Source organism: Aythya marila, assembly GCF_965140915.1.
Source record: "Aythya marila genome assembly, chromosome: 4".
NCBI classification, from domain to species: domain Eukaryota; kingdom Metazoa; phylum Chordata; class Aves; order Anseriformes; family Anatidae; genus Aythya; species Aythya marila.
Window position 1 is genome coordinate 70,339,516 of NC_139045.1, and position 72,089 is coordinate 70,411,604.

Genomic DNA, 72,089 nt, shown 5'->3' on the forward strand with positions numbered 1-72,089 from the left:
GAGTACTTTGCTCATACAACTACTTTTTGCAAGCAAAGATTTCATTAATCCCAGTGCTGAAGTTTGTCTCTTGCAAGTTTTTTTTTTTTTTTTTTTAACTTAGGGAGTATTGGGCGCTCTGTCACTTTAACTATGAAAGGTGCAGAATAACCTACCTTGCAGCTGAAGATATTCAGAGTTTTTGGATCCCTTTTCTTCTGATGTGAATTTAAGGAGACTGTACAGTTTCTGTCTTTTTTATATTAATATTTCTTAAAAATAACCTGAAGCAGAATAAGACCTGGAATGTTTCCACTCTTTTTGCTACAGTAAAGATTCATTCAGTTTTGTACCAGATGATTCTTGGGGTTTCTAGTCATGGGCACTACTTACCCTCCCACTCTGTTTAGAGGACTTGATGGGTACTCTGGGAGAATACATGGTATCCAAAAGTTAGATAAATATGGGGTGAATACTATATATTCCAAACTATTTTGTGTTTCTTGGAAAATCTTTCCATCACCTTTGAGCAGTCTGGGTCTGCTTGCAGTTGTGTGAAGATCCTCCTCCTCCCCACAGCCTTCTAAGCTATAATCTCTGACTTTCCTGCATCTTACCTTCACTTAAAAATATGCTCCAGGCTCCATATGTTTATTTGTCTTCAGGGAATCAGAAATCTGCTTCTCCTTCCTGGGAGCTCTTTAATGTCCTTAAGATGATATTGTAGTTACTCAGGAGTTGTTTCTCACCTGGTAAATAAATAATTAAGCATCATGTTAGTCTTTGACAGCACTAGTAGCAGAGCAGTTGATGCTCTGTTTGATCTGATACTTTTTTAAGCACACCCCAAAGCAATACTTTACCCTCCAGAGGCTTGCCATCCTTTGTCCATGTTACATGTGTTGTCAGGGTTGCCTGACAGGCAAGATAAAACAGAACATGTTTAGGCTATCAGTCTCACCACACTAGAAATGACAGGCAGGTGCAGAGACATTTCAGCTTGCTCAGATTTAGAGCACTTCAGCAGAAGGTAGCTGGAATTCTACTAAATTCTACTAGACACAGAAATGTCTAGAAGATGTCACTGGTCCTTGGGGGGGCGGGGGGGGTGGGGGTGGAGTGGGGTGGGGAAAGAAAACAAAAAAAGCTTGAACATAAAAAGAAACTGCTAGGTGTCCCCATTGACCTTGTGTAAATACTGCTGTCGCTTGACAAAGGTACATTAGTCAGACCATGTATCTTACACTGATGGGATGTGCAAGTTTCTTAACCAAAATAATCCCCTTTACTAGGTTCTTCCTTCCAGTTATGACTTGGCCAGCTAGCATTGTTATGAAAGTACTAAACTATGTGCAGAAGAGATGCTAAGAAATGTTTCAATTCATTTTCTGACACTTGACCTGTGCAGGAGAGGAAAATTCATTATAATTTCTTTGTATTTATTTATTTATTTATTTATTTATTTATTTATTTTTCTCTAGAAGCTTTTAAGAGTTAATTACCTATGTATGACTGTGCATGACATACTTCATTCAGGTGAATGAAGTATGACTGCAGCTTTTCTTCTTCAGGGGAATGAGTAAGACTTTAAAATTAGGTCTTCACTCAAATGAATTTCCTCAAAGCAAGCAAAAATCTTGATCTTCTGAAATTATTTGTCTGGTATTGAGTATATAAATCAAAATAGTTTGATTTGATGTTGAATATCATCCCTGACAGTAATTTGTATGGTTGGTGTACTGGGCACAGTCATTGAAGATGTTATGCAGTTTGAGAATTTGTATACTTTTTGTACTGGTTTTCTATACTATCCTCATTCTTCAGGGATGATATAGGGCATTATAAAGTGTTTTAGAGTGATGGATGTTACAGAGAAACATCATTTGTCAAAAGAAGTGTAGTGTTGATGCCTGAAGACTTTATCAAGAGCTGTGGGGAAAATATATTTTCAGGTCACTGGACATAGTTAATGGGTGCTGAGTCTCATTTCAAATGACTGATATATTACTTACAAATCCTGGAGCAGAAGCAATTAATCTCTTCAATGTAAATAAGTTCATTAATAAACTATACCAATTTTTGAGCACACAGAGAATAGAAAGCTTTATTTGAAGAGATTTGTGCAAGTAATGATACTGGTGCTCAGCTCAAAGTTTTGTCTCACAGTCTTGTGCTTAGAACTTCAAGTTATACCTCTGGCTTGGAAAAAGAATACAAAGGATTTTAAGAAAAAAGAAAACTTTCTTCCAGTACTTGGAGCCTTTCTCTTGCTAGCAGCATTATGCTTTTTTCATTCTTCTACTGCATTACTCTCCCTCCCTCTTTCTTTCTTTCTTTCTTTCTTTCTTTCTTTCTTTCTTTCTTTCTTTCTTTCTTTCTTTCTTTCTTTCTTTCTTTCTTTCTTTCTTTCTTTCTTTCTTTCTTTCTTTCTTTCTTTTTCTTTCTCTCTCTCTCTTTCTCTCTCTCTTTCTCTCTTTCTTTCTCTCTTTCTTTCTCTCTCTCTCTCTCTCTCTCTCTTTCTTGCTCTCTCGCTCTCTCACTTTCTTTCTCTCTATTGATCTACATTGTCAGTGCCCTGTGAGCACTGGTAGGTGTTAATGGCCCTGAGCAACCTCACCTAGGATTCCATCCCATGTCGTGTCCATGGGCCCAGAACCCCATTTCAGCTCAACCAAGGGCCATCGGTCCCTGCCCCAGTGATGTTGTATGATGCTGGGCTGTGAAAGCCCTTGACCTCCCTACCACGGGTACCACTGAGCTGGGAAGGACCTGATGTTTTGCCTGGCCTGGCTTTATCTCTGTCCCAGTGCAGTGGGCTAGGAGATGCTCCAGCTGTCACCCCAAGTCTTCCCTGCTCTCTGTCAATGGCATTTGTTCTGTACTGGGGTCTCCCATGAAGAGCCCCCATTTCTCTCGACATCCAGCCTGTAGAGACTTCTAGCCCCTGCTGCACCCTGATAGCCATTATATCATAACTAAAATCTGAGGTGGAGTTGTTAATTTAAGCTGTAGACCAAACAAAAATTCACCCTTCCATTACACAATTATATGCTGCTATGAATCTTGATGTCTGTCTCTGTAAAGGAAAGCTTTAGTAAGCTGAATGTTTTAAGATATGAACTGTAGAGCAGATTGATAAGAAAAATGTAGCTTTGGAATTGCTTAGCACTGGGAAAGTAATACTTGAATAACTAAGTGCTTTTCTGGTCATACATTCCAATGTATGCATTCCAACTATGAGATGTTAGCCTGACCATTTTCAAAGAGATTTTGAAAGTAGATCATATTGTATATTCGTTATTCAAATAATAATATAAAAAAATCTCTGCTTTGGCTAAGTGAAAAGTTTCCTGTTTATAAAACCTTTCTGAATATTTACACACAACGTTTCATTAAATCGTCCAGAGCCACCATTTTAACCAGTAAGATCCAGAAAAGTGAACTTCCATTAACTTATAAAAATCTATTATTGCTTACAGAAAACATTTATGGTACTGTTCTGTATTATTGTTACTCTGTATACTCTTTAGAAGAAAGAACAGAGCACTTCATTTACATTTACTTGTAAACCTGGAACTAAACAAAGTCCTGCCTTTCCAATATCCATTGAAAAGGTGCTGAGCACTCCATAATTAATAACCCTGACACACTGAATCTTCCAGGGAAGCCAAACAAGAAGAATTTCCGTTTCCATCCTTCAGAAACTGTCTGTATTTGGATTTATTTCTAGATACCTTTGGAAAACAGGAATACATAAGATGCTATGTTTTTAGGGGAGGGATATTTAATGGGTAAACAAATAGCTTTGGTTTTATGTACATTCATAGCATTACTTTTTTTAACATTAATAACTGGTACTAATCCTTTCATTGTTCATCCTGAAGTTATTTTTTGATTCTAAGTCCACCTTGTCCAGGGGGTTACCCTTGCAGAGTGCGGATCCTGGCATTCAGCATGAATATGCGTAGCCCTGTAGACTTCCAGTGGTTGGGTTCAGCATCAGGGCGAATGAAGGCCATTCTTGAACCCCTCCCTAAAGCCACACTGCCAAGACTTTCATTGCAGACAGTGTAATAAATCCAATAACATATTTTTGGCTGCCAGAGAATTATAGTTTTCTTTTGGGAATTCTGCAAATTCTGATATAGTGTCAAAGTATTTTTGTGCTTATGAAATAGTCTTTCTCATCTGAGGATCTCAGTGTGCCTCGAAGACACTAATTGAAGACAGGTGTATATCTGAAATAAGTCTAAATGCATTCAAAATTAACACAGTTTAATTTTTGACGAGATATTTTTGACAATTTAATTTTTGACCAGATTTAGAATGATATTGGGTTTGTTTCACATAATATATTTTTCATGAAACTTATTGAATATTATTGATAATAGTTTTATTCTTTCTGGAAGTAGTCTAATAACCTTTATGCTGATTATTTCTCCTTAAATAGAGAACCTTCTTCTAGAAAGTGAACTCTGATGTGGGAAAACACAGGAACTAAATAGATCATTGAAAATACTCAACTGAAATGTAGAAAATTCATCCAAATGATCTTTGACCTAGAAGAATTTTCTCAAGAAAGGAGATGCATTAATTACCACAATGCAATGATACCCGGTGAGACTATTAGATGAAATCTGTGTCCCACCTTGATATTGATAGCATAAAAACGATTTTATAGGTGTTGAAATCTTGGAGAATATAAGGATTGCTACAGCTAGGGCTTATTGTCTGCTATGCAAATTGAACACTTCAGCTTATTGCAAGATTACTTGTTACTTGAATTTAGCCCTTGAGTATCTGTAGAAGCATATGTGATACCAGAATATATTTATAAACATATACACACACACACACATATATATGCATGGAACACATACAGGCATCACCATGCAGGAAGTCAGAGTCCTGTGTGCAAGTGACAGAACTAGCATGACAATTCCTGGTAAAGGGAATTACCTTACATCAGACTTAATGCCACAACAAAATGGGTCATTTAAAGATAGCATGTAGACATACTGCAAGGAAGATATAACATAATCAAATTAAAAAAAAAAAAAAGTCTTGGATGGAATTACTTTCACAGAAATGTAGAAGCTCAGAAGTTAGATAGTAAAGCTTTAGCTACTCACTCTAAACTCCCTTTGTAATCAACAGGGAGAAATATAATTTCATTGTGAGGGATATTTGCTTTTATATGTCCAGCAGAAAAATAGGAAACAACTGCTGCATCTCTCAAAAGTTAGAGTGCTTTGGTGAGCAGCTAGGAGTTATGATGCTAACTCCAAAATGGGATATATGAGTAGATTTCTGACTCTTAATTTTCATACGTTTTCAAAAGTTAGGTCTTATCTTAAAACAGTTTGCACATATCAAGGAATGACTTGAAATTTTATTCCTAACAGTCTGAAATTGACTATTTTTCATAGTTAATCAAGTTCTGGTGTCTGGGGTTTGCATGTTTCTATTTGCTCATTTCTGCTTAGAAATTAAGAGTCAATACTACATACAAAATTTGCAAATGATTTCTCTTATTGTAGTACCAAATGTCATCACTTATGTCTTACACTTTGGTAATTGGTTGGATATTTGTCAAAAGATAAAACATATCTACTAATATTTATAAAATATGGTTTGTAAATGAGATGTAAGCCATGAGGAACATTAGACACTTATTCAGGTTTTGGCACAGGCTTGGGAAGATGCATATTTGGCAAGCTTCAGAGCAATCTGAGAAGGGGAAATCATAGAATGTTATCTTGTTCATTCCATTCTCTAATGCTTTGTCTGGTTTTATACAATCCAGAAGATGAGGCTCTTGTTATCAGCTGAAACTAGTATTATGTGAAGTTTAGTTAGTGTCTTGTTTTAAAACAAACCTAGCCTTGTAGGATGGATTTTTATTTCTTTTCTTCTTTTCTCTCTCTCTCTCTCTCTCTCTCTCTCTCTCTCTCTTTTTTTTTTTTTCCTCCCATATTGCCAGTCATATTTGCATGTGTTCTAAACAGAGCAAAGCTTTAATTTATGCAGTCATTTTGGAAAGCAGAATATCTTGTTTACATCAAATAAAACACATTCATATAAGAGTAGAAAATTAGACCTCTCACAGCAGGTCTTCATCAGTAGCGTAGTTCTAAAATATCTCAATCAGAAATTGCCTTTGGAGATATGAATGTTTCTAAGGCATTATACAGCTGTGGAAAAAATGCTTAAGCAATGTTGGGAGCAGACCAGAGTTCAGGACTCTTCTGTCCCAAGTTTCTGTTTCCTCCTTGCTCCAGGCACGTATGAAGGAGAAGATGGCTAATACTTGATACATTAAATTTGCAGATATTATGGTGCATCAGTATTATTCACTAACCAGTATATATATAACCATACTTGTTTTAGTCCCATTGACTCTTGCGTTGTTTCATGGAGTAGCATGTATTAACAAGACAGATGGAGAATACCAAACTAGCCAGGAATGTAGGATTATGGTCTTCATTCAGAGTTGAGAGTTATGGTTTTGCATCTCCTCAGACTTGTGGGTGGGCTGTGAACTTGTCTTGTGGCCCTAGCACCATTCCACATCAGTTATTCTAATGTTTCATCACAATTAAATATTTACAAGATTTTCATAATAGTGCAGTTTTTTAATATTTTGCCAGTGTTATTCTCTTATTGCTGCTAGTCCACAACCAACATGAACACTGCATTTCCAAAAAAGGAGTTATACAGATGCATACATATATACATACATATATTTATATGAATATGTGTAAAGTTAGGTAATGCATGTTTCATAATTGCTTTAGTATTATTATTCATCATTTTGTTCGTAACTGTTTACTGACAATTTTTTGAATAACTGCTATATATTAAAGAAAAATTTTCAGTATTCTCATCACAATTGCACAAGAATCTTCTTTCTGGAATAAAAAAAAATAATTTAGACATGTGGAAGGTATATGAAAACGCAAAACATTTATTTCACTTGATGTTAGTTTGACTATATCAGCACTTCTCTAAAAGAAACATATGCTTTCTATATTCTATGTCCCTTAAAAGTCCCTTATATTATCTTTAGCTTGGATTAGCCTAAATTATTATATCCCATGTGTGCTTTTTGCTTTCCTGTTGCTCATTCCTTTCCCCTGAAGATAGATAATTAACGTAAAATTGATGCTAGCATAGACTGAAAACATTCAAAGTGTTATTGAGCTTTTGCATTAAAAAAAAAAACAACAACAATAAAACACAACACAACAACTTTAAAATAAACTTCTAACACAGAGAACAATACATCAATGAATTCTGATATGTATCATCTTCTTATTCAAAATACTTCTAAGTAATTACTTATAAAAATGTGTTTGTTGCTGTAATGAGAAAGAGTAATTTTGTACATGACAAATAGCTAAAGTCAGTGTAAACTAAGAGATTCATTGATAAAATTATATAAAGAAAGTTTTGTTGTTGTTGTTTTTTATGTGAATATTTTTTTTTTTTTGTCTAGGAATGATGGGAAGTCTGAAAGGACCTTAGCTCAAGAATCTTAGCTAGAATCTTACTTAGCTCAAATCCTTCTTTCTTTCTTTCTTTCTTTCTTTCTTTCTTTCTTTCTTTCTTTCTTTCTTTCTTTCTTTCTTTCTTTCTTTCTTTCTTTCTTTCTTTCTTTCTTTCTTTCTTTCTTTCTTTCTTTCTTTCTTTTTTCTTCCTTCCTTCTTTCCTTCCTTCCTTCCTTCCTTCCTTCCTTCCTTCCTTCCTTCCTTCCTTCCTTCCTTCCTTCCTTCCTTCCTTCCTTCCTTCCTTCCTTCCTTCTTTTTTTTTTTAATATTTTTTTTTTCCATTCAAAAATCTTATATTAAAATACTCATCTGCATTCACTTCTCCTAGTGAGTCCTCTAAGATTGTAAACTTTTCCTAAAGGTCCAATACCTTGCAGTCTGCCCAATAAATTACAACTCCCTTGTAATGAGTTACTGTTATAATGAAGACTCACTGGCAATGCAGTGTATTTTAATAGACAAATTACTCTAAATTAAGTTCTAACCATCTGTTCCATTCTCATTTATGACTCTAAAAAGAACATATTTTAAAATTATATCATTTAAAAATAATGTAAATGATTGAAGCATGCAGTAAGGCTTCTACATATTTGTTCATTCAGTGTAGCATACTTATGGTAATAGTGATGTTGCCTCCTTGCTCCAGGCATGTATGAAGGAGAAAATGGTTAATGCCTGATACAATAAATTTGCAGTTATTATGACGCATTAAGTATGTCAAAAAAGATATTTTACTCCTAGAGAGTTACACTGAATGTAAATCTCTGTATTGGAGCATCCTGATGGGATACCTGGAGGCAAAGCTTTAGCTAATTCTACAACTTGTAGGGGGTTAAGGATATCAGAGACATTAAATGCTGACAACTGTAGTTTTAATATGCTGGGGAAATGGAGCTATTCCATATCACTTTCTGTATTTGTTAACAGTTATGCCACCACCAGGGATCTCACTAGGATTTATAGAGAAAGGACATGCTGATAGCTATTTAGAGGGAAAACAGTAATTTTTTTTTTTCTCCTGCAGATTCATTCCATAGTAAATTGTGGTACAGATTGATAGAGAAGCAAGGAAGTGAATAGAAAAAAAACACGATATACTTGAAGATGCAACAGAAAGGCCAACAAAATCCGTATTCTTTCTATTGCCTTTCTGGTCTATCTGTGCCCCCCATGTTTTAAATGTATTGCATTAAATATTCATATTGATCTCATAAGCAAGATTACTTTATTGTGGTTGATTTTGACTTTAAAATAATTGTCAACAGACAGAGAATATTTCTCCCTGACTTCATGTGACCATGGTACTTGACTGGGAGGCCATTCGGTGGAAGTAGATGACAGCAGCATTCTTTCCATATCCTTTTTCTCCTGACAACAGTGGACAAGTTTCTGATCTCAATGAAACATAACACAAGACCAGCAGAAGCTAAGATCTGAATCTTGCAGCTTGCTACCGTATTTAAGTAAAGGACAACATCAATCTCATCTATTTGCTGTTTCAAATGTAGCAGCTTAGCCTAGACTCAACAATCAGGCTGCCTCTGTAGGCAGCTTAGAGTTTCTTCTGTGTATTTTTAGGATTTTTTTTTTAATAGGATGAGTTTCCTTTTTTTTTTTTTTTTTTTTTTTTAAAATAAGATGAGGTTCTTTGTACTTTTGGAAGTACCACTGTCTATGGAGACAGTCAGTTTGACTGAGGCAGGCCAGATGCTACGCTGTTAGACAGCTAAAGTTAGATAAGAGGAAGGCCAAAGTTAGCATTTACTCATAGCACTCCATTTAACGTCTCCTTTTCAATCATTTGCAGAATGACATCAACGATTATAAAGGGAACATCTGCTGATGGCTTTAGGAGGTATTAAGTTTGGAATGACTAATTTAGCCATATAATTAACAGAAATATGGTTTGTTTGGCAGAATAGGAAAACCACACTATAGAGATACTGATGATAATTGTGAAGGCCAGTAATAGAAATGAAAATGTATCACTTCAGTTCATTACATGTCTGAGTCTGTCATTCCAAAGTAAGTGCCTCTTAAAACCAGATGCTCCCTCTGTAATGTTTGATGTGTGTTTATAATGGATGGACAAAGGAGATATTACATCTTTTGTTACCACTAAGTACCAAGGTCAAATTTGGTAAATAAGCAATTATTTCAGAGTTTTAATTATATATGAAATCGTTCTGTTTAATTCCTACAGAAATGTTTTTGCCCCTGGAAGGATTTTCTAGAAGGTAGCATTTTAAAATTAGCCATCTCTTTTCATGTGTGCAGACATACACATTTAAAAATATGCTTTATTTCTAACCTGGTAAATATTAGGAACATAACTCAGATCTTCTCTGGTTTGGCTGAGGGTGGACTGCAAACTTAGTAAGATACATGTGGATGTTTTCACAGTATAGCATAATGAAACTTTGACAGAGATGTTTCTTCTCTAGAATATTAATCAGTGGAATTACAGGATATTTTAACATAGGAAAAACTGTGATTTTAGTCTATCTAAATAAAACTTCTTGACCTTTTATTATTTATTATTTTTTTCCTAAGTCTTATGAATTTATTTTTCTAGTTCCTTATTTATTATTTAATATGTGATTTCATCGCATTCCATTCAAATTGATAAACTAACCTTGTAACACTGAACACGTGCCAGTATACAGTTAAGAGCTGTGATTAAGGCTGTTTATCTGTGGTTCATTCTTTTCCATTTTCCACCCCAGTGTTTGTAGTATTTTGTTTTGACAAGCTTTTAAAATTTATTTTCTTTCATGTGTTTTAATTAGGAAAAAATGCTACAAAGGGAATCTTGCATTTGAGAAAAGAAAGGCAGAAACTTTCCCTCCACTTGTTTTCAGAACTTCCCTAGAGGTTTTTTTTTTTTTTTTCCAGTTATTTGCACTTTTCAAATCAACTTTTTGTTCAGTCTCATTGAACTTCCACTTTTGGTGGATTTCTGACTGTCTGATGTTTTTCCATTAATCCCAGGAGGAATGGATTCATCATCAGAGCAGAGGTGAGGAGTTGAAAGGTCATGGAAAATGAATGTTCTGATATTATTCCATAATTTATAGTGTGGATATTGCTGTTATACAAATGGAATCTGTTGGTATAGATGTGTATATTTTCAAAAGAATTGAATGGCTGAGTTTTTTCTCAGTGGGAGCTGAAATTCTGCTTGTAATTCTGTATGACAGGCTCATTCAAGCTTTCTCAGTGAAAAGAAGACTGGTCAGAAAAGCACAGTACAACAGGAGAAACAGAAAACTGAACATTTTCAAAATTAGTGAAGTTTGTTGGTTTTTTCTGTTGTTGAATTTGGTCCATTAACAATGGCTTAACTATGTAACTTAAAGCATACGTTTTCTCTTCTGAAAGTTCTTTACTAGTGGAGAAAACATGTTTAATTCTCTTCCTGTCTAAATTTTCCATTTTCTATTTAGGAGGTGATAAGTTTGGGGCCATAGTGGCTGTTACTGTTCCTTTCTATGCCCTTTGAGAGCTCAAACTATGAAATGAAGCCAAAGCTGCAGCTGCAGCAGCAAATATGCACTTTTTAAATGAGAAACATCTTGCTGATTTCCTCCTCCCTTCAGTAAATTTGTGCATAAGATGAAGAATAACACATCATGTAACAATTAGGCCAGAATCTATTAACATTTCAGTTGGTAGAAATGAAGTTAAATACAGGTATAACAACTTTTTCATATATTCTGTTGTTGTTGTTGTATAAACTATTGTACATATACCATTGTATGTGGCATTCTGCATTCAGAAGAAAAAATACCTTCTTCCATTTTTTCTGTACGTTAAGTTTTTACTCTTTGGTTTTATATGATTTTTTAAACTGGTAGCAATTTTATACACATCCAACACGTTGGTATAAAATTTTGCTACATTTCAGTTAATAATTTTATATAAAGAAAGCTTAGCTTCAGTGTGTTATCATAACATTTGTTATTTTCCTGTCATGTCAGCTTCATGTACTTCTTCAGTTTGATTAATTCTAACATTTGTCCATTGGAGGGGTAATGATTTATTGTGTGTGGAAATTCCACAATACCCTATTTTTCTTTGACAGCTGTATTTATTCCAGTGAGCTAATTAATGGGAATCCCAGTTGCTAAGATGATTTTCTGATGTGTTGACAAAACCCAGTGGAACAGCTGACAACTACACACTGGGCTTTCAGGAAGAAAAAAATGGTTTGTTTTCTTTTTTTCCTCCCCTGCTCTTCAGGTATAGAATCCAAGGATTGTCCATTTGAGAGCACAATGAATACAGCTGAATCTTTCAGTTTCACTTAAAAATACATTTATTTATTTATTTATTTATTTATTGTAATAGTTTATTTTTAAAATTTGTCTATATGACTATTTGGCTAAAAAAAAAAAAAAAAGGCAACTGAAGCTAAAATAATTATATTCTACTGTGGTTCTTTTTTAGCTATCTGAGCTACTTCCCACAGTGGATTAAGCAATGTGATTATAGTGATTAATTTTCTTTCATAGTCTTCTTTATACAGCACTCTGTGATCTGATACATAGAAATCTTTCATCTAGCAGTTAAAGGCAAGACATAAGTATGGCTGCAAGCAGAAGACAGAAATATTTAAACTTGCAATTAAATGCAACTTTTAAGAGCAGGATGAACTTGACCTTATTTTTGAGCATCTCACTACATTGAGGGTAATTAATAATTGACAGTTCTCATAGAAAGTGACAAATTGATCATAATTTAGAATCTTGAAATCAAAATTGGATGCCTTTGAAAAAAATATTTTTTAGCACAATCAAAAATTAAGACTGACAACACTAATTTATAGTAAAAAGAAAAAAAAAAGTAAAAAAAATAAATAAATGTCCCAATATGAGATAGAAAGAAGTTCTTTGGTCCATGTTATTTAGAAGTCGGATAATATAATTGCAGTGGATTCTTCTGGTCTTAACAGTCTGAATGTACAAAGAGCTGTTCAAATAACACATGAGTACAAGCAGAAGATAAAACATTTTGAAGTGAAGGATAACATTAGGGAGGCAGTCTGGTTTAGCAATTAGTGCATGGATTCACAAGTCAAAAATTCTACATTCTATTCCCATATCTGACATTGATTAGCAAGTCACATTAGGACTTATTATCAAAAGTCAGATATGCAGCTGATCATCTAATTAAGATCATCATGCTATTAGCATAACTGCATTTGCAAATCATGCATGCAGAGCTTTAGCCTTTGTTTAACCTTGATCTGTGATATGAAAGCAATCTGTGTTACAGACTTATACAACCCTCTTATTCTACGATTTGAGCAGCTCATTTTTTAATATATTTAATCTCATCAGATTCTGTCAAACTCAGTAATATTACTTATCCCCATTTTAAGAAATTGGAAATGCAGCACAGAAATATGAGGATTGGATTTCAAAAGATGATTAAGCATTTAAAGATGCAGATAACCAATTAATGACATTTTTTTGTCCCAAATAAGATCACATCCTTAACTCCTATATTTATTTTTAAGACTTTTTTAGTGCCTAAAGTGCTTTAGAATTAGGTTCTGCATCTTGTGAGGTCTAAGTTCAGCTGGAAATTATGTCCACATTGGCAAGTAGCAGAGACCAATAGAAGTAGATTAATAAAATGAAATAGTCAGTACTAAGGATTTAGCATTCACATGTTTTAGGGGGCTTTAATTCTGGGCTAGTTTTAGTCTTATCCTGTGGACTGAATGCTTCCCAAAGCTCACCTTCTGATTACTTCCATTCCAAAATTCAGTTTGCATGGGGCTCCAAGACTAGTCCATAATATGAATGAAAGCATGGTGAATGGGAATGATCAGGAAATTTGCTTCAGAAGATCATACCCAAGGTAAAATATTGACATACACTTGTGATTATTAGAACCAAAGCCACATAACAATTATATTAAGTAATTGAATTTATCTCTGCAAAGCTGGAGAATATTGATATCCTGACCTGAAAAGCTTGTATTAGCAAGTATGTTTGGTCATCTAATAGGTATGGTGAGATTGTTTTGTAGTAGCACACTGAAAAGCTGGGTAGAAACAGTTAAAACTAACTTGAGAAGGGATATACTTGATTTATGGAATGTTAGCCAAATAACAAAACAAATACTCAGCTCCAGTCCAACTTTGAAAATAGTGCTGCATTCTGGGAGTTTTTTAGTAAATATTCCAAATCTTTCTTGGCCAAATTTATGAGAGAAAATACTAATTTTCCATCCACTGAACTACTTTCTCATTTTCATAAATTTTCCACCTGATGAGAAAATGAAAGAAGAAATATCTTCTTTTAATATATCTAAGTATATAGACAAAAAATGAAAGGCTTTTATGACATAAAATGCACTTTCATCTAATAAAGGAAATTAGAGAGAAAAAATTTAAAGAACAAATATGATCAGCCAGGTAAAAATCCCCTGGATTTGCTAAATCCACTAGCTACTGTTTCATTCTTTTAAATTAATTATTTTTTTCACTCTTACATATTCTCTTTCTCTCTATATGATGAACATATGAGAGGCGCTCTGTGAACTCATATTCCTAACCTAAATGTTCCATTTTTTTTTTCCAAAATATGAATTAACTTCTTTTATCATTGTACATATAAGAAAACACCTGTCCATGTGACATCCAGGGATGTCTGAGATTTTCTATGCTGTCTAGATTTCCTCCCTTTTTTTTTCTCATGCTTTGGTTACACTGAAGAAATAAATACACTTGAGCATTACTCAAGAGAGATCAGTGAAAGAATGCTGGAAATAAGAGAAGGTACCTCATTCCTCTAAAAGCCTTTTCATACCCTGAAATATTACATCAGAGTGAAAAAAAAAACAACACACAGGATATAAACAAGAGATACTGAAAACAAGTGAATGAATTGAATAGGGTCAGAGGTTAGTACCTCAAAAAGAAAAATCTGCATGGATTTTAGATCAAAACTACTTCTATGTATCTGGATTTATTTTATTTTTTTCCCCTAGGACCTCAGTTATGAGGTAATTATATTGGATTTCCAGAATTTCATTTTACTTTTTTTTTGCCAAGTTCCTTGGTGAAAATCTGTCTTAATTCACATCCTTTATCTATCTTTGAGTGTAAACTAACAGTCTTGATGACTTGTATAAAATACTATGGATAACTCAAGGCAGTCTTGTATCACTCTAGAAAAGCAAGCTACTTCTAGAGATTTTCCAGATGTTACTGTCTGAAGGTTTTGTGATGTGTCTCTTCAGAGGCTCTTTGTCTGATGGATAAAACAAAGGTGATAGATTTTTTAAAAGTATATGACTCTTTTCTCTCGGTACTATACATGTAGTATCCTCAGCCATCCTTTTAGTACTATTGTACTTCTTAATATTGTGCTTATAACTTATTTCCAGTTACACTATTAGCATTATACATATTACCCTAATTGAAGAACAGTTTTTGAAATCTGATGTAGCCAAAGAATCCTGCTGAAGAGCTCAAAAAAACCACCCTCATGGTGGTTTTTTGCATTCGCATTCACATTTCCAAAGGGGTTCATTTAATTCTTGTCTATTTTCTCTCCTAATATCCAGCAGGGGTAAATCCCAGAGGCTGTCCTTGCTTCAGGTGAGAACTTCAATTCACAGTATGTCACCATCCTACAAAAATCTACATTCTGTAGCAAACTTCTGTTTCACCGATTATCCCTGCAGTAGAAACTTTCTGATGTTATGCTTTGTTTTTCATCTGCACAAATACATCTGCACAGCGTTTTTTTGTTTGTTTGTTTTTGTTTTTAAATATTAGGAGACACTCAGATGCCATGACAACAGTTAGCACTAGTAGAAGCTGAACAGATAATTGTTTAACATTTTTGAGAGTTACTGCAGGGGTGAGACAAAGAGGTGGACACATTTTAATTATCTTTGTAACATCTACCCGTTTACTCTTTTCTGTATTCTGCCTGATATAAATATATGCATATTGCCCTCATTCTGGACTATGCTATTGTAATCCAGACTCAGCAATATGAGCATACACCTGAACCATTCTGGCTCATGTATCTGGATCTTCTCTCCCCAGAAACCAGAGCGTAAGGAGATCTGATGAGTCCAGGCCTCACCCAGGTCTTATTGAGATAGGAAAATGGCCAGGGTGCACTTCTGAATCCAGAAGCTGGGAAAACCCTTGCAGGGACTGCAGAGTACCTCCTATTTCTGCTCCTTATCTTCATGACAGATGCCAAGATGGTGTTTTGTTCACTGTTTAGCCTCCATTTTCTGCTTTATTTTCAAAGGGTGTGACAGAGCAGCAGTGAGAAGGGCTGCCTCTTGCTTTTTCCTGGCTGTGGTAGCCTGGGTCAGGTGGACAGGGGATGGGAGAGGAGATTACAGTGTCTTCATGCAGACTGGAAGGCTCCTGAGAAAGCACATGGCTTGCTTGTAGCAAAGGAGCAGATCTACAGCCAAGCCTCAGAGGTCAAGGAGAGGATACATTCCTAGAGACCCAGAGGGAGACTGTGTGAAGGCTGCTGCAACCCATGAAGGCAGCGCGAATTGCTGGACTCCAGAGCATCTGGAAGGAGAGACTCGTTCTGAAAGGAAATAGAAAACAGGGGGAAGATTTGTTTTCAAAACTTTTATTTAGTCTGCATCATCTGCAGACTTGATCTGCATTTGCTTGATTTTAAGGGGTTGTCTGTGCTCAAAGAAAACACAAAGATTAGAACCGCTTTAGTGTCTTAGGGCATGTTCACTCTGCAGATAAGATTGGTTAGTACTACCTCAAGGCTCAGACTTCCTCAGAATCACAACATAACCTCATAAACGCAAATGTTTAGATATAAGCTTTCTGAGATGGAGGCCCCCTCTTCCTTATTTGGAAAAGACTATAGAAATATTAGTAAATTATCCCTGGGGTAATTTATTTGGCCAGGCCTGCTGGTAGCAGGAGACGAATAGCTACTATAATGGACTAGATACCATGGAAAAATAAGCTTGCTGTTCAAAATCTTGAAGTTGATCTAATCTATGATGACAGCTAGGCTCTGGTTAGTACAAGAAATCTAAGAGCATACTCTAATACTGTTTTCTTTCTTCTTCAGTCTTTGCATGTTTTTCCATCTGTAGATGCTAAAATCAAACACTTAAGTTCTCCAGAAAAGCAGCTATCTTATAATCCACACCATGAAGTGTTTTTTACATTCTGTTTATCAGATAATTAATTTATAAAATCTGTGGTTTGACATTACAAATTCAAGGATTTATGAGCCCCCATAGATTGGCCAACTTCTCTGCTGTCCTGCACCCTCAGACAATACTAGCACGGTCCAGTAAAATGAATGCCAAAGTTACTGGATGAAATTATCAACAAAAAACATTGATCTATGAACTGTGCATAAAGCATTACACACAACCTTTCTTTTTTAAACCCTTCCCTTTGTGTTTTGGGACAACTGACAGTGTTACTGAACATGAACTGAATCTAGATGTCACAGCCTTTGTAGAAGCACTACAACCTACATTCAAACCGTACAATTCTTATAAAAGAATTAAAGTTGCACCATACTTTGCTTGTTACTATCTGTTGTATTACACCAGCCAGATGAGATGACAAGGGATTGGTGTTAGAAAGTAAAGGTTAGCAAAAATTATAATACTTATTGTCTGATTTGACATATTTGATAGGACATTTTTGAAAGATCCAACAAAGAAAGCGTGTAAATAATTCGATACTGTGAAATTATGCGATTTCTGTGATAATGGTTTGGGCTTTGTGTGTAATATGTCTAGACTTATCTTCATAAATGACTATGTAATTCACCATAGATTTTATGAACTGTTGTCTTCAGAAATACAAATTTATTTTATTTTATTTTGGTGGGGAAAAGGCAGGTCAGGCAATACTGTCACCATTGTAAGCATTGCAAAGGTAGCTTCTCATGCTAAGAATAAGAAAACATCCAAACATCCTCTCACCTGCAGTTTCAAGGACATGACTGTATGTATTTATATCAGTTTTTATAACACTAGAATAACAATTAAAGGGAAAATATTGATACTGTCACTGGGGATGATCCAAAATTTGGCAGATATATGCTTCTGTAAAATCTTTCACTGTCGGCATCTCAGTATCTCTGACTATTTTTATTCACAAGTAGTAAAAGAGAAAGGCTGCTTACACAATCTAATTTGCCAAAAGTAACTTAGCCAAGAGAACTGTCAAAATCACTATTAAGATAAAGACATCTGTGTCTGAATTAGAACAGCAGGGAAGGCAAATGCTGATGTAGCTTCTGAAATAGTGAACATGAAAAGTAGGAGATACAAACATGAAAGAAAGGTGTTAAACAGAATATTGGTAGTGACTACTGAAAGCTTGTTAAAAGTCCTAGAGAAAGACTTCAGAACTTCCAGAAAAGGCAGAGGATCCACATCTGGAAAAAGGTAAAATTCTTTTTCTTTATATCATACTACAGAATACTATAAACATACAGTATTTGAGGAAACTGTGTATTCTTGGAAAATTTGATGACAATACTAAATCAGTGGGGTAACTGGCAAGACAAACAGCAAATCTGGTCTCCAGGTAGACCTTCATAATCTTGAGAAGATCAACATCAAAAAGTTCAACAAGGAGTCCACAGTTCTGCCCCTGGGGCAAAATAACTTGTGCATCAGCTCAGGATGGAAACCAACAGGCTGAATGGAAGCACTGCTGAAAAGAACCTGGGTATTATTTTGGACCCCAAGCTCAATGAGAGCAAGCAGCACTTTCTCATCATGAATAAAGCAAAATGCACACTGGGCTACAACAGGATTTGCAAGGCCAGAGGACTGATGGATGTTATTACACCCTGTACTAAACATTGGAAGGTCACACAGATTACTGTATTCAGTTCTGAGATTCCCAAATCAAGAAGGACGCTGAGAGACATGAAAGGGTCTAACAGAGGCCTATCAAGACAAGTCGGACTACATGATGTATGAGGAGAGCTGAGTGAGCTCAGACTAAACCGAGCTTGTTTAGTCTAGTGAAGAGGAAGTTAAGGGCAATCTGGTAGCCTACAAAAACTTGAAGGGTTCTTCCCATCAAAGAAAAACAATGCCCAAATTCTTATTGATAATGCCAGATGAGGTAGTAAGGGACAAAGGCCACAGGTTGTACCTTGGGAAATTCAGATTGCTCAGGAGAAAGAACTGCTTCATAAGGAACAACATTACAGCTGGTTAGCCAGGTGGTAGAAATTTTCACCCTTGGTCCTTTAAAGACTCAGACAGACAAAACTGGCTTGACCTAGCTGGGGTACAGCCCAGCTTTGAGTAAGAGGTTGGACAAGAGACAGCCAGAGGTCCCTTCCAACTTGTGTTTCTAGGATTCCATGAAATAAATTGATTAAATATTTTTGATTAAATAGATTCATTAAATATTAAGTATTGTCCATTAAAAATTTAGGAATACATTCTTGTACTTACCACATAGGTTTGCTGAGTCAAAACAATCACTAAAGAACATGATTTTACCTTCTATATACATCCAAGATTAGTGTTCAGTTTGCACTGCTTTTCTGAGCATTCATTATCAACACTTTTAAATTTCCAATTTTAACTGGTCTGCCTTTTTCTATTATAGTAATTCTAGAGACAGCTAGGAACGCGTTATATTATAATGGTCATATAGGTCAATTACTGTCCATATAGCAAACTAAAGGTGAGAAAGGGAAGAATGCAAATTATCACTGAAGTCTTTACCCAGTTCTACACTTATTTACCTCTCAGTTTTATTAACCTGTAGCACTTTCATGTAATATATATATATATTTGCTTCTAATAATGCATTCAATTCATAATTATAAAAATGACATCCAAACAGCTGCTAGGACAGTTTCCCAGTACCTGTAAGTGACAATATATTCAGTAAACTGCATTGTAGCTTTGCAGAACAGGTTAGGACAAGAAGTGAAGAATAATATCCTTTCTTAATGGAATCCACAAACAGAATTCAGGGTGGTTAATTAAAATGTTGTCTGGCCAATGGCTTTTCTATTGACAAAAGAAATTACAATATGAGTTTTACATATTTTAAAATAATAGGTCAGATTCTTATTATATTCATGCTGGCATAATCATAGGGTATTTCTGTTGATACTTATTCATATTTATACCAGTGCTTTAGAATTAAAAATCCATTCAAGCATTTCTAGCAATACAGTGCTTCCTAGAACAATACTTTACACTGATTTAGTTTTAGAAGTAAAAGAAGTAAACGAGCAGCACAGCTTCCCAAAATATAAATTGATATCAATTTATCCTTTATTTGTAGTTAATGCAGAATATAATGGAGAAAACTTACATTATCTTTGTTGAGGTCACTTTTTCATTGTAATAACTGATAAATAAAATTCACATTCAGGCACTTATGATTATTAATAATGCAGCGGTCTGAAATTGCAGTAAAAATTACAAGGAATTATATAACCCGTTATATAAAGAGCAGTTTTCTTCAATTTCAAAATAATAAACTTTCTAAAAAATGAATTTCACTTTCCACAATACTGGCCAAAATAATCATTTAGAAAAATAAATAAATCTTAGTTTTCATGTTTCCCTTACTTTTGCTGAGAATCAAAGAGTGAATAGAGCCATTTATTTAATTCATTATTTCTGGATAATAGCAAGATTCTTGTTGTGGACAAGGAGTCTAGCCTGTGGTCAGAAACAAAAGTCTAAACAAAAAGTCTGTGCTGTCCTTTACTACCCTTAAGGTTTTTGTGCTCTTTTATATGCCTTAAAATCTATATTTTTTTCTGCTGTCAAAGCTGTTAGTTTTGTTGAAAGCTTCTTCCTGTACATTTAGTCATATTTATAAACAAGTTATAAAACAATTATTTATATATGCAGCATCATGTCTTTATTATAAATTCACAATTGCAAATGTTTTAAATGAGGATGTATTTGACTCCTTCAACAAAATGTTGGTAGTGTTGTTAATTAAGAGAATCCAGTTGATAGGGGTTGACTTTATAACGTGTTTATAAAATGCTGTAAAAAATGCTTTGCAATATTGCTTATTCTGTGAGGGATTACGAAATATGTGAAGTTTCCTATAATAAACTCAGTGGGCAAGCTTTTAGTACTCTGCAGTATTATTTGTGTTCCATGCAGAGATTCTGAACAAGCACATGAACATTTCTATGTAAGTTACTGTCATTGATCAATGTGCAGAGATAGCTGCATAGAGTTTTTCTCAGAACTCAAAATAAGACTGTGTTAGCATGGAACTGTTTCTGAACTAATAGATCCTGTCTCTCAGTCAATTAATTACCTTCATGATCACCTGTGCATTTAGCTTTCGTATCTCTTGTTTCAGACAGAGATCGGTTGGTGCTAAATCAAGGAATTCTGCATTGTATTCCATCAAATGCCACAGCCGTATTCTGTCTTCCATTGAAATCAGCCCTAGGTCACCCTCCTTTACAAGCCTTCATTTTGCTATTACATACCCTGTATTACATATGAAAGAAACCACAGATGTGTAGAGAACTTATGAAAGTATTAGATAAGTGAAAGTTTTGTGCCTGAAGTGCTGGAATAAGATCTGAAACAATGCCATAGGACCATAGGATACTTGAAGTTATAATGGACCTCATGAGGTCTTTAGTGCAACCTCCAACTCAAAGCAGGGTCAGCTTTGAGCTCAGATCAGATTACTTAGTGTTTATCCAGTCTCATCCTAAAACCTCCAAGGAAGCAGACTGCACTGCATCTCTTGGCCAACTGTTCCACTGGTTGACTGTTGTCACAAATAATGGACCTTTTACTGAATGAGTTATGTGCAGAATCTGATATATGAATGACTTTTCATGAAAGACCAATTCATTTTTAATATTATTCACATGACTTAAAAATGCAACTCTTAAAACTCCACAGGTATCATTTAAGTATATTAGTATATTTAAGGCCTTTAAAAACAAACAGTCAAACAAACAACAACAACAAAAACACAAGAGAAATCAACAAAACTGATGGTGAAGAGTTGCCTTGATAGTGACTATTTTAAAATTTAATTTGGTGGTCTTCTACAGTGTTGCCAGAGAAACATGGCATTTCTACAGGGCAAAAGAAGCATCAAGCTGGTTTTAGAAAGTCAACACGTATCGTACAGGCTGTACACCCAATGTAAAAAATGAATAATGGAATGAAGTAATATATTAAGACATTTCTTTTTTATATTGTGTGTGTTTGCACAATACCACAAAAATAACCTGTGTGGTACTGCAATGAAGCTGTAGTACGCTGTATATTAGATTCTCTTCAAAGGAATTTTTTGTTTGAGTTAGAGGTTTTCTTGCAAATATCAAAAGTAAATTTAAAAGCAGGGATTCCCACAAGTGTCTGAGTCAGGTCTACAAGGTTAGCGTCTTCTAAATATTCAGCTTGTTTCAGAGTTCTGCTAAGTCATGTATACTGGACAGTCCAATCAGCTAATGCTGCTGCTGCAGGCACTCTGCAGATTAGCACAGGGCTCTGAGCTGGCCCTCATCCCGCAGCTCAGAATACCAGCCTGATGAACAGGTCAAAGAAGCTGTTTTTCTGCCGAGATCTGTAGAGTTTTGGAGGATGGAAAAAAGGCAAATTAGGCTTTTCAGTACTAAAAGTGACTTAAATATAGATGATAGAAGAATGCTGGAGCTGTTTCTTACTGAGCAGTGTCACTGTGGTCAATAAAGCTGGAATTTTTCCTTATCTTGGTCTGAATTCTCAATGAGCCCTGAATTAAAAAGCAAAGCAAACCAAGAAGCAACAAAAAAACAAAACCCAACACCCTTGAAATGGGAATCTGTAAACTCAAAATACAGGGTGCAGCAGGTTGAACTACCAGCAGGTTGAACCTTGATTATAGGCATCAGTGAGAACATTTAATGAAGTGCACCTGGTTTTAGATTCAGTAACAGATAAAGATACCTGAATCAGTTACTTATGTGGGCTAGGTGTCTGGCCAACAGAGCCTAGTAATACAGTTAGTGGAGACAAGAGAGCTACTCATTGGCTATTCATTTGGTCAAATACAGGTATGTATTAAAGGGTGAGCTGAACAGTTCTCTAGACTATAGTGACTATAATGATTATACCTCCATTATACAAAGTGGTAATTCACATATCTAGATCACATGCATACACATATTTTACATGCCTTAGTCTGCAAACTAAATCCTTATCCCAAAAGATAAGTTGAAATTCAAAGTTGCCTTAACTACCATTGCAACATCCAGTATTAGGAATGCTTTGTATTGTATTTTATAAAGTCTTCTAAATTGACACCATAACATTTTCATGGTACAATATTCTGCTGCTTACCACTCTGATATTCAGATTTTACAATTTAGAGGGTTTTGACTGAACGTAAACCTTTTGGCATTTTTGAGTGCCCATAATCGTATGTGTATCCATGGTAACTGCAGGAGAGAAAGTATGGGTGTTTAATCCTTCTTAAGTAATACAATGTTATGTTTTTCTTGTACACAAAGAGATGCTAGCTATTCAGAAGCATATTAAACAGCCTTCACATATCAAAGTTGTACTACTTACCAGCAAAATGGATTTTTTTTTTTAGTAAGGTTTTAATGTAAGATAATATTTTAGGAATAGAGAAACAAAATTTCTCGAGCTTCTGTTCTGAATAAAGGTGGGCAAGCTAACTTCAGATTAGTCATTTTAGTCCAATCTCCTTTTTCTTAACCTTACAGGTTAATTGAAAAGTCTTAACTAATCATGCCAATCTCATTGCTTACCAGCGAAAGCACTAAATTATTCTGTGGCTAATCAAAATGGAATTTACACCCTTTTAATGCACTATATTCCTGTGTAATAGCCTAAACATGTTCATATAAATGTTTTCATATACTGTAAATGATGCAAGAATCAACATGATACTAAATGTACTGCTCTATCTTTAAGTAGAGCTTTTTTTTTCTTGTTTTATTATTTTAGATTACCAAAAATACAGAACACTCTAGAAACAGTTTTGACCATTATTTAAAAAACACACACAAAACATTTTTGTTTTATACTTTCAATCTTTCACCCTCTGAATCTTAGTAAAGCCTGCAGAAACTGTAAGACTGTTTTCTTATTGACAAGAAAAAGCAAGAGTTGTACACAAACACAAACAAAATTAAATACAAGTTCAGCACTGATGTTTAAGTAAAATAAGCTTTGTCTGCCTTAAGCATTCAGGGACCATAGAGGTATGCACATGGATGGAAAATAGGTGTAAAAAAACCACACAGACTTTAAAAAATATGTATATATTGCTGCGAAAGAAAAAAAAAATCCAATTCTATATACATGCAAAATGGTTTCTAAATGGAAGTTTTTCCCCCCAGTTTTTCATGAGTTTTCATCTGTTTTTAATGGGACATGCACACCAAAGAAGGAATGCAAGCAGAGATTCTGATGCCACAGCAATTTTTTTCTCCAACTACTGGCCCACAGAAATTTGGCATCTGTGGCTTCCCAGCCATGAATGTAATTCATTGAGTGGAAATCTGTTTGTTTTTGGGGGGGAGAATTTTTCTCAACTATGAGATACTAAATTTGATGTTCTGTCCTTCACAATGTCAGAGACTGATCATGCTTAGCAGGGTTTCCATTAAAAGAAATAAGATTGGGAGTTAGTATTTTATGACATTATTAGGTGTCTTTTTTTTTTTTCCCCTCCTTCAGCAATGAGGGTGGCAGGTGATGAGAGGGGGAAGGGAAGATAATTAAATAACGTCTAAATTTGCTGTATTTTGTACAACAATTTCACTGTGTAAACCAAAAAAGATAAGAGTAAGTTTGTAGGTTCTGAAGATTTTATTCCTCCCGAGAACTCTATTCCTCTATAGAACTCTATAAGTGCAGAGAACTTATTGTAAATAAGGAATGGTCTGCTATAGGAATGTTAACAAAGAAAATTTCCATTCTGGACCAGGATCTGAGAGTGAGCCTAAGGACTATAATCCAGTTTCCATCTACCTGCATACTTTGAGGAAAGAATCCTTCTCCAGTTTTTCAAACTTCAAAGTCCCTAATTAGCAAAGTAGTAAGGTAGAAAAGTAAAATATCTAGGCTCAGCTGTTTTCCTTTAACTGTATATTTAAGTTGAAGAGTCTGATAACCTCAAAAAATGGGAGTAATGGTACTCTAGAAGAAGGATTAACTGATTACACAAAATTGTAAATCTGGAAGACATCTCAGATGCTCAGTACAAAGCCTCATGAGGTACTATTCTAAGAGAGAATCAACTAAACTTTTCTCGTTTTTGATATTTCTTTGTGTAATCCATACTTAGAAACCTCAAATGACTTTCCAAGTTCATGACTTCCGACGATTCAGTCTTTCATCATTTAGTAAGTTTTCCTTATAATATCTGAGCCAAATTATTCTGCCTGCATGTATTGTCCTATTCCTGGAGCCATTCATAACATGTAGTCATGGAACTAGAATGGTCTAGTCTGGTGATGTGCCTTTTGGCAGTAATTTCTGTTTGAGAAGAAGAGTCTGATCTCCTAAATAATTCTGTGCTGGATGCAGAACTAATTGCTATGTACTCAGTTTAAGTGTTCTCCTGGAAGTGTCACAGTATGTTTCAATATATGAATTTAGCTGGATCAGTAATTTGGTGATAAAGATAACCACAGAACCAATTGAAGTTTAAAGACAGTAGTACACAATTTTATATTAACAGTTCTATCTGCAACGTATTCTAATACTTATGGGAAATTTTTATAGCCTCTAGAAGGCTGCATGAGCTGGAGACATCACCCACTTCTGATGTATGTAGACTATTCTCTAAGGAACCTGTGGATCTGGAATTCTGAGCATAGGAGGGTGAGAGGTGGATGTAATTCACATAACATCCTACAACAAACACTCAAAAAAATGGTGTAAAAATATCCACAGAGTCTCTTTGCCCGTTTTCTTAGGGGACTCTGGCTCCTGGAACAGAAGTAAATTATGGGAAACATGGATGTTTTCACTGGGAAGAATATAGGACAGAGGAAGAAACCTTGGAAACAGAGGGTACAACCATGTCTAAATAGTTAATCTGCTACAGTGTTCCCCAAATCTATCCAGACATACATGAATTGTTGATTATGGGTGCTCAATCCATGTATATTGAAACTTTCAATAGATTCCATTTTGCCAGGACAATAGGGAAATGAACGTCATTTTAGACATCACAGTTTATGTGTATCTTGGCTTTTCTTGCTGATTTACCATGGGTAGGAGGCAGAAGGGAAGGAGAAATTTCCGTTTAAAGTGCCACAAAGCTCAAACTACTTTGTTGGTAACACCCTCCTGGTGGACAATAGCTTATGTCACTTAAGCTATGATGGCCTGGGATTCTCATCTGAAAAATAACACTTATTTTTTTTTCCATATGCTGTACCATCTTATTAGATATCTGTGGAAGTACTTCAGTGACATTCCTCACAATTTCAAAAGAAGACTCTGTGCAAGACTTTCTTCATGGTTCATTGTAAACTTTTGAACTTCCTCTGCTGATCAGCCACAGTAGCATTTGTTAACCTTATAAGCATGGCACAAAGCCCTTATTTTCCCTACAGGCGTTTTAAAAAGGTTGTAGGGAAAATGATTTAAAATAAATATTAAATATTATTTCTAATTGGGTCACTGTATTAAGAATAATTCTTCATAGACAATTTAAATAATTTTAGTGAGTTAAGTATATGTACTGTGTTACAGAAGATGTATGATTTAACTTTAATAATGAGATTTTTATTTGGGGGTTTTTACTCTGAAGACAGCTAAGAAAAATTTCAGAGCTTCCCAAAACCACTCTTTCCAAAGAAACCACAATGTTACAGAGCCCTTTCATCATCCAGCATACGGTACCGTAGAACACAAAAATATACACTGTACTACTTTAAATTAATTCATATTTGCAGGAGACAGTCTGTGTGAGTATGTGCAATTATGAAATGCAACTTTTTTTTCCTCTTGACTTTTTTAGCTGCCTCACCCCTTTTATTTGAACACATACATATGGTGTGTGAGAGTGAGCAAGCTCTCTGTAAATGTTTGGAAGGAGCATCTGTCAGACAATAAAACTTACAAGAAAACATGCTTCTCATTTAAAGTGTATTCACTAGAACTATTCCAGCATTGGAATCAGTTCATTTGTATAGCTTAGAGGCATTAATAAGAACAGAGAACTGTAAAGTCACCAGAAAACCCGAACTGTTAGTAAGAATCCAAGGTATTTTTTTAAAAGCATTTCGTCTATTCGGCATTACAAGCTTCTGATAGGAACCTGAACCAGCTGACACACAGGAAACCTCTGATAGTCCATCCAAAAAGATTGCAAGTAAGAAGATGGCATGCTTTTTGCAAACCTGGAAAGTCTAAAGATTACAATAATTGTTGGACCAAAGGGACCCTCTTCAGGCATAAATAGCAAGACTCCTACTGTCTTCTCTTGCAGACCAACTCAGCTGCCAGCAAAAGCAGGTGCTCTCCCCCTACCAGTGCTCCAGAGGAAATATTTAGTGAGTATTCACTGCTCTTTTTACAAAATAATATATTATTAGTGTTTTAGTTATGTTTGCATAGTTCTCTCAAAGGAAAAAAGCATTTAAAATTAAATTTTTAAGGCTGTTATTTTAAACAATTGCTTGAGTTCAACAGCCTGATGCAATTATCATATTAATTTAAAAACAAAATTTGCACAGCCTATGACAGCAACTTTTAAAAAATATTGGTTTTTAATAACTCTGTAGCTTTAACAATGTGAAGCAATTGCGATGTATTTTTTAATGCACAAGTTATGACAGCAAAGTAATTTATATATATTTGAAATGTATTTGATTTTAAATGTTATGCCATAAAACAGTCTTTGTAGGACACAAATTTAAAATAAATCATTTCTTTTGGCAAAGTAACCTGCAATTTAATCTTTAGAAGAATAAATATACCACTAATGTTTTCCACAGAAACAGTTGCTACTCTAATTAATTCAAGATGTGACTCTAATAAGATTTCAGAAGAAAATCAGAAACAGATTTTTCTGAGGTAGTACTATGAACGAGGTTAAGATATTTTTATTTTCATTAGAAACACTTGTCCCAGGTAGAATTACGGATTTGTAGTATATAGCCTGGAAATATCAAATCCAAAAGCATTATAATAATGTTCTTAGAAGCATAACAATTTTAGTGTTTGGGATATATGTTTTCTTTTTGTTATATCTTATGCTCTGTTACATTTTATTACGTAACTCTTTTCAGTTTTGAGTTTAGAGTGACTAATGCGTCTGACTTTTTTTTTTTTTTTTCCTTTTCACGTGGAAGGGAATGGAAAACTTGATGTTTGTCTACTGCTCCAGCAAAATTATCTGGACATTGCTTGTAACAATTCTAGGTTATGCCAGCAGCCTGCCTGTGCGTGATGATTCTATTTGCACAGCAGAGGAACTTGCAAAGTACAGCATAATCTTCACAGGGAAATGGAGCCAGACTGCTTTCCCTAAGCAGTATCCACTTTATAGGCCCCCAGCACAGTGGTCATCAATGCTAGGTAAGTGAAGTATGTATAGTTTTAAGATCAGATAAATCTCTTGACCACTGTGATTTTTATTTAGTTATTTTTTTCCTCTCAATAGTAAATTTTAATATAACTAATGTTAAAAGAAAGAAAAGAGCCAAAGTTATTAAGAGTGAAATGCAGAAATTGAAGTATCCACAATGCTTTCAAAAATCTACAACTGTTTTCAATTGACTTCTGTTTTCAATTGGTTACAGCTGAAATAAACAGTGATAAGTCAAATGTTTTAGTGTTCACTCATTTTTATACACAATTTTTCTTTTTTTAACCTCAGAAATAAAACAGAGAAACTGAAGAAATAGGGGCAATCTAAAACAGACTTTTATGTCATGCAATGTATTCACTCAAATAGGTGTTACTCATAGTTCTGACTACAGCATGTGGAAAAAAAATGAATATGCCAGCAATGGTGTACGTGATTTTGCTGAAAAGGGTGAAGCATGGGTATTAATGAAAGAAATAGAAGAAGCTGGAGAGAAAATTCAGAGTGTACATGGAATCTTCTCTGCTCCTGCCATTTCCAGTGGTACAGGACAAACTTCCACTGAATTAGAAGTGCGTTCAAGACATCCCTTAGTAAGTACATATGCACATACTAATATTTAAAGTTTTTTTTAATGGTTACATAAAATTAAATATTTGAGTTCTCATTGGTAAGTATAAGATAATGCAAAAATGTTACTATAAGAGCATGTCAAATTGCAGGGATCACTGTATGGGTTCTATAAAGCAGAGGTGTATAAAAGACCATTTCCTTCAAAAATGTTATGTTACAATTACAATAACAGTGACTGGAATATAACTGATGCAATCCTGATGGGTTGTTTTGTTTCATTAGGTTTCATTCGTTGTACGAATTGTGCCAAGCCCTGACTGGTTTGTGGGTATTGACAGCCTAAATCTCTGTGAAGGAGACCACTGGATGGAAGAAGTATCAGTAGATCTATTTCCATATGACGCTGGAACAGACAGTGGTTTCACATTTTCCTCCCCAAATTTTGCCACTATTCCACAGGATACAGTTACAGAGGTAGGTGTATATACATAGTTTAGTACCCTGTACTATTTTGAGTCCTCCCTTTAAAGGATAACTATCATTTAATTAGTCAATGGATTCTCTTGTGAAATTGATTTCTGTATCTGAGAGTGCTAATGCTCTCTCTACATGGATTTATTAATAGCTGATAACCCTACTGATCTTGTTCATTTTCTATACCTTGTTATTTTATTGAGTAAATGTAGATAGATCATAAAAAAAATGGCTTACATGTAAAGTTATTTATGTAAAATATGAGCATTTTAACATGGTTTTTAATAATTCTTAAAAATATAGGAAAATAAAAAGATTCCAAAAAGGCTTGGCATGACTAAAAGTGTCTAAACAGGAAAATTCTAAGTTGAGAATTGTAAGTACTGATTTGGGGAGGAGTTTTCAGTAGAAAGTATTGCTGAAACCTGAAACTGCTACATTTGAGGGAAAGGAGCTAATGGAAAGCAGAGACATTCTTCATTGCTACTGCAGTGACCCCACTTCCAGTCTTTTTTTTCTTGCTTTTTGCTTTTGTCATTTATGGGTGGTAGGAAACAGAGCATCTTGACTCAAAGGTTTTGAATACTATAAACATTCAGTCAGTCCTTTCCTTAAGGTCAGTTCTTCTAAAGCCAAATGCTGTTCTAATGAGCAGTGAGAAAAAGAACAGAGAAACTGGAAAACAATCCATCTGGCCTCCTATACCCACATAACAGCTGCTACAGCATACCTAATATTATTATTTAATAATCTTGTATTTTGTCTTGTAATAATATCCACTGCTTCCCATCAAACCATTCCAAACATATCTCTGTTTTCATTACCTCCCGTTCTAGTCCTCCATCCAAGGATGGCACAATTCATTGTGCCCAATCCCAAAGCGTTTTGGGCAAAAATTCTGGGATTACCGGCATTAGTCTGGAGAACTGGGATTCAGAGAAACCATTTTAATGCAATTTGCTTGCCAAAAAGAATCAACATGATGTGTAAACATGATTTTCCAGTTATTTCTTACTAGTATGATGTAGTTTCTTTAAGGTTTCCTGTTTATTTCACAGATCACTTGTTCCTCCCCAAGTCACCCAGCAAATTCATTTTATTATCCCAAACTCAAAATTTTGCCGCCTATTGCTCAAGTAACAATGGTGAAATTAAAGAAAAACCAGCTGGGTCTTCCTATACCTCATCTTAATCAGCCAGCTAAAAGTAATGAAATATTAGACACCATCTCAGGTAAGTGATTGGCACTTTGATATGCTCAATTCTGTTATTTCTATTCATTCAGAAAATATGTGGAAATCTGGCGGGGGATGTGGATGAAATAGGTGATTAGGCAGAATATTCTATCTGCATTGCAATAGTTTCCAGACTTACATATGGGAAATAAAACAAGCCAGTTGACATAAAAGAGAATCCCTGAAAAAATAAGGAATGGATTTCATATTTGAGCTGTAGTTCAAAGGGTTGGGTTATATCCACAGTGAGGGTTACTCAAGCCTTAGTATCACTATAGGTCAGTGCATTTTATGAGCAATAAACAATATTTGATCAGAGACAAAGTTTCACAAATTCTTTGCAACTTCGAAGTAAGTACTCCCGCTTAAATTCTTGCATGATGATGGAAAAAAAGAACTAGTATTGTTGTCTCTGGGTCAGAGGGCTTAGTAGCTACGTGAAATATGAATTGAAATAATTCAATTGATTTGGAGATATTTGTGATAGCAGCAGACATTCTGACAACAAAAACACTGTTCTTTCTTTTTTCTTTCCTTAAAAATTTACCCCAAAAACTCATTTAGGTAGAGGTGACGTTCAAATATTTGGCTCAAGTCAGTCTGAAGGGTAATTTTCTAATCTCCAAAACAAAAAAAATACTATATCTGTTCCAAGGGAAAGATACAAGTTAGTGTCTACCTATTCTCTTTATAGTCTTCTATAGGTATTCTCTTAGGTATTCTTTAGGTATTCTCTTTATAGTCTTCTAGTGATTTTTAATAAATTGTAAGAGGAATGGTTAAGAATAAGAAGACTGACATCCCAAATACCATTAAGTGGGCAGCAATGGGCTAAATCCCCAATGTATTTCTAGAATATCTGCTATGTTCCAAGAAGAGCTTCTCCAAAATAATTTTAAAGATTGAATGCCTCTAGCTTTGTCCTAAAGTCACCTTATAATCACAAAAATAAAGCTAATTCTCCACACATGAATTATACTTCAATAAGTGTCTCTATCAACTTATGCTTAAATGTATTACTATTAGTAAACAAGACATATTCAAAGTGAGCGCTTCAAATCACATTTTCAGTCACGTCTTTCCCACAACATTTGAAAGGAACATTTGGCCCTTTTTAGCATTTAAATCTAAAACAATTCATTTAAAGTACAGTATTTAAAAAAAAAATAATTAAATCCTACATCCTCATTTTATAGTATATTAACCAGTAAACCAGTCTATTCAAAAATATATTCCTGAAGCAAAAGGACAAATTTAATCATCAGAGATCAAACTGTGTCACTTGTTCCTGCTAGAAGCATGGGTATTGGGTTCAGAAGTACTGGGTTCCATTGTAATGCCAGAAATTTATACCAGAAGCCACACATTTGATACAGTAAATCTTGAAGCTGGTTTTGTGCACAGCTATTTTATCCACAACTGCTGTAATACACAGATTTAATGCAATTTCCTGTGACAAGCAATATTTTTATTTAACCAGTTAATGAATAAGCACCTATATTTTTAAAACAGATAGCTTCAATGAAAGTACACAATATGAAAAGTACTTTAGAATTTCTGATTTATTTAGTTCCAGTATTAAATTAAATTAAAACTGTATTGAAAACACATTTAGTATTAGAAGGCTTGTATTTACAGAATATCTTTATTGGTAAAGGGAATTGTAGCTTACATGCCAAAAAATATTGAGAAGATTTACTGATTAGAAAGTGTGACTTTTGTTACTTCTGAAGCAAATTGGAATTAGAGTTCAATGGAATTTGATATGAACAACTACAGGAACAATATACATTGCCAAAGAAATACATGTATACATAAATAAACCAGATAAAACCTTTAATCCTAGTGTTTTTAGTAAGCTATGCAATGGCAAATGAGTTATAAAATTGACAGTACATGTTCTTAGGAATGTAATCTTTTGAATGCAATTACTTTAAAAATAGTTTTCTTTGATAGGAATTCTATATTTTCAATTCAATAAATAATCTGCTGCACTACTGATGTAGTACCTCAGACAGTCTCTAGACTGCAACAATAATAGTACCAATGTCCCTGGGTTTAGGAGCTGAAAGCAGACTTTTTATTTATAAGATGACATATGGATTTTATTAATATCAGATGTATTTTTGTATAAGAAAGGACACTACTTCATCATCATTCCTTAATGCTTTGCCAACTATGTATTTGCCTTAAGCACAAATTTATGTAGTTACCTTTTTATTGTGTATATTGCAGAAACACCACTGGACTGTGAGGTTTCCCAATGGTCTTCCTGGGGTCTCTGTAGAGGTCCTTGCAGAAAACCAGGGACCAAGATCAGAACTCGTTTTGTACTTCTTCACCCTGCCAATAATGGAACTCCTTGTCCAAATCTGGATGAAGAAACAGGATGCGAACCAGATAATTGTGTCTGAAATAAATAAAAGATAATAATTTAGTTAATTTAAAAGCAGGATAAGTTTAACTAAATCTAAAATACATGTCATTCAATGTTCCTTATAATTCAGGTATGCTGCACTATTTTGCGGAAAAGATATTAGACTGGTTTTGAAAGTTGTTTAATATCAAGTTTCTTTGGGGGTTAAATTTTTAAGGTTTAGTATGACAACAGTTCTTGACCATTTACAGACCAGAAAACCCAAATAAATCTTTGTTATAAATATACTGTAAGTTCTTGGAGTACCCTCTAGTGGCAGAAAAGAAGACATTTGGAAAGATTATGCTTCATACATGTAAAAATCTTTCTATCACAAAATCTAAACTGGTAACATTCTTAAATGATGTAATTTGTTGATTTACAACTATTTATACCTAGAAATTAATTTTTTCTCTAAATTATGTTTATTATAATTTATTGGCATTTTTGTCGTCTTTCTAAACATGTTTTACTTGCCTTTCTTCAGAAACTATTTACATAAATCAGAGTGACCAGATGTTTGCAGTATGGCTAAGAGAATAATATGACTGAGTAAACTTGTCTTGAGACTTATGAATACATGAAAATGTCTTTTTTTTTCTCCTCTCAAACATGAGAAGAATACATATCATGAGGACACTCAACAATAAAATTACTAAAAAAAATCCCAGAAGTTTGGATACTAGTACAAAAGTTGTGAACTTAATTAAAAATGTTAACTGAGATTTAAGACCTGACTGATAGTTGGTGAGTGTCGCCCATTAGAGAGTTGTCTGAAAAATAACTGTTAAAAAGTTATCACTGTTGACCATAACATAAATTATATAATTCTCTTTGTATGTGCAGTAAATGTCTTCATGTTCCTTTAAATGTATTTGCTGTTATTTGGGTCATCCTAGCCTTTGCACAGAGAAAACTTAATGACATTTTAATATTATCTAAGACTGAGGTATACACAGATCTAACAAAACACAGTATGTCAGAAACTGCTCCAGATGGCAGGTTTTAATGCTCAAATAACTGTTATAAAATGAATGTAACATGTGGCTTTTAAAGAGTTGTGGCTACTAACTGGAAAAGAATTTTGTAGTAAGACTGTTCAGTAGGCGATATTTATAATCAATCCAGAAAACTTTTACAGCACGCTGCATTTCTACAAACACAAAGGAAAGATATTCAACAGGAGACGTTGGGTTGCATATGTGTAGGTTCATTTTCGAATATATCAAATATTGCAATCTTTATTATGTACTTAAAGGAACACACTGTATTCTCTGTAGAGTAGAAACACATGAAAAGTTCTCTATATATTTTTACAGGAGATAAATCTTGCAAAGACCCAAAGAAACGTGAAACTTTATCAGGCTAAACTAAGTTGGTCTTGTGATACTGATGAATGCACAGTTGTTAGAGCTAAGTATAGGAATTTCTACATCTTACATTTTTTGGATTCCCACCGTTGCATGTTTTTCAAAATTATTTCAGTATTCTTTTTATTATACTTTCTTTTCTTGATGTTCCTGTGTCCATTCTGTAATAGAAATAGTGTTATTACAATATTATTTCCATGTTTTGTGTTTAGTCAATTTCTACACCTTTTCAATTTTTTTCTGTCTCCTCTTTATTTTTTCCTCACTTAATGCTTTCTTTTCTTTTAAACTTATTGCTACATATACTTAAATGCTCTCTGAGCACAAAAACTAAATTCAAATTGTTTCATCAGCTGCTCATAGGACTAAACTCAAAAAGAGTTTTGGGCAGAACTCAGATGCAACTCTAAATTATGAATTAGTGAAAACAATTCCACAAAGATTTGCTGAAGTGCAAGGTATCCTTGAAAGAACCTTCCAAGGCCTTCCCTAAACAATGAAGTTTTGCTTGTTCACGTTTTCAGAATAACTGAATGACTAAGCCCAACAGAAATATAACTGCACCTGTAATTGTCTACATGACTCAAATGTAGGATGTTAGCCTTACAGGATATGATTTGAAAGCAGAGTCCCTCATATTCCTGAAGCCAAAAGTTTCCCGAGGAGAAGATGGAGTTGAAAGGGAAGTGAATGTGTAAAAGGTCAACACGTTTCAGTAAAGTCCAGTTAGTGATAAATAACTTTCTAACTTAGTGTTTAGATATGAATATTCATTGCAGGTTCCTTCAAACGAAAGTTTCCTATCCGGTTAGTTATGTGGATAAGCTTTTTTAATGTAAGAAGTGACTTCAGAAGTCACTGGTAAATATGTAATCCTGTCTGGATGCCCCTGTGGTACTGTAGTATTTGGAGAAGGCCATAAGTATAGTTTCAGATATTCGCTTTGCAAATACCAGGGACAGACATTTCTTGGCAAAACTGTGGGTACAGTGAGTTCTAGTGAAGCACATTCTGATGATGGAGCGCATTTCTCATAATATACCTTTATTAAACTGATTAATGAGGTATGTGATCCATATTTGGCTATGGTTAGGCCTTTATAACTTCTACTTTCAGCACAGTCTTGAATTTGTCTTGACAGTTCTGGGACAGCAAAGAAAGTTCTGTCTGACAGACAGATCTAACAGATCAGTTCTTCCTTACTCTTCCCTCGCATCTATTGTTACAGATGGCTGGCAGCCAAGATACTACGGTACCAAATACATGGAATTTAGGGAAAGAAATACATAAATTAATTTCTGGGTTAAACTAATGTCATAAAACACTTTGGAAGGAAACAGAATGGATTTGGAAATACATTTTATTTTCAACAAGAATATTATGCAGGAATAATCAGTTTTCATGTCAGGATGGACATTTTTGCAGCAAAGAAAGACACGGCTAAAGGTAAGTGTAGCAGCAAAACCACTGACTTAAACCATGGTCCTACAAAAATCTTGAATGCCAAATTCAATTCCCTTAGTGGAATATGGTGCCCCGTTACTGAGAACAACTTATCCAGGACTTTAAGGAATTTAAGAACAGTTAGCTGTGAACACATGAAAGCTCTTCCTACCAGTAAGTAGGAATGCCAGCTGAAGCTGTGTCTACATTTATGCTTTTTTATGGGATGTTGCTTCTCTGCACACATCTAGAGTAGCACTTTGGAGCTGACTGACTGGGAAATATTAGGGTAGTTTTGTAGATAAGTGAGGGTACAAGAGAGATTGATGTGATCCATGGTACTGAAAAGTTCTCCTAGGTACCATGGTATAAATGTTAGGTGGATTAAAGGAGAGGGCAGATATTTAGTACTACCAGATAGTCCAGAGGGATCGGTGTGTGTGTGTGTGTGTATGTGTCAAACAGACTAATTAACTGCAGTTTGAAGCCCTGTTGAAGTTTGCCATGTACATATATCTTCCTACTGTTGAGGAGATGGAGAGGGGGAATGTATCAGAGGGGATGAGTGAGCTAACTGAACAAATTGCATCCACAAAGCCTGCTGAGAAATGTTGCAGGTGAATGTCAAAATGGCACAGGGTCCTCTATTAAAGATCATTCTGGAGAGAGACAGTCTTGGGTTCATTGAATACCTAGCTCCAATATCCAGGTTCCAATACCCACACTGCCTAACGTAAGCATGATAACAGAAACTAATGTGTACCTAATTTCTAGAACAGGAGGGAATCTGCACACCAGCCTTTCTGATCATAGAGTTAGAACTGTGCCCAGCAGGATATAATTGGTGTGTGAGCAAAAGTTCTGAGAGTACTTGCTGGAATCAAAGACAAAACCAGTTCAGGATACTCTCAGTCCCAGGTAATTGAAATATTGTGGAAATATCAGACCTGATACAACATAATAAAAGTAATATAGACTATTCCATGATAATATGTAATATGCTCAGAAAATAAGTCTAACACCTGAAGCAGCAATTCTGAAATCAGTGAAATCCTGCTTAATGGAATGTAATATGTAGAAGTTTGGTACATGATAAATTACAGGTACTCTGAATGCCTGAGACAAAATGCTCTCTGTATGTTGCATGGCATCCTGATCGCTTGGAGACTGATTCATTTTTGTTTGTTTGAAATCCAACAGCCCTACTATCTTAGTATTTGCTAGACAGAAATATAGAAGTAATGTGTCTGTCCCAGCTGTGCCTGGGCATAGTGAAGAATAAAGTGGCATCCCCTTCTACATCTTGCTTGTCTTCTGTCATTGGAACATGCTTTTTTGGAGACCCGAAGAAATAAATAAAAAGCTGAAAGGGTGGTTCCTTAAGTATTTCATGGTCTGCAGCCAAACATATACTTGCAGATATGGAAAGGTGTGAGAATTTATACAGGTGAATGTCAGTCAAGATCTCCCTGTGCTGGAAGACTAAGAGTCCAATAGTCCAATTATGAAATGAGATTCTGAGTAATCTAAAATTAGATCTGATGGATAAATGCTAAAGTAGTAATGGAGTCCTAATATCACCCTTGAGACTCTTCAGGCTTCAATGGCCATGAGATGTGATTTGTATCCTTCCAACCTTAACCATATGGAGTGAAAGAAAAAGCATTAATGTTTAAGGAAATGAGGCTTCTCGTTTTTGACAGTCTCTTTATCAGTACAGGGACATAGTATTTTGCCAGAGGTGAACTAATACTTGTGCCAGAACTTCTGTGAAGATCCTTCATGCTATAAAATATACTGAACTGATAACCACAAAATCACACAGAATGACTAACTGGTTTAGGTCCGAAGGGACCTCTGTAGGTCACTGGTCCAACACCCCAGCAGGTTGCCCAGGGACATATCCAGGTGGCTTTTGCAGGTCTTCAAGGAAGAAGACTCCACAGCCTCTCTGGACAACATGTGCCTGTTCTCTGTTACACACACAGTAAAGCAATGTTTCCTGATGTGCTGATGGAACCCTTGTGTTTCACTTTGTGCCCATTGTGCCTCTTGACCTGGTACTGGGCACCATGAAAACAGCCTGACTCCATCCTCTGCACCTTTCCTTCAGGTATTTATAGACTTTGATAAATTCACCCCAGTCCTTCTCTAGGGTGAGCAGTCCCAGGTCTCTCAGCTTCTCCTTGTAGAAGAGGTGCTCCAGTCCCTTCATCATCTTTGTGGCCCTTTCTTGGAGGGAAGAGACTCTCCAAGGGCTCCATGCCTTTCTGGTACTGGGAGCCCAGAACTGGACACAGTATGCCAAGTGTGGACTCACCAGTACTGAACAGAGGGGAAGGACTACCTCTCCTGAAGCAACAAGTTGCCTAATGCAGCCCCTGATACCGTTAACCTTCTAGGACACCCAGGTCCTTTTCTGCAAGGCATCTGCTTCCCAGCTGGGTGGCCCAGCTGGTTTTGACCCTTGATCAGTGCTAGAAAAAGATGTTTTTTATTGAGGCAGCTTCATAGATAGCAGGTGCAGCAAAGTGCAATAAACACAAATCAGTGCTTCTTTTGCAAATATGAAATGACTTATTAGGAGTTACCTACCTGAAATTTTAGGTATTTAGGTTAGTGTTTCAGATTGGTTTCTCCCCCCTCCCTCTTTAATTTCTTCATATTTCTTTCAGTCTTTTTATGTAGTCCCTATGGTTTCTGTACAGGCATATGCCTATGTCCAATGATTTAGGTTACAAATTACAAGATTTTTTGTAACTGTCACAACAGAGGAGTGAAGTTTTATCACCCATAATCACCCTGGATAAATAGGAAATATAAGATATTAAGTTCAATGTAAGTCAAAATTTTAGCAGGTAGGTTATGGAAAGAGATAGCCAATGTGGTTGCTTACAGTGATCTAGAGCACCACTCTCAAGTATCTGTGAAGTGATTTCTAGTTTCATACTACTCTGTGTATAAAATGAAATTTTAATCTAGATGCTGGGAAAGAAGAAAGATTTTACAAGTTATCTTTTCCTTTTTATCTCATTCTACAGAACATACTGTAGTTATTTATAAATGTGTAACCACCAGCTGCCTTTTCTCACAGTTTTTTTCCTCTCTCAAAACCACACTGATAAGCAGCAAACAAGGAACAACCACAGGACTACATACATTTGTAAATAGTTATTTTCAAAAAGCAGTACTACTAGGATACATAAAAATAATGAAAAGCCAATTAATAGGATTTCTTATGAACTTTTGGATTTCATCTTCAATTGCTTTGTATTTTCATAGTGCAGAAAGAGAAGAGAAATGTATAATTGAAGATGTTCCCAGTGACACGTTGGTAACTGGTAGGTACCTGTCATTGCTATATAAAGATGCAATCTTATATATATCTTATATACCTCTTATGCAATCGTAAAGATAGCTTGTAATTTAACAGAAAAATCTGTGACTGATGAATATGGTAAGACCATGTTGATAAAAAAGAGGGCACACCACAAATAAGTCCCTGCAGCAGTGACTAGCCATCTTGTATTCACATATTCTGTGACTGCATTACACAAAAAAAAAAAAAAAAAGTTTCCAGAGTGCTTAACTCTCTGAACAAAGAAAAATATTGTCTTCTAATTCTATAGCAGTGGGATTGCTGTTTCAACATGTGCTTCTATATATTATGACTCTTTCATACTACAATATTTTGATTAACAGTGATCTGGAAAGAAGCAATTCAAGATGTACTGAAGTTCCATCCCACCGGGGATATCATAAATATATATACTATATAATCATCTTTTTTACTAGTAATGTGATAAATATGAAAGAATCCAAAAAATGTAATTTGAATTCTTACCCTTACTTAATTTGAACACTTACTCTTAATTTGAACACTTACTCTTTTGGTGGTCTCAGCATGCCCTCTGGATGCTTATCTTGCAAGAACATTAGGAGTAATCAAAAAGTATTACTTGTTAATCAATCATTTTTGTAGTATTCTAGTGTAGTAAAAATTCATTGCATTTCACACTGTTATAAAATGCCTTCTGAGTAATTTAAATTATACATAATGAAATACACATATTGTTTTATTTTAAAACATTTATATTTTTGTGGAAAAAAACAATTAAGGACCTTTAATATTAAACTATGTTTTATTTATCAGATTTTTATCTATGTTTTTATTCAGGGAATTACAAAGTACAGAGATGGGATATACATAAACAAGGTTTTCTGGAATCTGCTCCTGGTTTGGGGATGTTTGTGACTGTTAGAACTCCTTCTGCTGAGGTAAATTTTCTTTATGAATGCTTCTATACAATTTATGTATTGACTTTCAACACTGGCAGTCTAAACTCTCTAAATATATTGATGCTTTTTGGGGGAAAATAAATCTGCAATCAATCTGCTAATCTGCTAATTCAGTATTTTCTTGTTGAAATGTGTAAGCACCTTGTGGTTGATATCAAAATAAATAGAAATGGCATGCTTGAAAATAAATAGAAATGGAATGTTTGATCATTATTTGTGTGAACACTGTTTGCATTATTACTGGAATTGGGAAACTATGCCATTAAGACTAGTAAGCCACAACTGAGAAAACATATTATATTTAAAAATAATGAAAATTCGCTAATAAAGCAAAATGGTTCAGAAAGTATTTGAGCAGCAGAAAGAAAGGCTAATGATAAAACAAAATGCAAAAGACTAGATACTGTGAGGCTGCATGCAGCCATCAGGCAGGCATAGCAACTGCAGCATGAGGTCCTGAGCTTTTTCAACAATGACCAACTTATTCTGTGCCTAGACAAGGTCTTAGCTTTCAAACTTTTAATGCTTTAGAGACCATTGGATTTTGTATGTTGCAGAAATTCATAGCATTTCAATGTTTACTGTGAGATAAAATTGTTTATCATTCTCTAAATCTCTTCTGAAATTCAGAAAAATTTAATGTTTTCAGGAGGTTAATTTATTACTGTTTACATACAATTCACAGTACTGCATTTGATTATTTTATCAATATCTTTAATGTACATATCCAACATATAACACATCTAAATTGCAGGTAATATTGTCAAAACTGTATGGGCCAGAAGCAACATTTTCTTTTACATCCTATCTATCTGGGGAGCATATTATCTGTTTACAGTCTAACTCCACGAGACTTGTGGCATTTGCAGGAAGTAAACTGGTAGGTGTATTTCTTAAATATTCTTGGTTGTAATAGTATTAATTGTATAAACACTATAGAGTTTACAAAATATATTAGAAATTTAACTTCTAGCAGAAAATGCAACATTTCCTAGTGATTAAACATGATAAATCTAAAATTATGAAGATGAAGAGATAAAAAGACTGTTCTGCTATATAAGAAGTTAAGATTCAAGAGGCAAGACTTAACTACAGATTGATTTAATGTTTGCATGGTGCTTTGAGTGTGAAATGGTTCTGATCAATAAGAACATCTGTTTGGTTCAGAAAGATAGATATGTGAGACTGACTACCACAAATGCTGTCACGAAACAGTGACATCGTAATAGTATTGCATGGCTTACCTTATTGCATGACCTTAGATCTAGGTCTTTCAGAAAATTTAGCATAGAAATGTTTGCAAGATATTCATATTAAGAACATATTAGCATTCTCAATATTGTCTACAACCAATAAAGATTTTCTTCATGCAGATTTTAAAAAGAGGGGCATCAGTTATCTGATCAGAGTTCTCTAGTAGTTAAATCTGATCTGATCAGAGTTATCATCATTATCGTGACTCTAATCTATTTTGGCAAGGCATTTCATAAACACTGTCAAAAAATTTATCTATATACCTATTCTCAAAAGGTAGTTTGACAGCTCTTTAGAGTTGTCTTTTTTTTTTTTTTTTTTTTTTTTTTTTTTACAGTTGGTTGCAAAAAACTGTTAGATAATGTAAACATTTTGTAAATGTGTAAATGTGTTAAGCTAGACAGGACAAATTTTATCCTAGATGTTTGCTTTAGAAACATGTAGATGACACAGAACCAAGAGATGTTAACATTACTGAAGAAGAAGAGTTACACTGGAATAATTAGGTGTTATTATTAACTTTTTAATGGAAATAAGTGGAAATTTAATCATATACTTTGCAAAAGCACTTAGCATCCAGTAATAATAATAATAATAATAATAATAAAAATGTGGAGTTCATCAACTAGATAGGATAAGGGAGGTAAAGTATTGGTTTGTCAGAGTTAACTACGGACCATCAGTGTGATTCTGGAGATACAGGAGGATATTTTGATCTGATATCAAAATATCAGATCAGTATAGATGGAGATGAACTAATATCATTTTATATGATACATGCACTGTATACAGTTCTGGCCATCCTCTTTAAAAAGTGAACAGGTGCAGGGAAGGAGAAGATTAATAGTATGGACATTAAAAAGAGTTTGTCTTAAGAATACAAAAATAAAAAAGAAAAATATTATTTTTTATACTGCAGGATTTAAGATTAGAAAAGGAAAAACATTCTTTAGCTAACTGAAGTAGTCTTGATGTAGCCTTCTATAAGAACCAGGTGGTTATCTGAACTGTTTCAAACCAAACTTTACTAAATTCACAGGCTCCTATAACGTTGTGAGAGGGATTTCTGGATGTTCAGTTAGCTAACTCTAAGAAACCTGAAAGGAGATGTGGTTGCCATTTGTGGTTGACATCTGAATAGACCAAACTTCTATTGTGTAGTATCAAGATCTAGGACTTCTGTAGATTATCTGCTAGACTACAATTTATTTTCTCTTAGGTACAAATTGGCTTCTGGGGCAACTTTCTCCTTTTCGTTTTTGCAAAATTTTCAATTCATGCCTAAGTTTCATGATACTGCAGGTTGTATTCACCTCTTTTATTTCTATGGGACTGTCACCTGGAGGGTTTGGGACACTTCTGCTATAGCTCTAACAGTTGCTTATAGGATATTGGGAACTATTTCATACCTGATATACCGTGTGTGGAGAAACAAAGAAGATACTTTATGGACTGTTCTGCTTTAACACCAATGATAAACTGCAAATAATGATTTGGCTGGTCTCCTTTGTTTTCTATCCCTAACTGTAAGTGGAATACCTAGAAGTTAAAAGGTTCCTTCAGCTTCCTGCATTCTTCATTGAAGAATGTTATTTCTGCAATATTAGGATGGAATGTGAAATATAACAAGCAGTCCTAATAGTGCTCTTTTTTTTATAACCAATTTGGGCAGAGAACAGAAAACATTTTCACAGTAGTTAAAAAAAACACTAGTATAAAACAATGCCTTAAAGTTAGTGAAGTTTTTAAATTTGTATAATTAATTTTAAAATGAAATTAAGAAACACTTCAAATATTCTATCTGGTTCTAACTTTAGGAAGGATTTACAAAAGCATTTAAAGCTCTTTTTCTGTAATGAGCTTAGGAATTTTGGAAACAAAAGACACAGTAATAAGAATATTTTTTCTGTTCTCAGCGTATACATTTGGACATTAGAGTTGGAGAACATTTTCTGGATGAAACGGTTATTCAAGCCAAAGACAAAGTGAATGAAGTTAACTTCAGACTAGAACATCTAATGGAGCAAATTCAACATGTATCCAAAGAACAAAACTATGAAAGAGTATGTATGTTCCCTAATAGAAAAAAAAAATGTACAGAGGCTTATTGATTTATAAAGTAATCTGAGGTTTATTATTTAATTGCAGTATTATTTTTAACTAACTTATAAAAAGCTATTAGTATTTAACCAAAACAGCCCACATTACCTTACAAAATATTTTTAAGCTGTAAAAGGAAACAACATAAAAACTAATTACCATGAACTCATGGTTATAGCAACTGGTGTTATTTTAAAGCTGGAATTTCCAAATACAGTTTTCTTGGCCAGAGCCAATAACAGCAGTGGAGCAGGTGCCAGGTACCATAGCTGGTGATGTTGCCAGTTGTTGTTTCCATGCTGGTCTGTGTGCACAAATTTTATTGGAGTGCATAAGGAAATGATTGAGTGTGTATTTATATACCTTCATGCACTTAGAAATAAAGTCCTCCTTCAAACAAGAGTAAACCCATTGTCTTCACTTTTCTACACATACACAGGCACTCAGACTGTGTTTGAAATCTATCTGCTAGTTCCCTAGAAAATGACATTTGGCTGCCAAAAGGTTCTTGACTGCAATGTGCAAGTGACTGTAAGCCTAAAAAGTCTTAAGCATGTACTAGTGGGATATATTTAATATATATATATATACATATATATATATATAGGCAACAAGAGAAACTTGCTTGCATTTCTGCTTCCAGACAGCAATTTGTCTGCTTTTCTGTTTTGGTTTGTAAATTCCTCCTTATGGAAGAACAAACTTCCATTTTTATCAATATGAGAAAAGTGCTTGCTTACTACCATGCAGAAGAGGGATGCATGTCTAGTTAACATGATAGCAGCATGAAACATGCTGATGCTGGTAAGTACTAAGTATGCTTTTTCTTTATCTTTATCTTTTTTTTTTTTTTCTTCAGGAACGTGAAGAAAAATTTCGGAATATAAGTGAACAGACCAACAGCAATATTTTGTGGTGGGCTGTGGCACAAACATTTATCCTTATCTCCATTGGAATCTGGCAAATCAAATCTCTCAAAGATTTCTTTATAGCTAAGAAGCTTGTTTAAGTCTTATGAAGTAAATGCACAGATTGGAAATTTCCTCATTATCTAATATAGAAAATTCAAAGAAACCCTGTACCTATGAGCATATATGTTGTATAAAACTCTCAAGCTTCTCTCATTTTCTACTCTATTTCTCACTCTAACTCTGGTTTCAGTCTCTGGCCTCTCCTTAAATTTTAATCTTTGAATTCCATCTTTTATTAGTTTCTTTTCCTCTGTAGATGTAAAGCTAAATCTAGAAGACTCAATGACTAAGGCAGCATTTAACTTTAACTCAGGATTGTTAAATTTAAAATAGAAATATTTAAAATAAAATCCTAATGTTTTAAAGTTCTCTACTTGCTGTGTAATCTTTTTCTGTACTAGCTTGAACAGGTCAGTGTTTCAGCCTGAGTGGGATTCAGATAGCAGGCAGAGAAAAAACTATATCCCCTGTGGCACTTAATTTGGTGAGAGTTGCATATTGCACTGTATGCACACTAAGTTTTCTTCTAATATAATTGTGACTATTTTCTTTTAAAATATTCAAAGTTTTACATGACAGTGGAGCCTATCTTTACTGTTATGATCAGAAGATGCAGCAATTACCATGGAAGAGACAGAGACCCAGACAAACAATTTGGAATTGTAGTTACTGTTTGTTCCCAGATAAGCCCTAAACATTAAGCTATAGAGTTGGGATCTGACCTTTTGCAGTTGTTTATGTAAATTATAATCTTTATGAAGAATGCCAACACAGACCAAATTAGAGCTTTTATGGTAAACACTGAATTTGTTCCTGTATATTATATTTAAGTTGTACATATACTAAATTCTGCAGTCTCATTCTATGTTGGAGAATTATATTTATTTTAATTATTCAGTAACTGTAACATGACTGTCTCAGGAACTTAACAGTTTTTGTCTTAATTATGTATTTCCATGTCACATTGCAGCTTGGTTGAATATATTTTTATGTCTTAATTTAGCTAGTTTATGTACAACTAGCTAAGTAGCTACAGCATCATGCAGTTACAAGTCAAAAAAAAGTGTTTAAAAATTCAGATAATTAGCCTGACAAAGCAGCAGCAGTGCAAGAATGAGGCGGAGGTTATTATAAAATGATCCATCTAACAACTTGGTTAACACATAAACAGAAATTCTTGAAAAAGGTCTTCCAGAGAGCACTGTGATTGCCCTGTATTGCATTTTGTCTTCCTATTTGTCTTTCCAGACCCTTCGCTGGTCTAAAAGATAGTGCAAACTAAAATATGTCTGGAGCAATTATTGTTTTAAAGGAAATGCCTTTTTTTTTTTTCTTTTTTTTTTTTCTTCTCACCTTTTGTTTTCATTAGCAAGGAAATGACATTGTCCTTTAACTACGTTTATTTTTACAGTACGGAAATGTGAATACAGTTGTGAGTATGTGAGAATCCATATAGTTGACAAAAGTAGAGACAAAAAGCAATACTCTATGGACCAAATCAATCAAAACAAAATCTTATAAAGCTATTTACTCGGGTGTGTCTTATATTTAAAATTCTCAGACTTGAGAATTGTCAGTCAGTTGAAATGACCAGTAAATAAGTGTTATTAAATTCATTTTTACAGAACACTCTCTTAAAACATATATTGTAATAAAATCTTTAGTGGTGGGAAAGAAGGAAAGACAAGTTAAACCATATGGTATGCTAAGTCTGAGAAGAAAGTTTAATATATTGCTATGACGTTTTGGTCCAACCTAGTTGATACCTAGTATAAGGTTCCTAACTATATCCCAATTATAAACTTAAATCATCTCACTTAAGATGCACTTATGTTTTTAAACCATGGGCAAGCACCATGTCAGAAATTATAAAGGAGCTCATTATACCTCAGTATTAATTAGGTATAAACTCAAACCAGCACTGCAACATTGAGCCTTGAATATACCTTGACAGTGCTTTATTCTTTATCTAGAATTGTTATTATTAAATATCTCTGATTTGGTGAAATCAGAGATTCAGAGTTTTCAGTCTCCTTCAAGATTTTTTAATTAGATCTACAACATAAAAGTTGAAACAGAGCTCTTTTGGGAAGCATTTTGGGGGCAGCAGTCTTCTCCAAGTTTAAAATCAGAGGCTCCTCCAATGCAGTCTGCAGCTCTGTCATGCCAAGAGCTATCTTAAGTAGGTCAGTAGGAGAATTTTCCCTTAAATTTTCAAGGGAAATTTGCAATCTTTGTTTGTTATCTGAAAAAATAGAAATCCAAATGCTTCTATTTCCCTCTGTTCCCCACCAAAAGAAGCAACAGCAAACCTCAATTACATTAATAACTTTCCCAAATCAGGAAAAGAGGGGAAAAAAGAAGAAAAGAGGAAGGAAACCCCACTGTTTTCCACATGTCCCAGTGGCAGCGCCTATTACACAACCGCCTCATGGCGAAGAACCACCAGCAGGCCTGGTGCTTGACACAGTTTTGGCACCTGTGTGGGGAAGAGAAGGAAACCTCACAGAGTGGATCCCCTGCACAGGCACCCTCTCCAGTTTGGTAGCAAAAGGTCACAAAAATCCTGGTGTTTTTTTTTTTGGAGTGAGGGTCAAATCGTGCCTCCCCCGGGTCTCACGCTGGGTGGGGAAGCGGTGCTGCCACCCCTCACCTCAGGGCCCTGCGGCGCCTCAAGCCGGAAGGGACACAGCAGAGGCAGGCCCGTAGGCCTCGACCCGGGGTGACAAGAAGGGACAGCGTCTGCTTCAGCCACCCGCTCCCGAGCAGCCCCTCCTGCCCCTCTGCTGCATGGCCGTCCGAGTCTTTTGCAACGCCTGCTTCTGCGAGCCCCGCAAGGCCACCCCAAGGTTCCTCTTCACCAGCTGCGGCCATGTTATCTGTGAGCTCTGCTTCCAGAAAGGTAATGGCTGCCACAGGCGGGGCGCCCTGCTTCGGCTCGTCAGGCAGCACTGGCACTCCTTGGCCATTAGCACTTCCAACTCACTATGGAAAAAAAGAAAGGCCTTTCGTTTTGTCGACCTAATGTTATGGATAAACCTTTTCAATTGTTCTTCTTTTAAATAGTATGAGCAACCTGTGAATGCTTCCAGATGAATCTGGCTGGAGCAGCCTGATTTTGAGAACAAACCTTGGATGCTGAAAACTGGAAGCTTTATTAAAAGTTGAGTCCCGATGCTTATGATCCATGTCTGCATTGTAAAAACAAAATAAAAAAGTGAATGAGCAATTTGCAAAACATAGGATTTATATTTTGAGGACAGATTTTGCTACTAGTCTGAAGACAGTTTAAATATCAGTATTGCTACCGAAACACCAGAGAAAATCTAGTGTTAGAAGGATTGTATGCGATGTTTTGATGCTCTTATGTGTTTTATGCAATACCTGAGCCATATTCCGGGACTTCTGTGATTTTCTTACATGTGGATATGTGGAAAAAACACAGAGTAATACAGCAGTTCCTTTTCAAAAGAAAAAAAAATAGCAGGCAAGCATTCATGCTTTTCCCTTTGAGATCATGTTAAATGCCCTGCTTTTGGTAACTGCACACTGAAAAAGTGATACCTCTGTATTTCAGAATTAAAAACAAATCTTTTGACTAAAAGTTTTTGCACTTCTGCTATAGACAAAAAAGGATCATAAAAAAACACCTCTAAATGCAATTTGTAGACTACTAGAGCATGAACGACTGTTTTCCTTTTGGTTGTTAATATCCTTTAGCAAAAAATGTCCCCAAGAAACTATTTTTTTCTGTAAACTCAATAATAATGATAATGAAATGTATTTCCTCTTTAAAGATGTTTATGAACATTGATCTTTAAAACTCTTAGAAAGAGAGCATATAATAAAATTATCAGATTTATTTCAGCCATATGCATTTACGAGACATAGTTGCTAATATATTTGCAAATAATCAAAGATATTTTAAAAATTATGAAGTTTTAAAAAGTGAGGTGATTAATTTTTCACTGGAAAAAATCACAAGGTAAGATTATTAATTCTTTGAAGTTAAAGTTTCATATATTTTATCGAGAGAGCAAGACAGTCCCAAACTAAAAAGTCATATATCTGGTTGGCTCTAACTCATTAGTGCTCTTAAGTATGCATTTAATTAAACCAGACAAGTAGTCCTATTTAAATCAAAGGAACTAAGAGTCACCTGCATTCAGTGACACTAATGATATTCATTAAATCATTTACATGAATACTTATTTGCAGGATTAAGACCAGATGACATTCACACACATTTTTCCTGTGCAACTGTGCACTAGTCGTTGTAGAATCAAATTCTTTATTCATGTTTATTTGCATTTCTTATATCACCTTCACATTCCTTCAGTAAGCTCCAAACAAAGGTTTCAAATTCTAGGCATCATATTCTATTAAAAATGTATTCAATAGCTATTCTGTTTGATGTACATTTTAACTGTGTCTTTACCTTGCAGGCAAAAAAGATGAGTGTTTGATCTGCAGAACTCCTTGTCGTACAATATTCCTTTCAAAAGAGGTAAATGAAGCTTTAGTACTATTGTGTTATATTAATCTGTGGTTTGCTTAACAGCTAAATTATTTGCATTACAAAATACTTCCCATTTGTTTGCCAACTGTGACTGGAATTTATTGATGATAGTTTGGTAGACTTAGATACTTTTCATTATAGTTTTTAGCTTTGCAGGTTTTCAAAGGAAAGCTTATGCTCTCTTTACGCCCTCTTACTCTGTTGGTCAGTAAATCACTCTGACCTTTTCAAGAATATAATGGCTTCTGTGTAACATGAGTAACTACTGTCAAAATGTGGAAAATGTTTGTACATCAGAGAAAGTGGACTGTAATATATTAACTTATGTAATGGACTGAAGCAAACATCTGCATGGGGGCCCATCAATGTTTTCACGTGTGTTGGGCTTTTTTCTAAATTTTCTCTTTTCCTTGTTTTCCTCATGGCCATGTAATTGAGAGATGATCTGTGGTATTTATAGAAATTCTTGTTATTTACTAGAGAACGAATACCTTTTAGTTCTCTTTCTTAAGAAATCATTAGAAAGATTTAATTTTCTAATTTCTCCCAGGAACTATCTTCTCCTTATCTGATTCCATATGTGTGCTTTGAAAACAGTTATATTTTCCTAAACTGACACCTGCCTAAGAGACAAGTCGTCTGTACAAGGGTAGAAGAGAAGTACTCAGAGCATTCAGTACAGCTAAAACATACGAGGCTATAACGCAATCATGTGTATGAACTGGAGGATAATTTGGGACTAATCCTGAAGAGGTGACCTTAGAGAAGGGCATGATTCCTCTACTTGTGTTCAAAACTGAGTTGGTGTACATCTAAATATATAGACTACATCTACGTGCTGTACATAAAGAAAATTAAAATACTGTTACACTGTATTTCACATCTGTAAACACAATCTTTCAGAACTGAGATGGTGAAGAAGACAATTCTATCTGGAAGTAAAACATTACAGCAAAACAGTAAAATGCTAATGTAATAAAAAGGAACAATGAACACTGCAATCAAATAAAACAAACGAAAAAAACTTCATAGAACCTCTAAAGGAGGCATTTTAATTATCTTTCAGTATCAGCCTACTCCAGTGTAAATTTCATTATCAATTTCAGTCACAGGGTTGACAGAAACAGAATTTAGGTTGTCAGGAGCCTCTGGGGGTTGTCTTGTCCTGCCCCTTGCTCAAAACAAAGCTAACTTCTAGGTTAGATCAGTCTTAAATTGCAACATATTAAGAAAGCTTGATAATTTAGTTCAAAAATACTGAAGGAATTTAAAATTGCAATGGTTGTGATACTAACAAAAAGATTAGATGTTTTATTAGAACCTGCCATTGCTCTGGAGGGCTGGAAGGAAGCAAATTATCATATTCTTTAAAAAAGACATTAATGATGATTACTTAGCCTTGATTAAGAACAGATAAAATGATTGGAATGTTAATTAAAGATGCATAGCAAAAAAAGTCATATGGCTCCATAATTCAGGAACCTGAGTGGAAATATACCTGGTAACCTTTATGAGCTTAATGCTATGGCAGAATTCCCAATGAGTAGGAGGTCCTGCAAATGTGTTACAACTCCTTATTAAATTGTATATTGGGGTAATCAACATCTACACATTAAATATTCTCATCTTTACGTTAATGCATCATTTTTATTTTTTCCTTCTTTATTTCATGGTTCCCACTTGCTTTTTCCCAGAGGATGGTTCAGAGTTCTGATAAATCAGAATCTCACTGTTCATTATTTCAGAATATCATGTTAACATCTGCTACTCCTCCATGCAAATAAAATCTAAACAGTTTTCTACCATCCTTTATTTTAAAGAGTTTATAAATCAGCAATGAAGCTCATTGGGTTTTTATTTCCTTCAGGATCTAATAGGGACTCAAAACCAAGGTCGTTGCTTTGTTAGGACTCTGAATAACTTTCTAGAGCTGTCTTCTATGAGCACATTTTAAAGACACCAAAATTTTGTCTTGTATTTTCTTTACTCTTAAGCCATAGATAGTTTAGAGTGTGCTATTGGTCTCTCTGCTTTTCTCTTAGCCAGCCAGTTCACCCTTCTGGAAACTTTTGAAAGCTTTGACTAATGTCAACTAAATTCAAAGAGCAGAGGAAGTTTCAAATACAATTAAATTTATCCCATGAGTTCTATGAAAATCGGTAGCTGGGCAAAGCAAGGAAGGTCTAGTTCTCATGGTGAGAGAAATGCAAGATCAGCTCATCAGTAAGCAGGAGGGCATTTGGCAGCCACACGTACAGTGCTAGAGTACCCGACAGTGTGTGCCATTGCTGCTCAGCTTCGTTGCCGTACATGACATAGAAGTAGCTGATATCAAAATGTGAGGAACAAAAGATATAAATCTGCTGCAAATGTGGGTTATTAATTTAGCCCCTCACATAATTATTTTTTTATATATGTGAGAATCAACTTTTGTTATCAAAATTATAGAATAAAAGTACACATTAAAAATAGGTTTGGGAAATGAAGCTGTTACACAGCCATGGTTATTTGACTTTACACCAGTATTATACTACTTCTAGAGTAAATAAAAGTATTGTCTCTCTACATTTTTTGTTTCTAAATAGGGCAAAGCCTAATTCTTTTTAATTTCAATGTAATTTATTTATTTATTTATTTAAATACTAGAGCTTATCTTTCTAATTTATTGGTAGCTTAGAAGAACTGCAGTTTCCTTCATAGGTAGTCAGCTTCTTCTTTACTTAAATAATTCACCTTTCTTTCATTTTTCAAATTTTTAATCTTTCTAGGATTCCTTAGAACTTCTAGAATTAATTTGCATTTTGCCTGCAACAGTTTCAGTTCTATTTTTTTATTGGCTTTTGAAAGGTTCTTCCTTACATGAAGGGTGTCTATTTTCTGGTACAGTCCTGCCTCATCATCTAAGTATGTTGGGATTGTTTTTGCCTTTTTAGATTCCTCATTTTCCTCATTTTGTTACAGTAGAAATCTAATAAAGTTCTCCCATGAAGAATATTGAAATGTGATCACTGATTATCACTCTGTAACATTTTAACTTAGTACTATAACCAGCATAAATACGTTAAGGGAGTAATTTGTTTGTTTTTTCTTATGACTACATTGAGTCAGACCTATTCTGGATTAAAGCAACATTTAACTAATTTGTTTTACAGATGTGAATGGATGTCCGAATGTCACTATCAATTTCAAACTCACTTTGCATTTTGTAGCATTTCTCTCTCGGCACAATTAAAAAATATATATTTGTTACAATGATAGCTTAGCTACAGAACACTTTCTCTCCATTTTTTTTTTTAAAGATGAGTGCATTTTTTAAAAAACACAAGTTGCCATTTGTAAATCCATACCATGTTCTCTGAGTAAAGCCTCAATCAGAAAATAGCTGATAAATTCAACTATCATCGTAGGGCTTTTTTCTTATGCTAGGATAACATTCTTCTGCCTGACAGGCAGGAGAGAGAAAGGACCATTTCAAAAAAGGCCTTTGAGCCAAGACCAATGGTAAGGTATGTAGCTGGCGATGGAGAGAGCCAAAAAGCCCGGAAAGGGGCTGCAGGAAACCTGGCTGTTGGTGTGAAGGCAGTGTCTCCTCCAGGGCAGCACAACATCTTCCTTGAATGTCTTCTGCAAATTGTTACTGTCTTTCTTACAATAAAAGTATTTGTGTCTAATATAGTTAAACAAAAGCACAAAGCTTTCCAGATATTTAATACAGGAAATAAAACTGAACTTGTTTTTAGTTTCCATATTGTCCTACTCCTGATCTGTCCATTTTTGATTTATGTACATCATTCAATTTAAGGAACACTTCACAAAATGCTTTGTTTAATATAGCTTGCAAAAAAAAGTACTAACCTTGGTATACTTTCTTTTCCTGCTAGACAAGTCCTGATATTCAGTCACTGTTCATGGGAATAGATACATTATGCAAGAAATATTCAAAAGAAATAACACAGGTGAATCACTCTTAAAACATTTTTACTATATAAAATAATCAGAAACTTTTCCTGATTTTTATGTAAGTGGGGAAGAACATGTGAATGAATGTTTGAAAATGAATGTATGATTGTTACTGTCTTCGCTTCTTTAATTTCACAGTTTCAAAGTTCTTAGGAAGCATAAATTATTCATCATGTTCTCTGCTTATGTTTTCAAGCTCTCTCTGAGGACCACTAGTTCTGGTTATTTCAGTGATGTAGAATCACTTTCAATGCCGTGAAATGAAAAATTAGATCTGCCAGAATCTTAAACAGGCCCAAATAATGTACAGTAATTATGGCAATGAAAAGTTACACAGTGAAAACCTGAACTGGCTAAAGCCCTAAGATGAATGCTCCCCCACCCACTTTTTTTTCCCCTTCCCCTCCTTTTTTTCTCTCTCAAAAAAAAAAAAAAAAAAGGAAATAGAGAGTAAACAGATTCCTGATCTCAAAAGCTAGGTTTTATTAAAAATAATGAAAATATAATTCCCAAAATGTGAAAACAAACCCTGATCTGCCTTCTTAGACAGATACAATAAAAGATTTCAAGGTAAATTTTCTCCCTACCTTCATTAAACTCTGGACAGATTCCTTTCATTCTTAGTTTCCAGTCCATGAACTTTAGTAATTCTCTGGGTTAAACAAATACATAGAAACTCCCACTGTCTACTCATTTTCTCTGTCTCTTCAGCTTGGCTTTGAGACTGCTTCTCATCCTTGTCCCTCTTATTGAACATTTCAGTGGCAGCCTCAACCACTCTAGGCTGAACTGTAAGTAGTACATCCTTTCTCAGCTGACCTGCAGCTTCCATTTTTTTTCACCTCCTTTGTGCTAGTGCTTGATTGATCTTGTGGTGAGCTTGCTGATCCAGTAGAAAATTAACAAAGATCACCTCTTCCCTTCATTTTAAGAATCTCCTCATTGGCAATAGTGACTGTAGGGTTCATATTTGCTCTATTCTGACTTCAAAGTTGAACATGGTCCCTTTCCTCAGCAATCATCTTCTGAAGATCCATAGCTGACACAAAGGTAAATGAGATGCCTTCCTGGATCCTTTCAGACACACACTTTTTAGCAACATTTACAAAGATGAGCAGTTATTATAGAAACTGAACAAATTCAGACAGCTATCTCGCCAATCACACCTGAATATAAATTTCTGTAATGTGCCAAAGAAAGAAAAAGTAGGATATGATACCAAAAGTCTAAGGTTTTCTGTAGCTTGAGTTAACCTTTAGGAAACAGGGAAAACCTGTAAAATCTGGAAAACATTAAGAAATGACCAGAACTTCCACCAGCATTAAAGGACTTTAATAAAAAGCTTGTTCTGCATTAGGACAAAGGTTTATCTAACAGTATTTTTATCACAGCAGCTGGTGCTTAGGAAAGCATATGAGAGCAAGACTGTTGTGCAGTGATAAGTCTTCAGAACAGGATCCTATTGTTTAACTGTTTGTGGCAAAGGGATTTCTCAAGGTGGGGTGATGCCATTGCATTCAAAAGCTTTTGGTGGATATTTTTCTCCATTTGATAGTCAAGTTGTTTTCTGAATATTTAGCATTTATCGCCTAATATGGAAAGGAGGTTCACAGGTTACACTTTGTGATGATATTTCATTTTTTCAGGTTTTAGCTCGCTACTTGTTAGTTTTGTTTGATTTCTTGCATCCCATAGAAGAGGAAAAAGCAACTATTCATATGTACTCTATCTGTGCTGTTCATTAGTTTTAGACTGCTAACACATCCCTTCTTCAGCTGTCTCTTTTTCAGACATGAAAACTCATAATCCATGCAGTCATTCTTTGTAATGATGCTATTAAATACCTCTGATTAATCTGAACTGTTTCCAGATGTACCATATATTTTCTGAGGTGTTAAGAAGACTCAGAATACAGTGTCATCGTACATATTTACAGTGAAATAATGGTGTTGCCTATTCTATTCCTTTTTTAACCACTCCTAAGATTTGGTTTGCTTTTTTGACAGATACTGAGCACTGAACTGATATTTTCAGAGATCGCTCTTTTATATAGGACCCATTTCTAGCTCATGGGGGCCAGCACACAGCCCATTACTTTATGAATAAATGTAGATATTTTTGTTCTGCTCTGTATATCACTTCACACTATCTAGACTGAACTGCAGTTACTCAGCCATTCAGTCTCATAAAATTGCTCTGAATTTCTTTACTGCATGAACTTAATTTCATTAACATGATTAACGTAATATCATCAGCAAACTTTGCTATTATAATATTAATAATAGCTTTGCTAGTCACCTTCTTCTGGAGGTCATGTATAAACATGCTGAACAGCACAGGTCCCAGTCTGAGTATTTGTGGAAATTCTCTGATGATCTCCTTCAGCTGTGTTAAACCGGTGTTTTACTTGCCTATTTATTAGCTTTTAGGAATTAGGAATTTTGGAACAACAGGATGTTGGGAATTCTTATTGTTACTTTTTGGCTGTTTCTTCTATCATTTCTTCTGAAGACACTTCTGATCTTTTGATGAGTATCGAATGGAAATCTCCCAGACTCTTCTACAGTGAACCAGAAGTAACCATTTCAGTTAGCTATTCCACTGTAAGTTTATCTTCTCCAAGTATTTAGTTTTGGTTGTCTTTGGACCTACACATTTTCTGGCATTTTTCTTACTCCTAAGAGGTCAGAAGAAAGATTTATTAGTAAGTTTCTGCCTATTGTAACTTGTTCATCAAACTCTTGTCTTGCTTACCTTTTTTCTTTTAACTTTTAACCTGACATAGTTTATGATCCTCATTTGGACACAACAAGAAGTGCTTACACACCATCAGACAGTGTGTCTAACAACTAGTTTTTTAATTAACAAGATATTTTTACAAGGCAAGTTATAATTGCCAGTAAGATACATTACTTTTTATGTTGCCATTAATTTTGTGTATTTCCTTAACATTAGTGACTAAGAAACGCTTCAGGTAAACTGCCTTTCCAATTTCTTTATCTTAATATTGAACAGTGTTAAAATACAAATTCAGTGAAATAAATCTACCAGTAGGTTATACTAAATCAATTAATATTTATAAGACTTTCCGTGTCAGTGATAATAACTTAGACTTGGAATGCTTTTTTGGAAGATGATTTAAAGAGTTATATAAAGGAAATGTTAAATACTTATTGAAGTATAGAAAAATGTGTGCTGTGAAGTAGTTCTTCTCCACTACTTGTTAGTTTTGTTTGATTTACATGAATGTAATTAGATAAAGCTCTCTATAACTGTATAACTAACCATTTTACTTTTAGATTTCAGAATTTCAAGAAAAAAATCGTGAACATTTGTTAGCATACCACAGAAAAAAGGTAAAACTAATTTTGATTTTATTTTTTTGTTGGCTATGTTTGCCTTATTACTTTTGTTAAGTTTTAGAAAATACATTCATCGTTTATTGGAATACTTATAATTATTTATCAGGCTTGTCACCTTTCTGTCATTATAAATATCAGTTTTTAATTGTATAAAATATGTGAGAACTTTATTAATAATAGTTTAAATACATGGCTGCTAGTTGGGTGACAGATTAAATGAGGAGTCAAAAGATCAGGAAGGAAGAAACTAACTCACTGTATGGAGGAGAAAGCGAAAGAGACAGGGAGAGATTGGTACAAAGATGATAAGCCTAAAGAAAAAGAAGTCTAGGGCTGACAAACTAAATGAAAATCTTGAACAGTATGAAAGGAGATTAAAGACCCTGAGTCAAGATAGTTTAATGGGGAGAGAAATAGAATTTATAAGCCTCAGGAACAGGTACTGAATTCGTGTCTATGTCTCTCGCTTTGCAGGTTGGAAGGAAATCCAAAATTTATTATTATTATTTTTTTTATTTTTCAGCAAATTCCAAATATTTATGAAAATAGGTGGCTGTTTCATTTATTTCTAAGGGTATGGCCAGCTATCTTACTAAAAGCTATTTGATAGTACCGGTGGATCACACATCAGTAGGGACCCTAAGTATGAAATGATACAGGCAAACTCATAGCTGGACAACTGGTCATGTTGTGTGTGAGAAGAGCAGATGATATGATCCCCATGGACAGAAGAGCTTGTAAACTTAAGTGCTGTGTGGTCCATTCTCCCCTTGTTTCATGATTGTGTTTTGAGATCAGTCCTGGTGTACTGTGGAGTGGGTGGTTCTTTCAAGATCCAGTCCTGTTTTCAATGACAGGTCATGGAGGAATCCTGACTTTATGGTCCCCTATAACCTATTACACTGACTCCAGATGGTAAAGCTCAGACCTACAGACAAAATAAAATAAAGCTCTTACTAGATTTGTGCATAAATTAAAACTGTGCATAAATTAAAATGATATCTCCAAGGAATTTTTGAAGATTTTTTAATGCTTTTTGATGATTACTTTCTCAGTTAATTGCTGTTAAGATACTCATTCACCAGTGGTTGTAAAGCACCAAAGAAGATTGCTTGACCTAGAGAAGATGTTCAGGTGCCAGGGTAGAGAGAGATGAAAGTTTGGCTGGTTGTTATTTCAATGGCACGCTGTTTGAGGTGCTTTTCTTGTTTTTTTTTCCTTTTCATTTTATTATTTTAAAACTACTTTCATCGTTTCTGGGTGAGAAGAGGCTGATTGTCTTAAACATTCTATCTGAAGCAATGGCTAGTATTGGTGAGGCTGTTTTGGTGGAGAAATGGTTTGACAGTGAGGGTGAGGTGAGCAAGGGTAGAAGAATTTCTCTTTGTGATCCATCCCCTTCCTGTCAGTTTCAGTTAGCAATACTCCCTCTTTCAAGGCTATTGATGGGAAGTCTGAAGTGGCTAGAGAAGGGTAGATCACAGCAGGCAGAGGCACTTGGGATGGCGGAGTGGGAATAGATGCTCACACTCAGGTTTATAACACTGGGTTTGAGATGAGGTGAGTGGGAAAAGGATGGAGCAAGAATGATTTACAACATTAACAGTTTGGTAAATGGCAATGACTCCTGGGAAACTAAGGAAGCAGAAGTCTCCCCTTTGACACAAGTGATTCTTCCTGCCACCCCCCACTCTGTGGGCCTTAGCCTCTGGGAAAGTCAGAGTACTGCATAAGGCAATTCACAAAAGGGGGTTCTCATGCTTGCCTATATTGGTTTTGGTCCCTTTCCTTATTCCTAGTCTGTCATTCTTTTCACTGTCAACCAACAGCTCTGATGACCTTGATAAAAGCTTTGTTGCTGTTCCTGTGAGTTTCAGAGATACTGGGGTACTGATGATGGCATGTGGTGTGGATACTTGATGTCCGTATTCCCGACAAGTCTAGCCCCCATGTTCTGTAAGAACTGAGAAATACTAAAAAGCACATAGCTGTTCACCTTCTTTAAGACATTTTGTTATTGAAATGATGCAGTCCTAGAGACTGGTATCGTAAAGTACATTCTTCCTGACATCTGTACTGGTCATTCTCTTAATCAAACCTAACTTTCATTAGAAAAAAGAATATATATATACAAACCAAACTGATCCTACATATGTTAGATTTTTGTCTTTGATCTGTTGTGCAGTTTCACACCTGCAAAAGCACATAATATCTCCCACAAACAGTGTGATCTTATAAAGGAGGAAATATTTTAAAAGAATTTAAAAAAAATATTGTGAAGGCATGAAAAGTTAACAAGAAAATGTATAACTTGTCTTCAAATCAAAATATAATAGTGTGAAGTAGCAGAGATCTGAAGTCACACAGGAAATTGAGGATAAAATGCAAATGCAGTATGGAGGCTATTGAATAAATTTTTCCATCCTGCATAAAAATTGTGTATGATCATGTAATGCATAACTGTAAAAAAATACACATACTAGGGAGTTAGCCTGATATTCTTTGGACTCTTTAATTTTCCAAGCTGGTAACATTCTTTAATTGAATTATTTTTTGGCTGTGTTTATAAAATAATAGGAAATACTCTTCACATAATCTTACTACAAATAGATACTGCCAAGAACCGAATACATTTTGGATCTGTAATGGGAAATATGGACATTACAGTATTTGGTGTTTTAGAAATAATGTTATTAGTATATTTTCCAGATGATAGTACTAAAAGCACTAAAACTTATATATCTTTGATATTTCTAAGATTGTAGCTTTTCTATCCTCAGGCAGATCAACACTCCTGCCTACCTTGGTACCATGTGCAGACTTGGAGGTTGCACTCAATTCTCTCATCCAGATCATTGATAAAAATATTAAACAAAACCGACTCCAAGAATGAGCCCTGGGGAATGCCACTGGTGACCGGTCACCAACTGAGTTGAGTTCCATTCACCATGACTCTTTGGCCCAGCCATCCAGTCAGTTCTTCCCCCGGTCAACTGTATACTTGTCCAAGCTCTGAGCAGCCACATTCGCCAGGAGAATACTGTAGGAAGCAGTGTCAAATGCTTTACTATAATTGCGGTAAACGACATCTGCAGCCTTTACCTCCTCTACTAAGCAGGCCATCTTGTCATAGATCAGGTTAGTCAGGAATGACCTGCCTTTCATAAACACATGCTGGCTGCTTCTGATCACTTTTATGTGCCATCATATGGCACACAAGATGATCTGCTCCATCATCTGCTGTGGGACCAAGGTCAGACTGACAGGCCTGTAATTCTCTGAATCCTCCTTCCTGCCCCTCTTGCAGATTGGAGTCATGTTTGTCAACCTACAGTCAACTGGGACCTCCCTGGTTAGCCTGGACTGCTAGTAAATTATTGAAAGTGGCTTAGTAAGCATAGCGTATTAGATAAGGAAGAGAGAAAGAAAAATAGAAGCAAACTATTTTAAGAACTTTTCTTGGTATTCATTTATCCAGTATTACACTTCTTAAGAAAAGATAATCAAACTAAGTCTGTAGCTGTTAAAAAGCGGCTTATCTTTTTCAGACTGGCTGGGTAATATATCCATATAACAGCTCCAATCTTACCCCATTGTACCTAATAAGTCTGGAATAGCAATTATACCTAGGATTAAAAGCAATAAAATACAACCTTTCAACACTTTAGAATGCTGGTTTTATGAAAATGAAGTTGTATATCATACAAAGAGAGCTTGTTCAAATCTTTATGTCACAGAGAATAAAGCTGGAGGAATCTCTCAGGAAAGCAACACAACAAATGCATCAGATACAATGGTAAGAGGTTTAATGCAGTGAAAGTAAATGACAAATATTCTTTTTAATCAGACTACAGTAGATTTCATTGTTAAACAAGAAAAAATTGCTTTGTTTGCGTTTCTCTTATATATCATGTTGTATAAATAGAAGAATAATATTTTTGCAGAGGTGAATGAGCAATGATTTCTGTCATCAGGTTCATTTTCTTCACATTAATCAAGCCTGTCAGGAAAGAATCCTTTCAAATCAGTAGTTACTCTAAAGAAACTTCAAAAACTACTGGAAAAGTACTTGACAGGCTTGGTTTGCTTTAGAGTTCTTGGTGTTTAGTTACAATGTTGTACTCCCTGTAGATTCATCTTCTTCAGAGGAGCCCCTCTCCGTAATGTCACTTTTATGAATACCAGTGAATAAGGATCCTGAAATCTCCTTGACAAGACAGTTCACAAAACCAGCAATTTAATTGCAAAATATTTTTTCTTTCTTAGGCTTTCTTTTGACTATGACATGCAAATAGTACTGCATTATGCTCTCTTATGGTGCTTTGGTGTAATGTAACTGAGAGAGGCACAGTTCAAAGTAACTAGATATATGGTGGATTTTCATAGTCTAAATATGATTCGATCTACTGTCTCCTTTTCATTGTTTGCATCTCACATAAACAGCACCTTGGTTATATCAACAACAGAATTCTCACTGAATTTCAGATTTTCACAAAATTCTACCAAGACAGTGTGACCTAGGTGTTCTCCTTGCATAGCCAGTAGACAGGTTCTTCTTATTTATGGTTATTGGGAAAATCTCCATTTTACATAGCTGTTGGTGAATAGCATAAATGTGCCAACATTTTCTTTGAAAACTAGATTGTTAAAAGATGGGAATATATATACATCAAGGTAAATATTTTTATCACAATTGTAGTAAATAGTTATGTTTTAGTGTCTGTTGTTCCATAAAATCGCCATGTTGTTCCATACAGTCTTGTTCCATGAAAAGCCATGTCATCTAAAATTGATATTGTTGGGCACGCAGTGACTGATACAGACATTATAACACAGAGAAGATGAATTTAATAGCTTCTCAAATGTACTGCTTATTTTGCTTCATGGCAAAGAGTGTTATGTTACTATGTACCTATTAATGGATAAAGTACCAGTTAGACATTGACCAGTTTGATATTGACCAGTTAGAAAAATGAATTAACCAAAACAGCTTTCAATTCACATCCTTTTTTTTTTTTTTTTTCTTTCACTTTTAGTATGAAAACTCCTCAACAAACTACTCCACTGCCATTTTCCAGTACAAGTAGAAACCCACTTCCCAGTAAGAAATGCTGGTTTAAGATATTAACTATGGAATACGTATCATTGGATATAGCAATATTCTAATATTAAGTTTATTAATAACTTTAGTTCCTTCAAGAAGACCGAATGGCTACTCTTCATGTTCTCTTCAACCTAGTCATCCTTCCACTTCTGAAACGTAGGTGGAAATCCATTGATTTTCAATGAAAATCTTAACAATAACAACACACTAACACCTTCTACACAAAGCCACTTCTTTTATATTGAGTTTAAAATGATTTTTTTTGTTTGTTTGTTTCTGTAAACTCTGTCAGCATAAAAGAAGTGGGATATCTACTCTAGTGTACATAACAGCTAGTTGTATAAATTGCCTTGGTGCTCGCTAGAAAAAAAATCTGAGACATGATGCACCTTATTTTAAAGATTTTCTGGATAGATAGATTGATTGGTGAGTAACTCTTCCCTTTAACTGTAGGGGAAGTCTAAATGGCTTGTACAGACAGCTATGTTTACATTGTAGTTGTCTAAAGTTAGATGGGATGAGCTCCATTAAGACATTCAATGCTCGTAAAATGTTAAATAAATTAAATATGCAGCTTGCTCAAGCTACGAGACTTCTTTAGCTGTGACTAATTCATTTAAAAAAAATAGAATGCCCATATTGTGTAGACGAGTGACAAATATTTATATATATATATATATTTATATATTTATATATTTATATATTTATATATTTATATATTTATATGTAGATTTAAATATAAGAATAATGTTAATCATAAAAAAAAAGTTTTCTGTAAATGTCTAAATCAAAGCTCAAAGAATCAGTTAATGTATTTTTCTTACCCATAGAGGGTTTTGGAACATGTCCTATATACTTATGTGTGTTATGTGTTAGGTACTATGTTTTTGTATTATTAGTCAAATATAACAATATAACACAATGTTAGTCGTTATAAAGCATTTGTTATTTTTAATTACAATGTCATACTTATTTTGACCTTTGTTGTAAGAATGGAGCCAATGGAGATTGATTCTTTACCTTCACCAATGAGGAAGGTAAGGGATTTTTGGATACATGTATGTATTAAATATGTCTTTACATGATTTTGGTTTCTCCAATCCTTTTAATATTGTAAAAGAAGACCACCACTTCCCCTCTACCTCCAATTCAAACCAATTCTTATGTCCATGCTAATTTCAATTATGGTTGATGTTTAGTAGAAGTCAAATAATCCCCAGAATGGAACAAAATAGAAAAAAAAAAACACACCATTTTCTAGAATTCTATTCTCCACATGCTGTATCACAGAATCACAGAATAGTTGAGGTTGTAAAGGACCTCTTGAGGTCATCTTGTCCAACCCCCATGTTCAAGCAGAGCCACCTAGACCCAGATGTCCAGGACTATGTCCAGACAGCTTATACAGTTTTAAACGTCTGTTGGTAAATTAAATGACAAATTCTTGAAATCTCACTTTCATTATAAAAGTGTTGTAACTGTTTTCAAGAGAAATGTTACTAATAGATGAACTTGGTCTAGTGGAATGTGTCCCTGCCTATGGCAGAGGGGTTGGAATTTCATGGTCTTTAAGGTCCCTTCCAACCCAAATAATTCTATGATTCGATGAAATAGATTTGGGATTAAATTCAATCTATAATATGTTAAAGACTGGGAATGTTTGTAAGACCAGACCTCATGTAGATGGCTCCAGTGCAAATCTAAGCTAGCATCCCAGGATTTGATTTATAACCTATGGATAAGTTATATCAATTATAACTATGAATATAGGTGTAACCTATGGATTATTATGATCCTTATAACTATATTTATATAATTATAGATTATATATTATAATTATATATTATAATTACTTATCTCATTTTAAAGTATATTAATTCCTCGTTCTCTCCTTGACTATAAAATGCATTTAAGGTGATCAGATTAGATGTAGATGCTCTCATTTGAAGTATCTGAAGTTAAAGTGGTGAATCACTTGGCACGCTTGGCACTCTGGCTTTCCAAGCATTCCCGAAATTCCATTTATGATGGATAAAAGTGTTTTTCAGGCGTGTACTATGATAGTCATTTTTTTTAACCTTTCATAAACATTTTGTTTATTGCTTGACCAGGTGATCAAGCAGCAGGCTTTGCACAGGGGCATTAACAAGTGTATTACTATCTTAATTACTTATAATTTATTACAGTAACTTAATTCTGAGGTTTTATTTCATGGCATTTTAGTGCCATGAACAAACCTGGTTGTAGAGAGTGACAAAAATCTTCACGTTTATAGTCCTGAAAACTGTACAGCTGTTGCTTAAAATACCTTAATAATCAATGTACGCTATAATTAATGCTATACTATTCATTTAGCCTGAGACAGGGACTGGTCCAATAAGATTATCACTAATAACTCCTCCTCAAGATGGACGTATGGGTATGTAAGACTAAAGTTTGTAACTGGAAAAATTGTATTTCTTTAAGAAGATTAAAAAATTAAAATCCATACATTAGCAATTTATTGAGCAAACTTGAATTGTATTGAGGTGTAAAGAATTTACTGTATAGCCATCAATCAAGCAGATGGGAAATAGTTAAAAATGAAGAAAGAAGTAAGTCTTCCCCATACTTGCCTACCCAGTTCTATGAATAATTTCTTGTAACCAAAATGATATTTGCTGAGCAACCATAGTCAACATTTGCAAAGAAAATACTGCATTGTTGTGTATGGTTGAAGAGAACATACGTGCTTGCAATATGTGTTGGCCCTCCGCTAGCCTTCATGATTATACCGGTTTATAGTTACCAGAGGTTAACATTGTCCATAAAATCATGTTAAAAATCACTTGAGGAAAAGAGAGGAAACTAAATTTTCTAGGAAACTAGAAAAATATCTTGTAACAAAAGTAAGGCAATTAATTTGAATTACAGTAGAATTTCTTCAGGTGAGGTGATTTATTTTTTAGGCATGATATCACTATATTAGGTTGGAAGACATTTTATCTGCCTGTAATGCCTTTTGTTCCTTGTCTGTTGCAGATCTTGGGTAACTCTTGGGCAGCTCTTGTGTAAATAAGACATGAATGGCAGCCTATTGAAAGTAGTGTGATTTCTTTGGGCATTGTTTATTTGTGAGGAGTTTTCTAGTGCTTTGCAGGTCTACCATTTATGTGTCCCTCCTATTCTCAGTTTTACATTCAGTGTGCTTCTGTAGTATTCTAGGCACTCTTACAGCTGGCTCCAGTAGTTAAGAGCCACATACAGAACTTCTAGCACTCATATTTTCTCATGGTATAAAAGACCTGAAACAAGGATAATAATTAAAACTGCAATGCAGTTGTAATATAATTGTAATGAAGGAGTGAAAATGACTTTTTCTATATTACATCTCATTTATATGTTCAGATCCTTCCTAAATGCATGTTTGCCTATTAAATTACTAATTTATTAATTAACAAGATATCCAGAGTCTACATAATTTTTGCATGTGTGTCTAAATATAAATAGATATTTAATTAGATAGTAAAATTATAAGACACTTATGTGCTCAGCACATTTCAGAATCAACCCGGAAAGTTTTGCAGTGGAAAAACTTCATGAATTGAAGCATACTTGCAAAGGTAAGGGCAAGTAGAAACAACGATGCAATGGTAAAGTAAGGAAGGTTTCTTTATAGGAGATTAATGGGGCAAAAACAATAGCTGAGGAATTGGAATACTTCAAATTATTGTATTAATCCAATCAGTGAGAATAGGGGAAGGAAACCAACATACCTGTGTTAAACTTGGAAAATATTTTAAGGAATGGTGCAATATGATGTCTTTGTGATAGCTAAATTCTATGTAGAGATTAATGTATTGAGACTAAAGACAGTTTTTCACCTTTACCGTCACTGGAGTGCTGCTGAGTAGTTCTGATTGTTTTCACTTCTGATGGAGCTTCTTCCAGCAAGAAGACAAAGCATGCGTCAGTAATGCCTTGTTTGTACTACATCCCTTCCAAAACGGAATTATTTTTAGGGCTATTTTGATCATTTCTGAAGTGACATGTTGATTTCATTTAGTCAACCAATTCCTTATCTTTCATTTTCTATTGTATTTTTGCACCCTTTTTCATTCTTGAATAAACTGATCACGAATTTGTGCCAGATATTAATCCTTTTTTTTTTTTTCCAAAGTGATCTCTTAAATAAAGTATGTAATTAATTTTGGTCCTGTTTTCAAAAATGTAATTCTGACAGGTAGTGTATCCTACAGAAGTTCTCAGTCATCTGGAATAACATCAAGTCAAAATAAAGCAGGATCTACAAGGTAATTAAAAACCTTTTAAAGATGTTATAGTCTCTCATGAGATACTGAATTTGGACTCTTGCCTGGTCTTTATGAATCTGCACATTTAAAGGCTATATTCTATGTCTGAAGAAATGTTACTGTGTAAGTTAGCTGTCACCTATATGAATTTGTTTATTGTTGGGAGGTTCTATTTTGAAATTACTTTCTTAAAAATGTGCAGAGGTAATCTGTTTTTGTAACTGTGGACATACTCAGTCATGATAGTTCTATACAAAGAGCAGTAATTTTATACTAAGGAAGTGGAACAGCTTCTCTGTAACTCTTCTGAAAGTCAAAAATGACAGCATGGTATCTACACGACAGCTGTTCTCTGAAGAACTTGAACATCCTTACATCCTTATGCTGTGTGTCACAGTTTTTCAGGTTTTGCATCTAAATAAAGAAAATATCTCAGTTTGTGAGTATTGTTACCATCAAAAAAAAAAAAAAACCACAACAACTTAAAATGGTTTTCAGTCAGTAAAAAGTACTATTGTAGTCTATAGTTATTAATCCCAGTAAAATTCTCTAGCATAAATTTAATATTTATGTAACATAATATTTCTTCTTTTCCATCACTGATTCTTGTTTTGTCCTGCTACTTACAATAAGCATATATATGTAACTATACTATATATTTATATATATATATATATTTAGTTATATAAACTATATAACTAAAAATCAGATAAGGAATCTGTAGAACACAAGAAGGTATGGTATATTTAATTAAAATGTTAGCAATATGAAATTAAAAGGTTTTGATATCTGTTGTTCTGAGAAAGGAACATCAAATCTTATCCATGAATTAATTTCATTGATAGATCCACACCTGTAAGCCTACCACATAATGGATATTCGCTTATTTCACCATCTGGATCACAATGCAGTAGAAGGGGATCATGGACTGCTTCTGATTTCAGAACGCCTCCATTGTATCCACTTACATCACCTTCCCCACAATCATCTGTAACAAGACATCCTATCACCATCTCTGGAATTCTACAAAGACAACACTTAGGCAAGTATATTTTATCAAATAACAACATTTAACAGTTTTTCCTGAAAAATATCAGCATAACGTATGTTTATTACTGATTTCCTGGAGAACAGTAAGTAAGTATTTTAGTCTTGCGTAATTTATTTCTTATTTACTGTTCTCCAGTAAATAATACAATGGGATAACAGTAAATAAGAAATAAATTACGCAAGACTAAAATTATATTTTAAAATTGGAAGTAGGCTATCGGCAAAATATGAAGAAAATTTATATTTATGATCAGCCTTAGCCCTTTGTTAAAATAGAGTATCTGCTGTGAAAATATGTTCTTGCTTCATACCTCAATACTATTTTATTGAGGTTTAAATTTGATTATTTCCTTAATTGTTTTCTATAAAAATACAATTTCTAAATTATTTGGCAAATCTAATCTTGCAGCAAGTCTCAAGTAAAGAGCAGAAAAAAGAAAAGCATTAGTGGTAGAAGTGCAGTGACTCGGTAGTCACAGCAAAACAGATCATCAATGGGAATCAATATCTGAACGTTACTGTAAAAAAATGAATTACTCTAGGGTAATAATTGTTGCAGCACAAAGCTAGCAAAAGTAGTTACATAGATACCAGCTTAAGAGGTGTGTATGTAGAAGATTAATTTGGGCAGATCAATTCTTTGTATTGCAAAGTTTACATAACAAGTGAAAACTTATTCATATTAATTCTTCTGCAAAGAATTTTTTAGTCTAAATTTGTAAATGTGACCTTTCTATTCCAGGAATAACGCATGCCAAGCAATTTTGAGTGCATAGACAAGCCGTTCTGTAGATATAAGGAAATATCATGAAACCAAAATAAAGATTTTTCAAGAAATTCACTCATATTCAAATTATGAATACCCATAGACAGTGAAAGTTTACCTCGTAATTGTTTAAATCTGTAATACTGCATCTGAAATAATGCATGAGCCTGATAGGTTCGGTAAATAATGGAGTATAAAACTACATTAATAAAACAAGCAGCTATATGGAACTTCAGTATTGGTCTTCTTTGAGTTATATGTTTACCAGTTAATTGTGGTTCAGATGCAGAACAATAATATTTACTTTGGACATTTGCTTGTGTAGCATATTCTTCTACAAAAGGAGAAATCTGGTTATATTATTTACATAAAAAGGAGCATATTTAGATTCATAAAAAGCTGTATAAAAGTTCTCATGAAAATGTATGTTTTGTCTTTTTAAATTATGCTATTTTTTACTTTCCCCTTTCCTTGACTAAGTTCCCAAAATAATTTACATGAATAAAGTTTTCCTTTAAACTTATTAAAAATATTTCTATTTGTATTTTTATTATAGGATCAGCTAATTTTGGAGGACGTACATCAGAAAGATAAGCAAACATCTGTGATTTGTTTTGTTTGATAAGCATCTGGAAAAACTGTATACAGTCATTGGATATCAAAGTATTTGTAATTTCTATAAAATATAAAACTGACATAAAAGAGCTAACTATCCAGTTTGAATAATGTATTTAAAACATTGCTGGTCTTGCTGATTACCATCTACAGTAGCATTAAGCAAGAGTACAAAAAGCTCTGGCTTTTTAAAGAAATTTTGGTTTGAAATATATTGTAAAAATAAACAGCCTTTATTAACTGTGTTAAGACAATTTTTTGCTTCTATATTTAATGAATACATCTTGCTGTCAATGCAGTGAACTGCAGCAGAACTCTGTTTTTAAGTAGTTGTGCTTGTATATATAAGCCCAACTCCTGAAAAAAAAATAAATTTAATTTATGAACATTTGATTCCAGAAATCCAAATTTGTGTTCTTATTCAACACATCACCAGTTTGCACTGATAAATAGCATATGGTTGAGGGATATTACTTTCTAGCAGGCTCTGCCAAGCTCAAAACACTATGCCACACTCCAAGCAGCTTACCATTTGAGTTAGGTAGCAATAACATCTTCCCAAAATGCAATGAAATGGGGGAACTGGTATGGACAGATGTATTGTGCCAGTGACTGCCTTTACTTACACACAAGAATAGCAACTTGATGCTCTGAACTGAGGGTGCCAGAATGCCACCTTTTTCTTTTAAGAATAACTTCAATTGAAATTCCCATCATTACTGTGTATATCTGGCAAAATTTTGGTATGAATGACTAATCAAATGAGCACCTTTGTTTTGTTTTGTTCCTAACTTTTCCCGGTCTATTTTAAAAATAGTTAAGCTACAAGCTGTTTTTTGAGATCAAGTCCACTAAGTAAATGATACATCTTCTTTTGGGTTAAAATGTTTTACTTGACCTAAAATAAAGGTTAAAATAGGAAGTTGTATATAAAGGTGTTTTTTTGTTTGTTTTGCTGAAGCAGAATGCTAGTTCACCCAAAGACAGAAGTTTTTGTTTGTTTCTTTGTTTGTTTGCTGTAATGGTTGTAAAGGAAGACAGAATTTGAAGTTGATAAAGTTACAAAGTTGTCTTTATAAATAAGACTTGACTGAAGAGTCACTGGAAAGAATCATATAGGAAAGAATCAGAGACAGTAGTTTGACAAAATTAATGATAATAAAAAATGCGTGCTGTCAAACATAAAGTACACCACAAACATAAGTGCACCCACAGAGCAGAATGATTTCCATATTGCTGCTAACCAGAAGGATTTGCACACAGTTCAGTAATGATCTTGATGACTATTGTAATCTTCACCACTTCTTTTCTGTGGTAAAAGCTTTGCTTAGGTAGAGCATGTTTTGTGTCTGTAGGTTGACAAGAGGACTTGGAACATCTCATCAAAGATATATGATATAAAAATGAGTATATAAATTTTCTTCTGCTTTGAACTACTTTCTAGTATCTGATAATGTCTTCTACTTAAAAGGCACTACCTAATCTATTTGAAGCCACAGTTCAATCCTGAAGGAAAAACAAAACAAAACAAAACAAACAAACAAACAACAAAACAACATACCACTCATCTTTGGAGATTTTGCAGCTTTGAAATGTATTTTGATGAGAAAACAGAATATCATTTCAGTCAAAAATAAGTCACATAAAATCTGTACATATTGAACAGAAATGCCTCTGAGTGACACTCTCTTGCATCTCAGTTCAAGTAAAATGAAAATTCAAAGCCACAAATTAATGACGTTATGGTGTGAAAATTATGAAACTTATATCTAAGTGATTTTCATATCATAGAAAATAATTTCTAGAAAAAAAAAAAAGGAAAAAAAAAAGCCGTCAGTAATCTCTTTGCCAAGTTCAATGCCTTTACAATTTGCATACACACAAAAAATAGTTGAAAAATACTTAGTTCAGCATTTTCTCTGTATTCATCTCTTAGGCATCCCTCTTCGGTGACTTTTTCTCACTTTGGTGATAATTTAGCTTTCTTTAATCTTAAAGAAAATTTGCAGTACACTAATGATACACCAGAGGGTGCTAACCTACCTCTAAACAAATTTATGTAGTCACCACTCTCGGGTAAATGGAGTAAAACTTGTACTGCTTTGGCCTTAACAATTCGGGATTTAAATAGAAATTATACATATAATGAAAAGAAAGGAGACAAAGAGATGTATGAGTCTTAAGATAAAATACCAGAAAAGTATCTGAAGATGAAACAAAAGAGAGGGACTTGAATGAACTACACTGAAAGTTATTACAGTAATTTAGATACAGTATTCCACAAATACATGAAAGGTAATAATAATGGAAGCTGAGATTAGTCATGCTGGTGGAATTAGCATGAGTGGTCTGAAGGAAGAAATTAGTTAGACTTGGTACTGGGAAACGCAACAGAGTACTTTGGCTATGTGCTAGTCTCGGGATAGGGTCACTGCACCTTCACGGTGGGTATTCGAGACCTCAGAGGGAAGATGCCAGTGGTAATGCTGTGGAGTATAGCTTTGAATAACACAAAATTCTGTTTGAAAAACACAGAGACTGAGTGAGCCACAAGTTCTGTCTGCAGAACTTTCTGGCTTTAACCTATGGATGGCACTAATTTCTCTTTTGCACAATTTTGTGGGACAGAACATGAGAGTGTATATATTTCACTGCAAAGGTATTTTATGCACATATGAACAATAGCATGAGATTTTATTACAAGTCAGAATCAAGCTATTCATGCAGTGGGGTCATTGGTGATGCTTAGGGTATCCTCTTGTTTGCATTATCTTTGCCAAGTTCAGCTTCATTTCAGTCATCACTTATCTTTTCCACAAGGTGACATTTATACCATTTAAAGTAACATCATGTCTATTTATTGCTTTGTAATACAAAGGAAGTCTGTAGTAGACAAATGCTTAGTCTGTTAGACATAATACCTGATACTTGCCAAGTAGCATTTTCTACAATTGTGCCAATTAAAATGCGAAATTGCTACCGCTTATTTTTGAACTTTCATGTTCTGCCAGTCAGGAAAGAATGCTGTAACTGATCAAGATGCAGCACTTTTGGCTTATCCATGATAGTCCTATTTTTCTTCTAGAATTTAACCTGCTCATGACCTGAGGAAAGGGCATTTGGTAATTCTCTCCTTCTGTGATCTCTGTGTCAAAAGTGCTGATATACTTAAGTCTGCAGATCGGTTTTATGTGCCTCTTGGGAGCATGTGCTGCTTCTGACGGTCAGATGTGCTACATGTATTGTGTCAGACTCTTTCTACAAGTCTCTTCTGTGAGGATAGAAGCATCCTTCTGAAGAATGTTACTTCTCATGTGTGTCCTGTGTGCTTTTGGGATTCTTTCACATTACACCTTCAGGATTGTTGGTTATCCCATCAGTTCCAGCAAGCTTTATCACTCTCCAGTCCCTAAATTGCATGAAGCACTATCACCCTTGACTGCTACAACACTTTGCGAGGAAAACCGTCAGAGTTGCACCAACATGAACCAGTGCTGTGCCCTTCATAACAAAAGGATTGGCCAGTTGAATGCCTTCATGGAGAAGGTTAATGATTTCCTGCCTCAAAGCTCCTTTGGCTGGTGTGCCCCATGAGCTCTGGTCAGCTTTTCCCCCAGTTATGTCTACAGCCAGGATACTTTGTCCCTTGAAGAGACACTAAACATTTGGCCTGGTCTCATAGTAGTGCCAGGGATGAGAGTGCCAGCTGCTTGGAAGAGATAGGGAAGTAACTTCCTTGGGACAAGGTGAGGAGGGACATGATCATATGTGTTACAAGCTTTTCAGGGTTAGGAGTCAGCAAATAAGAAGTGTTATGACATTATTCACACTTTACCACCAGCAAAATAAGAAAACTGTCTCTATTCTACAACTGAAAACAGGGTCACTTTCTTATTCCACACAGGGTATGGAAAAGGTTCCTAATAGCCCTACCTATAGTAAGCAGCAACCCCCGACCTTGCTGCCCTGGAACTATTTAGAAACCACCAAAGCCTAGAAGGAGTCTCTTCAATATCCCAGTCCACCCTAAAATACTGTGAGCCTGGACACTCAATCAACAGTGCTGTGAAGGCCTGCATAAAAAAGAAAAAAATAAAAGAAAAAAGTATATATATCTATATATCTGCAGAAGACTAACAATGCCAAGAGAATCCACTTTAATTTTGGCACTCTAGA

General features: G+C 34.6%; 3 protein-coding genes across 4 annotated transcripts; all 3 read left to right on the forward strand.

Annotated features, from left to right (window-relative positions):
• Nucleotides 1-10,510: 10,510 nt before the first annotated feature.
• Nucleotides 10,511-36,994, forward strand: SPON2 (spondin 2). Of its 2 annotated transcripts, XM_082759370.1 has the most exons (7): nt 10,511-10,548; nt 27,010-27,073; nt 27,875-28,100; nt 28,480-28,703; nt 28,966-29,157; nt 30,216-30,390; nt 32,628-36,994. In XM_082759370.1, the coding sequence occupies exons 1-7, from the start codon at nt 10,526-10,528 to the stop codon at nt 32,804-32,806; spliced, it is 1,083 nt and encodes a 360-aa protein (XP_082615496.1). In that variant the 5' UTR covers nt 10,511-10,525; the 3' UTR covers nt 32,807-36,994. The 2 variants fall into 2 exon arrangements, with proteins under 2 accessions (XP_082615496.1, XP_082615495.1); XM_082759369.1 differs by lacking the exon at nt 10,511-10,548 and having other exon boundaries at nt 26,755-27,073.
• Nucleotides 36,995-38,732: 1,738 nt separating this feature from the next.
• LOC309877805 (transmembrane emp24 domain-containing protein 11-like) lies at nt 38,733-44,614 on the forward strand. Its single transcript, XM_082759566.1, has 5 exons — nt 38,733-38,962; nt 39,799-39,899; nt 40,675-40,800; nt 43,091-43,237; nt 44,134-44,614. Exons 1-5 carry the CDS (start codon nt 38,833-38,835, stop codon nt 44,281-44,283), a joined length of 654 nt encoding a protein of 217 aa, XP_082615692.1. The 5' UTR covers nt 38,733-38,832; the 3' UTR covers nt 44,284-44,614.
• Nucleotides 44,615-47,035: 2,421 nt separating this feature from the next.
• On the forward strand, nt 47,036-67,892 carry RNF212 (ring finger protein 212; the record flags this gene model as incomplete). Its single annotated transcript, XM_082759593.1, has 12 exons — nt 47,036-47,147; nt 48,691-48,752; nt 52,646-52,720; nt 56,024-56,080; nt 59,824-59,882; nt 61,123-61,187; nt 61,277-61,346; nt 62,182-62,227; nt 63,546-63,613; nt 65,417-65,482; nt 66,328-66,524; nt 67,855-67,892. The coding sequence occupies 12 exons, from the start codon at nt 47,036-47,038 to the stop codon at nt 67,890-67,892; spliced, it is 915 nt and encodes a 304-aa protein (XP_082615719.1).
• Nucleotides 67,893-72,089: the final 4,197 nt, after the last annotated feature.

Coding starts and splice junctions, on each gene's coding strand:
- LOC309877805 (XM_082759566.1), top strand. CDS start 38,833: ATGAAAAGCCAATTAATAGGATTTCTTATGAACTTTTGGATTTCATCT. Junction 38,963..39,798: donor CAGTGACACGTTGGTAACTG/GTAGGTACCTGT, acceptor GTTTTTATTCAG/GGAATTACAAAGTACAGAGA. Junction 39,900..40,674: donor TTAGAACTCCTTCTGCTGAG/GTAAATTTTCTT, acceptor TCTAAATTGCAG/GTAATATTGTCAAAACTGTA.
- SPON2 (XM_082759369.1), top strand. CDS start 26,906: ATGCTTTTTGCAAACCTGGAAAGTCTAAAGATTACAATAATTGTTGGA. Junction 27,074..27,874: donor TGCTCCAGAGGAAATATTTA/GTGAGTATTCAC, acceptor TTCACGTGGAAG/GGAATGGAAAACTTGATGTT. Junction 28,101..28,479: donor ACAGTGGTCATCAATGCTAG/GTAAGTGAAGTA, acceptor TCACTCAAATAG/GTGTTACTCATAGTTCTGAC.